Source organism: Ochotona curzoniae, unplaced genomic scaffold (genome assembly GCF_017591425.1).
Source record: "Ochotona curzoniae isolate NIBS_2020 unplaced genomic scaffold, NIBS_Ocur_1.0 contig_3660, whole genome shotgun sequence".
NCBI lineage: Eukaryota > Metazoa > Chordata > Mammalia > Lagomorpha > Ochotonidae > Ochotona > Ochotona curzoniae.
Window position 1 is genome coordinate 3,226 of NW_024465939.1, and position 68,652 is coordinate 71,877.

At 42.2% G+C, this 68,652-nt stretch overlaps 1 protein-coding gene and 2 long non-coding RNA genes across 3 annotated transcripts; 1 reads left to right on the forward strand and 2 right to left on the reverse strand.

Annotated features, from left to right (window-relative positions):
* Nucleotides 1–4,921: 4,921 nt before the first annotated feature.
* On the reverse strand, nucleotides 4,922–9,304 carry LOC121158225. Its single transcript, XR_005884171.1, has 4 exons — nucleotides 9,068–9,304; nucleotides 8,570–8,720; nucleotides 6,485–6,627; nucleotides 4,922–5,031 (listed from the first exon to the last, which is right to left on the reverse strand). It is a non-coding gene; the product is annotated as an uncharacterized LOC121158225 (long non-coding RNA).
* A 15,807-nt stretch (nucleotides 9,305–25,111) lies between these two features.
* Nucleotides 25,112–60,275, forward strand: LOC121158224 (kinesin-like protein KIF20B). Its single transcript, XM_040982885.1, is given in 20 exon segments — nucleotides 25,112–25,402; nucleotides 28,845–28,931; nucleotides 32,529–32,645; nucleotides 34,028–34,050; nucleotides 42,383–42,541; nucleotides 43,722–43,793; nucleotides 43,883–44,029; nucleotides 45,370–45,532; nucleotides 46,500–46,784; nucleotides 47,955–47,979; nucleotides 47,982–48,090; nucleotides 48,299–48,437; nucleotides 49,668–49,896; nucleotides 51,060–51,100; nucleotides 51,995–52,030; nucleotides 54,315–54,512; nucleotides 56,023–56,124; nucleotides 56,472–56,622; nucleotides 58,586–58,728; nucleotides 60,159–60,275. Coding segments are annotated over 20 exon segments (2,451 nt in total). The 5' UTR covers nucleotides 25,112–25,255; the 3' UTR covers nucleotides 60,237–60,275.
* Nucleotides 35,291–40,848, reverse strand: LOC121158226. Its single transcript, XR_005884172.1, has 3 exons — nucleotides 40,767–40,848; nucleotides 36,816–36,852; nucleotides 35,291–35,331 (listed from the first exon to the last, which is right to left on the reverse strand). It is a non-coding gene; the product is annotated as an uncharacterized LOC121158226 (long non-coding RNA).
* Nucleotides 60,276–68,652: the final 8,377 nt, after the last annotated feature.

Genomic DNA, 68,652 nt, shown 5'->3' on the forward strand with positions numbered 1-68,652 from the left:
GAAGGCCCAAGACGGAGAGGGGCTCACTGCGGGCCACCTGCCGGGAGGGGATAGAGAGAGGCAGAAAGAAAAACGGAAACTGCCAATCGAGTTCTTCAGACTTCAGCGTAAAATAAGAGTAAATCTAAACCACACAATTCCATCTGCACGTTTCTTGTTTTAATCAGGCCTGTGAGCAATGTATCTTAATTTTCTTGTGCTGGTGATTTCTATCTGCACAAATACTTGGAGTGACCTTCTTTTAAAATATCCCACTCTGTAGTATATGAAAATCCTTACCCTCTTCTTATAGATGGTTTATCAAAAACGACTCAAGAAAAAGTTGAGAATATTTCAGGTAATTGGGTGAATGGCATATTTTCAGCCACATGATATTTTTAAAATTCATTCCTGGATTTTCCCGAGAAGTGACAAGAATTTCTTTGGTTGGCAAGCAACAGCACAAAAGATAACTTTACTCGTTTTCCCACAATTCTGCCCTGCTTGCTACATTACATAAATTGGACATAGTGCAGACACAAACGTCATTTTTCCAGAGACTCTTGCACTGAGAAGGGCTTTGTCTCCACCTGGTGGACGCTCATGGGATTGCACTGTCAGCGGTAATTCTCTGAATTGTAAATAGTCCCAAACTGGAAACCTACGGAATATATAATGGGATATAGCAATAAAAGTGAAAAATACAACCACATACAGATAATATCACAAATGCAATTTTGCATAAGGTCAATGAATATATAACATTTTTCATTCTATGCTATTGAAAATCAAGATAATAGTTACCATGTTCCTTTTTTTTTTTTTTTTTTTAATGAATTCTTTTCATTGGAAAGGCAGACTTACCAAAAGAAGGAGACACGGAATAAAATTCCATCCACTGGTTCACTTCTCAAATGGCCGCAACAGCCACAGCTGAACCAATCTGAAGCCAGGAACCAGGAGCTTCTTCCAAGTCTCCAGCATGATGCAGGGTCCCAAACACTTGGACCTCCTGCGCAGCTTTCCCAGGAAACATTCAGGGAGTTGGATGGGAAGCACGGCAGCTGGGACATGAACTGGCGCCCAAGTGGGATGCCGGAGCTTGGAAGTGGAAGATTAGCAGGTTGAGCCATTGCTCCAGCCCCTATCATTTTCCTTTAGATATTTCTTTCAATTATGAAAGTTTTCTCCAAGGGCCCGGTGCAATAGCCTAGTGGCTAAATCCTTGCCTTGCATACTCAAGGATCCCATATGGGCACTGCTCGGTATCCCGGCAGCCCCGCTTCCCATCCAGCTCCCTGCTTGCGGCCTGGGAAAGCAGTCAAGGACAGCCAAAGCCTTGGGACCTGCACCCGCGTGGGAGACGCAGTTCCACGTGATCCAGCAGCTGCAGGATCTCTGTCTCTCCTCTTTATAAATCTGCCTTTCCAATAAAAATAAATACATTTTTAAAAGTTTCTTAAAGTTTCTTCTAAACATTCTTGAAAATATTTGTTACTAAAAACATTTTTTAAAGTTTTTTTTTAAATTTTTGTTTGAAAGGAGAAACATAAGGAGACCCTCAGTCTGCTGGTTCACTCCCCAAATGGCAGCAGCCAGAACTTAGGTGATCTGGAACCAGGAGCCAGGAGCCTCCAATGGGTCTCCCACGCAGGTGCAGGGTCCCAAGGCTTTGGGCCGTCCTCGACTGCTTTCCCAGGCCACAAGCAGGGAGCTGGATGGGAAGTGGAGTTGCCGGGATTCAAATGAACAGGTGCCCATGTAGGAAGCTGGCGCCACAGGCAGAATCTTAGCCTACTAAGCCATGATGTTGGATCACATGATCTCCTGTTATACTCAAGAACGGAGGGAGGGGTCACTATGGTGACAGAGTGTTACACTGGGGCCTGTGACGCAGACATTCCACAGAGGGTCTGTGTCCTGCTGCCTCCACTTTCTTTGTTTTCCTTCTTTTTTAAGATTTATTTTTATTGTAAAGTCAGATATACAGAGAGGAAGATCTTCTGCCCGTTGATTCACTCCCCAAACAGCTGCAACAGCTGGAGCTGAGCCAATCCGAAGCCAGGAGCCTCTTCTGGGTCTCCCATGCGGGTGCAGGGTCCCAAAGCTTTGGGCCGTCCTCCACTGCTTTCCCAGACCACAGGCAGGGAGCTGGATGGGAAGCAGGGCTGCTGGGATTAGAACCGGCACCCATATGGGATCCCGGTTCATGTGAGACAGAGACTTTAGCTGCTAGGCTACGGCGCTGGACCCTGCTGCCCTGCTTCCCATCCAGCTCCCTGCCTGTGGTCTGGGAAAGCAGTGTACGATGGCTCAGGTGTCTGGAACGCTGCTCCCTATGCGGGAGACCCAGAGGAGGCTCCTGACACCTGGCTGCGGCCATCCGAGGTGTAAGCCAGGGAAGGGCTCTAGAACTCTTTCAAATAAGTACAGAAATTTAATAAGAGAAGCAGCAGAGGGAGCAGGAAAACATGGAACAAACTTAGTTTATAGCAACTTTTTTTTTTTAAAAAAAAGGTATGCCACTGTTCGAGATTTTCACTTACTTTTGCTAGTTTTTCTAGCTTTAGCTATCCTGGTCTCTATGAAATAGTAATTCATTATGTATGCTAACAATGCAAAGTACATGATAAAATGCACCCAAATGGACAATTTGCTTAATAGCCGCGTGGAGAACGTACAAAAATGCAAGTATAGAACAATCCTTCTCCTCTGGTCTCTTCGTGGCTTTCAGTCCCATTTCCCAAGCCCGCCCCGAGGCAGCGCCTTCGTCCCGGCATCATCAGCTTTGGCCTCACGTCACTCATCTCACTGCTTTTCCTCCGTCGGTCGCTTTCTGGAAACATCTGTTCACGTCCTCCCTGGTAGCCACGGAGCTGTGCTCTCGGCAGCTCTAAGTTTCTTATCTGTGCTCACACACGTCAAGCGTGCGTAACAGCAATTTGGTGAAAAGCTGATAGATTCAGTGACGATCCCACGAGGTGAGTTGGAAACCCCTGTTGCCTGGTGGCACCGGCCGTGCCGTGCTGCGCTGCGTTGCCCGTGTGCCTGCGGCAGATGCTAACACGGCTACCGGCGACCGAGTTACAGCCAGTGACTGCCCCTGGCTCTTGCCTGTATTAAACCAAAACAGAAAAGGCAGCGCGCGGTGCTGTCCCTGCAGCCGCTTCAGACGTCCTGTGCAGCTCTGCCCGATGGCGCCGAGAGGCCCAGAGACAGACCCGTACCATCCAGCTTAAGTAAACCTACATTTTCCCCAAAAGGGAATTCTAATGACTTATGACATTGTAAGAATGCGTGCCTCTGTTGACGCGTCTGTATCAAGTCCTTCATCCAATAAACATTTTACAAGTATGTCCGTCTAGCTGGTAGTTGTAAATAGCGTGTCTGCTCGCAAATTTCCTCTTTGTTTTTTGACCAGTTTCACAGCCGTGTTTGCAGCTGTAATTCTGTGCGGATCTATCCTGACAATGGCCAAGCTTCTAGATCCACCGTTTCCTCAGAAGTTGAAAATTTTGGATCACTGTTTCTTCAAGTATTGTTTTTTTCTTCCTGTTCTACTTTTCCTTTTATCACTTGGGATCTCCAATTACACAAAGGACACGGTGGCTCTGTTTTCATTTCGTTCTTCCATCTTTTCTGGTCTGAATTTCATGTTTAACGTCTGAATGATAGACTTATTTGAAAGGCGAGTCACCAAGAGGGAGAGGGAGAGAGCCTCCACGTGCGGGCTCACTCCCAATCGGTTGCATTAGCCAGGGCTGAGCCTTGCCAAAGCCAGGATCTGGGGTTCATGCTGCTTTCCCACGGGGTGGCAGCGGCCCAAGCACTCAGGCCCTCTCCCACTGCCTTCCGTGTGAATTTGCAGGCCGCTGGGTCCAAAGTGGGGCAGCAGGGGTTCAAGTCAGCTCGCATGAGCTTCTAGCACTACAAGGAGGAAATAATTTGCATACATGGTTTTGGCAAACAGAAGATCTGCACACACCTATTCCCTTAATCCTAATTATAAATCAGCTAGGTAAAGATCGGGTTACAGAGGACAGGAGTGTGGCGTAACAGATTAAGCAGCTACCTCCGAGGGAGGCATCCCACGTGGGTACCAGCTCTAACACACTTGTTGCTGAGCCCAAGTACAAAGCGGGTTAGTCATGCGGGAGGTGCAGCTGCAGTCCCAGGCTCCTGCGGCTGCCGGGGGACTGACGGAGATGAAGGGTCTCCACTGCCCTCTCCTCTCTCCCCGACTCTGCCCTTCAAATAAAATTAGTACATCTTCTTTTTGTTTTTTTAAAGTCAGTTGCACAGTCTAGCAGACACTATTAAATATGAGAAACTGAATAATCAGCCTATGACATCATGTGCAGAAAAACAGATGAGAATGACAGCGTCTTTGCTAGGATCTTCACTGCTCCAAAGTGGAAATATAGGCTACTTGGAAAGAAACTGGTTTTTGTCATTTTTGTTTTTTAAGATTTTTAAAATATTTATTGGAAAGGCAGAACAGAGAACTTCGGTCCACTGGTTTCACTCCCTAAGTGACCACAATGGCCAGAGCTGCACCAATCCAAAGCCAGGAGCCAGGAGCTTCTTCCGGGTCTCCCACACGGGTGCAGGGTCCCAAGACTTTGGGCCGTCCTAGACTGCTTTCCCAGGCCACAAGCAGGGAGCTGGATGGGAAGTGGAGCTGCCGGGATTAGAACCAGCTCCCATATGGGATCCCAGCACATGCAAAGCGAGGATTTAGCTACTGAGCCACAGCATCAGGCCCAAGAATCTGTTTTTGAAAAGGTTTAAAAAGCAGACAAACTGTTAACTTACTTTCTTTATTGCATTAAAATAACACTATGTATAGAGATTACTGTTTTATATAGAGGTATTTAATGAACCATAATATACAGAGTTATCTTTATGTGTATAATCATTGTAACGTTCAGCCCTACTCTATAAAGTTACATTGTAATGTCCTCCATGAACCATTCATTTCTCCATTTTTGCTCGAAGTCTTCGCTTTAGAATCTGGTGGTCACTCTCCTTCAATCCTTGGTCCATTAAAATCTGAAATCAGTAATTTCACAGTCTCAGCAAACGTAAGTGAAAAACAAAAAAAAGCTAGTTTGAAACAGATGATAAGCTCATCCACTTAATTAATAACATAAACAAGCATTTTTTTGTCCTCAGACACCAGAGGCAAACCATTTCCTATAAAAATGCATGCCTAAAAAAGTAATCGATTTAGTAAAATATCTAGCTGCACAATTCTAAAATTAAAAAGTAACCTACAATCTGTATTAAATTCCAGACATGGATAGTTTGAAACAATTACCAGAAAGTTGGAGGCAATTGCCTCCAATCATTTTTTTTTAAGATTTATTTTTATTATTTTTTACTGGAAAGGCAGATATACAGAGAGGAGAGACAGAGAGGAAGATCTTCCGTCCGATGATTCACTCCCCAAGTGAGCGCAACGGGCCCATACTATGCCGACCCGAAGCCAGGAGCCTCTTCCGGGTCTCCCACGCGGGTGCAGGGTCCCAAAGCCTTGGGCCGTCCTCGACTGCTTTCCTAGGCCACAGGCAGGGAGCTGGAAGGGAAGCGGGGCTGCCGGGATAGAACCGGCGCCCATATGGGATCCTGGGCGTGCAAGGCGAGGACCTTAACCACTGCGCCACCGCACCGGGCCCGTCTCAAATCATTTTTAAGAAATGGATCTTCCACCGTGGCAATGAGTATGTAACTTACAAAGTACAGTATTCTGCCACTAAGAAATAACTCTCAGCCAAGAACTGAAATTACATACTAATCGCACAGACGGTAACTAGCAGGACAGCCCCAATGTCCTAAGTGACTCTAACTCTGTGTCTTCAAGCATCAATCTAACATCTGGCAGTTCCTGCGGCAAAAAACAAACAAAAAGTCTCTCTTGGCTCTTCTTGACCACTTCCTTTTGAATATTTTTTATTCTTTAATTACTTTTCTGCCTTTACTTTCATCCACTAAGCAAACAAGAGAATTACAGAAAAGTTTGAGCATTCCTTCTAATGACGGAAGGTCCTGCGTGAAGAGGAGGAGCCATACAGGAGGGCGACAACCATCTCCCTTGCAGAACCTGGAGGGCTCTCGGCCAGGGCGCGAGGACACAGCCACATGTCAGCTGCATCTTCTTACCAGGCGCATCTGGGCCCACATTTATACAAGGTTCATGATAAAGATAAAAAAAAATTAATGGTAGATGCAAAAAAATTACAAAATAGCAACAACTTTACTAATGAAAATATATTCCTATGATAAACTGTCAAATACAAAAAGCCTGACACTTGTTTACACTGATGAGGTGTCTATGTGTCATTATGATAAAGGTGCATCGCCAGCACTGGCTGTCTTAAGAAATATGGTCTACACAGTAGAGATTCAAATCATCAGTACCACTAACATTAGGAATTCTTGAGAAAACAAAACAAAACAAAAAAACAGGAAGTTTATACTGATGAAGAGTGAAACGCCAGCTCACCACTTGGCCAGATATATCCAGAGGCGAGGAGATTTCATTTGTGTATAATTTCCGTTTGGCTCGTTTGGGTCGCGACACATTTTCCTTACTTGCCTCTACATTTGAGAGGTTTGAAGAGCTCATTGTTTCAATGATCTTCTTTGCTATAAAATAAAAATATTAATTTCTGAATTAAATTATTTTGTTATTGCAAAGCTTGAAGTCCTTAATAAAGAAACAACAGATACAAATTCAAAGAAAAATACTATAATATGAACTGGTATTAGGACATAAACAGAGAATTCACAAACAGGAAAAATTAAATGCCTAAAAAATGCATGGAACAATAGCAAAGGAAACAAAAAGATAAACGATATACATATATAAATTTAAAGATTTGTCTATTTATTTGAAAGGGTTACAAACACAGGGAGAGACAGATCTTCCATCTGGTGGTTCACTCCTCAAATGGTTGCAGTGACGAGGGCTGGGCCAGGCCAAAGCCAGGAGTCAGGGGCTTTGTCCAGTCTGCATGTGCACGGCAGCAGTCTACACACTGGCCATTACTGGGAGCTGGATTCAAACTGGAGTAGTTAGACATGAACCAGAACATACATGGAAGCACGTCAGGGGGCAGATTAACCTCATGTACAAACCTGGCCCAACAAAATACAACTTATCTAATGTTTCATCATCTTAAAACGACATGATAATTTGTAACACAATCATCTTTAATTCGTTTGTCACTTGAAAGAGGTTTCTGCAACAGTAAACTCATAACCAGTCAACTATGCACAATTTAAAATAGTAAGGTACTAGATGTACCTATTCATGTGTGAAGATGTCCAGTGAACATCGGGGATGGTGTGATGGCTTAGTTGCCCAATCCTCTGCCTGCAAGTGCCAGCACCCTACATGGGCACCAGTTCATGTCCTGGTTGCTCTCTGCTGAAGGCCTGGGAGAGCAGTGGAGAGGGCTCCGGTCGTTAGGCCCTTGCACCCACCCGGGAGACCTGGAACAGCTCAGCTGCTGCCATTGTGGCCTCTAGGGAATGAATCAGCCCGGCAGATCCGTCTCTCCCTCTTGCTGTAACTCTGCCTTTCAAATAAAGTCAACAAATCCTTAAGAAAAAAGAGAAGGGTTTGCTACGAATACAGTATGTTTTGTCAAACTGTATTGAATCTGTCAGGCATACTCTGATAGTTTTGACGCTCCGTATCTAAAAGTTCATGCCTGTGGTCCTGCTGAACTATGATCATTTTGCTGTTGGTTCAGCCATTTAGTGGGGCTGAGTCTCTGGCTATAATTGAACATGAGAATGTGTTATCTCACAAAAAATTTTTAATTAAGAAAGGACAGCCAAGAGGCCTCACAAATCTGAATCCCCCAAACTGTGGATGAACACGAAGCTGACTTGTAGGAACACATCAGGGTGTTTTCAATCTTCACCGGAAAGAGTGACACTGACTAGCTCAAAACAGGTTCCAGATGACACCATATTCCTTCTAATGATGACATATTTTTGGAACTTTAGACTTTCACAAGCAAATCTTTCCATGGTCCTTTCACCTTAGGTTCTAATGGTCAGAGTGATTTTTGTAAATAACCGTACAAAGAAAATGATTATTCAAAGTTAAAGGGCACCTAAGCAAGACGTTTGAGAAGCTCTGGGTCGTTTTTCATAGCAAATATTAATCACACAATCCGTTTCACTGAGTTAATGTCTCCCACTGCCAGGCCCTTTCCCTACCCTGCCCATTCTCCCCACCCCTGGTGTCCAGTTCATACTAGTGCTCCACTCGTCTAATCCCCAAAACACCTCATCGTCCACGCTCCCCCGCGAAGGGCTTTCCACCTGCCACGAGCAGGACACCTACTGCTGCCTCAAACTGCATCCACACTCCTGTCCTTTACTGGGTCTCCGCAGGTGGTAAAAGCAAACACCTGGCTATTTCATCATTTCAACTACTTCTTCTCATTGTACACAATGCAGGACCAGGCCTGTTTAAAGTGCGATATCCGCTAAGCAGCTGTTGAGGCTATGTGCTCATGAGAGATGAGAATGTACTCTACATCTCATGGAAAGATCACCATGCATTACAAACCTTTTGACTGAAGAATTGTTGGAGAACGCTGTAAGGAGTCTCCAAATTTCTGAAATGTTCCTTCTTTTTTCTTAGTGGTCAAGTTTACATCTATCGTGGGTGCCTGACTCCGTAAAGAGTATGTTTTCTTAGGTGATGGACGTATGGAAACCTAATAAACGAAGAGTTTTTGTTACTGTTGAGGAGGAATGCCAGAGGAAACAAGTGATGGCTGCAGGTGAATTAAAGAGGCCACAGATAGGTTATGAATTCTCGTGTAGAAACGCAAGAGGAGCCTCACCGGGCACGTATGACATCAGCAGTGCCCGTATTGATCAAATGCTTTAGGTTCCTTCCCAAGCAGAGACAGCCCCCAGGAGAGGGAAGATAACTGAGTTATACCGGGCACACCTGGCATTCTAGATAAGTACTGATCAGAATTTGCTATCTTTATTTATCTCCTGGTTTAAATATACATAAGTTAAAGTTACAGAAATGTTCTTGACAATGAAGACAAACCTTCTGTTCTTTTTTGATGGAAGAATTTCTATGCTCTGAAACAGGGAAGTCCAAATTACTTCTGGGAGTAGCATTCTTCTTATTCTCACATTTCACAAAGTCCTACAAATAATGAATGAGACCAAGGGTTAACTTCCTGACAAAGTGCTGCTTCTCTAGACTCAGAAAAGGAAATCCATAAAATACTACACATGTATTGCCATTTAAAATAGTGGTTTGTAATTGAGGGTGATTTTGACCTCAGGTGACACGAGGAATGTCTAGAAATACTTTGATTTGCCTGGAACAGCAAGCTGTTCTTGGCCACCACTGGGCAGAGGCTAAGGTTACCCATGCAATGAGCACCCCCGCCCCCTAGGTATCCATGCCAAAGTGTCAATTGTGTTGAAGCTTAGCAGTCCCGTGAGAAGATGGGAATTTTTCACATACATCATAAATAGTACCTGAGAAGTATAAAAGGCATAACGTGTTTTATTTCAGATTCATCTTTCAAATACTACATAGCAATACACCTAAAATTCCCAAATTTTCTAGCATCTATGTCCAGGATCTCTTATTTACATTTGACTATCAAAAGCAAAACTCAAAACTCCAGTGGATATACAGGCACATGTGCAAATCAGGAAATACTATAATCTTTCTTCTGTACCACCTAGGCATGACATCTTACTCAGTTATTTTCTCACATATCCTCAACAAAGCAAGCTCTTTTATATGCAGAGTGAAAGGTAACCTATTTGAATATTTCCATTATTTTGAAAAGGAGCAAACTGAGCAGCATGAAGCTGATATGACTTGTCAGTGCAAGAGTCTCTGGAAAAATGACGTTTGTGTCTGCACTATGTCCAATTTATGTAATGTAGCAAGCAGGGCAGAATTGTGGGAAAACGAGTAAAGTTATCTTTTGTGCTGTTGCTTGCCAACCAAAGAAATTCTTGTCACTTCTCAGGAAAATTCCAGGAATGAATTTAAAAAAAATAACATGTGGCACGAGGTCGGGGTGGGCCCCTCGGACCTCCCTCCTCCGCCAAGTGCGTGGTCCCAGCACCCCGGCCGTGCGGAGGTGCACCCAGCCTCCCCCGAAGTGTGCTGCCCCCGGCCGCCCTCGAGCCCCGGCCAGGCCCCCCCCCCCCACCGCCCTGGGCACCGACTGCCCTGGAGCACCGGCCAGGACCCACCTGCTCTGGAGCACCGGCCAGGCCCCCAGACCCTGGAGCACAGGGGTAATCTCACTTCCTCCTTTGCGATGTGGATCCTTTGGTTTGTTTCTCTTGCCTAATGCTTCTGGCTGAAACTTCCAGAACTGTATTGATTAACACTGGTGACTGCGACCATCCTTGTCTGGTTGCAAATCTTAGTGGAAATGATTTCCAGTGTTTCCCATTCAGTGTGATGCTGGTGGTGGGTTTGTCATATCCTGCCTTCAGTATGCTAATGAGTGTCCCCCTGCACCCACTTGGCTTAAGGCTTTTGTCATGAAGATACTGCATTTCATCAAGTACTTTCTGCGTCCTTTGAGATAATCATGTAGTTTTTATTCTTCTTTTTTGCTTAGTGCTTTTAACTTTCAGCCATTCAGTTATCACCTTTATAATTCTTACCCAAACTGCTTTTTAAAATTAATTGATTTGGAAAAGAAACTACTGTAAATGAAAAATAAGAGTCACTTGCCATAAATGGAAAGTAGCAATGGAAATAAGTAGAATGATGTAATGTTATTAAAAAAATAGAGAAAATATGAGAAAAAGACATAATAATACATTTAACTGATGTATACGAATACATGCCTGAGATGCTAGATGAATGAAGCCACTGTTAATCAAAGCATGATAGAAGCAATTTTCTTGCTTATTTTGGATAATTGTGAAGATTCGTCAATGGCAAAATTCATTTTTTGGGTGGAGAATAATAATGGGTCTTGAGTTCTCTGTATTGACAGTCAAACTGGCTCAGAGTTAAACACTTTGTGAGAAGGGATTGGATGGTAACAACAGTTTTCTCTTGTTTTTGTCAGTCTATTCCTTACCATAATAATTTTCCATGTTCATGGAAAATTTCCAGACACAGACCAGAAATGTAGAAAGAATAATGTGAAAAATGTACACACACATATATCTCACCACCTAGCCAACATGGCTCTCCGGAAAGCAGAACCAATGGGAGAGACACAGGAAGATGCATTACAGGAACTTGTTTATGTGAGTATGGAGGCTAAGAGGCTCTGTGACATGCTGTGTGCAGGTGCAGAAGCAGGATTCCTGATAGTGCAGTTAGGCTAAGTCTAATGATGTGAGAATGAGCATCTGATGTTGTAATTCTTACTCTGGAGCCAGATGCCTCAAAACCAGACGTGGACAGGGTGCAGAGTACTTGTCTAAGGGCTGAAGTGGGATGGCCTGAGAATCAGGTGCCCCAGGGCAGGAGAAAATGAATGTTCCATCTCAAAAAGGCAGAGCAGCACCTGATTCTTCTTTTTTTTAATTATTTTTTTAAATTTTATTTTGACAATCTTTACATAGTTAATTTGGATAAAAAGGTTCAAGGGCTACAGGAAAGTGGGTCACATTATTAATTCCATATTGTTTCCTTCATGTATCTGAGGTAAAGGGGGATATTAAGGGAGAAGCCCCACCCAGTTTCCCACCCACACCAAGTCCCGTATGTAGGGCATGCTCTGAGATACTCGTTCACGTGGTTTCAATAGTTTACCAGTTATGAATTGCTGCCAGTCTCGCCACTCCAAACATGATGAGGTTGCTGAAGAATCCACTGATTGACATAGTCCATCATAGAGTCTCCATTTGCCCCGTATTTTGCTGCCAACATATAGCTGAGGTGGTTGATTGACTTGTTCCATCTTCTGTCCTTTCATGGTTAGGGGTTCTGAGTCCGGCAGTTCCACTGGGGAGATCCCCAAAGAAACCTTGTCTGAGGTGTTCCCAGACCAGATTCTTTAAAAAAAAAAAAAGATTTATTTTTATTGAAAAGGCGGATATACAGAAGGAGAGACAGAGAGGAAGATTTTCCGTCCGATGATTCACTCCCCAGGCGACCACAACGGCTGGAGCTGAGCCAGTCCGAAGCCAGGAGCCTCTTCCAGGTCTCCCACGCAGGTGCAGGGTCCCAAAGCTTTGGGCCGTCCTCCACTGCTTTCCCGGGCCACAGGCAGGGAGCTGGATGGGAAGTGGAGCAGTCAGGACACAAATCAGTGCCTATATGGGATCCCAGCACATGTAAGCTGGGGGTTTAGCTTCTGAGCCACCACACCAGCCCCATCATAGTCTTTCATAGGCTCATGTTTTTTTCCTTATAACAATTTATTTCAGAATAATTTTAAATGTATATAATAAAATTTGTGAGGTAGTGATAGAGTTTTTATATACCTTTCATCCCACTCCCCTAAGAACATCTTATGTTAGTAAATTTGTCACAATATACGGACCATTCCCCAGCTCTCCCTGTTGTGTTTAATCTGAACTTCTTGTATATCTTACTCCTTCCAATCTCTAGTAATCAGTATTCTATGTTAAGATTGAGCTTTTTTTTTGTTTTGTTTTAATTTTTACTCCGATGTATAAGGAAGAATATGCAGAATTGTCTTTCTCTGGCTCACTTCATTCCATATTATGTCCTTCAGTGTCATCCATTTTGCTGCAAACAACAGGACTTCATTTTCCATTCTGGCTGCATGGTATATTTTCTTTATTCATTCATCTGATGTTGGACACCTTGGTTGATTTCCTATTGTGGCTGCTGTGACCCATATTGTTGTCAACATGGCAAAGCTGTCATCTCTTTGATATCCTATTAGTGTGTTAGCTAGACCATAACGTATCTCCATGTCCTGTTTTTAACAAAATCTCTCTTAATGTCTCCTTTTTAATTTTAAATATTTCTCTTTGTTAGTCTGACTAAAGGTTGGTTCATTTTGTTTATATCCTTTTAAATGAGTTTTTCAGTTTGTTGATCTTTTGTACTTTTTCATTTTCATTTATTTGTTCTGTAGTTATTATTTTTGCCTCGTTCTTATTTTAGGTTTGGTTTCTTCTTCTTCCTCTTCTTTTTTTTTTTTTTTTTCTAGTTCTTGAGGTAGACCAATAGCTTTTTTTGTTGAAGTTACTTGTACTTTTCACTGTAGGCACTTACTGGTATAAACTTCCCTCTTAGTACTACTTCTGCTGTACCCCTTGGGTTTTTATGTGTTGTATTTTCATGTTCATTTGTTTTAAGAAAGATTTCCTTTTTAATTTCTTCAGTAAAATCGCTGGCAACCAGGAGCAGCTTGTAGAGTTTCCACGTATTTAAATTTTCTTTTGTTGTTCTTGTTGACTTCTAGTTTTATTCTTTGTGATGTGAAGATCTATGGAAGGTTTAAATCTTCTTCAGTTTATGAAACTTGATTTGCGGTCTAATTTTGTGATAGGGTGCAGCTGGCTGGCTAATGGCACCCCAAGGCAGTACTAGGTTTCCAGCGATGGATAAACACAGCTATCTGCTTCTGTACCTGATTGGCCTGGTATGCAAGTTGATTGATTAGTAATAGGTACCACCTGAGTTGACTCAAAATGCCCAGCTGCTTTGGCTTAATGAGAGCTTAAAAACCCCTAGCTCTGGCTGGGTGGTGCAGTTGTTCCTGCGATGTGGCTTGGAGCTGCGGTTGCCAAGCTTAGTCCATGAAGACTCCTCCTCACATCCTGCACTTGTGTCCGTTGGTGCTCTCGCCAAGATTTTGGAGGCCCCAGCCAGAGTTAAGTCTCTGGTGAGAGCTTAGCAGTGGCCGTCCTTTGTTCTGGAATCTGGCTTGGCAATCTGGGGAGGTCACCATGAAGTGACTTGATAAGGTCCCTCAGCGTATCCAGCTTCCTGACTCACGGGCTTCGTGCTGAGTTTTCGGAGGAGGAGTCATTCCTGGTTATAGGTGAGTTTATATCCCACCACTTGTTTCTATTCGGAGTACTCATCTGGGACTCTGAGGAGGCTGGGCACAGCATAACTTGTTGAGTTGGGTTCTATACACAATGTAATTATGAGCCGTCGGGCTTGGGTCCCCAGGTTTCTGGGTTTCCATCAGGTTTGATTCTCAGGTGTTTGAGTTCCTCTCAGTTTTGTGTTGTAGCAGCCGCTAGTGAGAGTGGCAGGCACCGGTGTTTGGAAATTTGTTGTTCTAAGGATGTTCTGTTCTGTCTCATTTGAGCTTCATTTTTGTCTGAACATGGGGCAAAGCACAGTCTATCAAGTTTTTGGTTTCCTGTTAGGTTTCTGGATCGAGTGTGGCAACCACTCGTCTGTTGTGATGTCTGTCTATATTGTTAAAACTGTGTTTAAATAGGTCCAGTGCTGCGACAATTGGTAATCAGAGCTCTATTCTAACAGTTCCCTGGGGTGTAGTTTGCAAGTTTGAGTTTAAAGAATTTTCTGTTCCAGAAAACTAAAGGTAGATGTGCTTAAGAGGTGGTGTTCTACAGTAGCATTGTTTGGTCATCGTGTCCCTTGAAACTGAATGAGGAATGGTCTTGTAATAGATCTTGGTTTTATGCCACTCCTTTCTAGCTAGTGTTGCTTTAGGAAAATTTCAGAGTGTGTCATTGTTTGCTGGGTCAGGAGATGTTAAATGTACAAACTGGCAGATAAACAAGGAAAATATTTCTAATCGTGAAAGCAAATACTCCCAGCCTCTTAAATATTTAACAAACTGTTAAATATACTGAATGTGTTTCTAATGTGTTGCTAAACTGTGCAAATACTGTGCTAAGATTATTTTAAATTATAAACTGACTTCCTAGCTAGGTGCAGGATCAAGGAATTTGGCAGATGGAATGTCTTTGGGTTGCATGTAAAATATTTGCAGAAAATTTGAGTGACTATCTGAATTACTTGAAGTCTAAGTTGAAATTGTAAAACGATGCTGTCAAGTTCTTATTGTTTTTGAAAGAGCCAAGTTTTAAAAGATGCTTTGAGTAAGGTCTCCTGGCATATTTGGGAGGTTTGGTTACTCTGACATTAAGATGGGCCCCTGGGCATCTCAAAAGGAGAAGAAAATACGAAAGTCAGATATTTCTTTTCCCCTCTGGTTAAAAAAAAACGAATTTGGTTATTTGGATTGTATGCAAAATATTGCCAAGATGTAAAATTAAGCTATATAATTCTTGTGATACAAACGTGCTTAATATGTTGGGAAATTTCATGGTTCTGTGTTACTATCAATCATGGTTGCTAAAAGGGACAAAAGTTTGAAAGCACCTGAGGGATTTTTCAAAACTGCCATGTGACTCCTTTCCAATTCAATGAGTTTAACTATTTCTGTTGTCAGGATTTTGAGATTGTTTTAACAGGATGGGGTTGAAAATATTAGAGTGCTTGTCTTCAATAGTCCCTCAGGTTACAGTAAAATAGCAATTCTCAGGAAGCCCTACAATTTCAAAGGATTAAGTGTCACTTTTTAATACTTCATCTGCAACTGTTCTGAGTGAAGAAAGTGGGCCCCAAACCCGTGCTGAAATAGAGGCACAGGGAATTATCAGTCAAGTAGTTACACGGGTACCAAACAATGGAAGCCTGTTTCTTATGAGGCCTGAGGGTTTAAGACTGTAGTGAGTACACCTGGAGCGTACTGCAGACAGCAATCTGGCTTTGCACAATGACGTTCTCCAGCATTGCAACTTAATGTCTGCCTTGGATTGGCATTTTGTCTCTGGGAGTTTGTTAAGTCTGTGATTGTCGTGTGACTGTTTGTATAAAGTACACGTAAACTATAGTACACTGTTTATAAAGTTGTATGTTGTCTTCAACTTCACGTAGCATATTCATTTCCTCACACCTGCAACCAACATAGCACTGGGTTTTCAATCATGTGCAAGTTAACAGACCAATGCATATGGCTACAATAGATGCAAGCATTGAAAATCTTTGTAGCTTTGGACTAGCTACCGTTCTATTCAGGGGAACTCATCCTTCCTGAAGTTGTAGTTCTGGTCTTATGAACTGGTGCTTCCTTGGCAACTAAACTTGTTCAGCAGAATGATCTAGATGTTGGCATGAGCTAGCCACAGTTGATCAACCTTTGAGACACTTGGGAAGCAGGCCTAAGCCTGTCCTATGGTTAAAGATACAAACTTGATTTGTTTATGTTGACTTTGAGCTTTGTGTCCATTGCCTGCCAGAATTATACAGAATGTGATTCCTAGTAAGGTAATGTTGGCCTAGTACTCTCAGGTGTTAACCCATGTCTATAGAACAGATGACAAAAAGTATCAGGTGAGGTTAGCGTAAGGCCTATTCCTTCTAAAACCACTTTGATGCTATGTGTCTTAAAAGGGTATCTGACACTGACTCCTTGTCAGATGTTTCCCTCCAAAAAATCAGACTGGATCAATAACCTGGTCAAATTAAACCTGGCAACAAGGGAGAAATTGAACATGAACATGATTTATTAGCTCTGATTTTTGGGAAATGAATCTTCATTGCAAGGAGGGCATGAAAATCAAGATGGAGTCACTGGTGTCAATCCTAAGCCAAATTGATGAAAGCTGACAGGTTCTGAAGGGAGGGTCTTTATGTGTGATTGTTGAAATGTACCCTCTAGAGGGTCCCCACTTAAAAACAGATGACTTAATGCTAGAATCTGTATATGGCAGCCTCAATGAGGTACTGAGGAAGATCTTTAATCTCTTTATCTGAGAAATAAGGATTAAGGCTAGGCAAATTGACTGAATCTTATTACAAGATCGTAACATTGTTACCTGAAGCTTGCTGATTTATCTGAGAACAGCTATTTGTGAGTTACTTGGGAGATGGAATAGGTCACGTTTAGATAGTCCACCACAGTGCACACAGATCACTGTGCATTGTCACTCTAAAGGGCAGATCACTGGCTCAATTCTTCCTCCTTGGAAGATACTAATTAAGTCACACCTTGCTTCCAGATCCCTTTGGGGAGTCTGTATGTGACTGTCAGTCCAGACTAACGGCAACCACCATACTAACTCAGTAGCCAAGGAGGTGAAGCTAACACCAGTGGGGCCTTCCGAAGTAATGGTTACAGCCTCCTCTGGCAGTCCTGTCCGACAAGGCCAGGTGGTTAAAATTACAGTAGGCTACTCAGGTCCCAATAGGCCTGTCCAGGTGGTGCAGCAGATGTATCAGCTGTGGCTCTCCCAGCCTGTGGTGGACACTGACATAACTGCCACTCTTACACACAGAGATGTCATAGGTTAAGAAAACTGTGGACCCAAGCATCTGCTTGGAAAGGACCTTACCCAGTGACCTTGAGCACTCTACAGCTGTGAAGGTGGCAGGAATCACCCCCTAGGTTCACCATTCCCAGTTAAAGAAGGTCACATCTAAAGCAGAAGAAAAATGGACTGTTCAACACACTGGAGATCCCTTAAAGACTGTTCTGTCAACATCTTTACCCTGTATGAGTGGGAGCTCTGGGATGCAGATATTAGAAATTTAACTACCAGTACCCCAGCCAGTGTTCATAAAACATCCTGATCTGATCGCTCATTGGTCTAAGTCAGTGTGGGATGTGGGAATACATGAGGAAATAAGTTCAGGTATGCATGGGGAGAACCTGCTATGAGGCTTCTGAATCAACAAAAGTCAGTTAAGTTCTCTGTAGTCCCCCACCCCATTGGGCCTATTGTAAGACTTCCAAACTCCTTGCGGAATATTGCTGGTGCACTTGAATCCTAAACTTCCTTATTTGGAAATCAAGGTACCAATCATATAGTGATCCCCTGGATATGAGAAAGAATCACCAATTTGACTCAAGTTGTAGAACACTGTGGAGAATGTGGTAGGGTACAGCTGATAATAGCACCCTAAGTCTGTACTAGATTTTGAGTATGGATACACAGTTACCTGCTTCTGTACCTGATTAGCCTAAGTTGTAAGCCAATTGATACGTAATACATACCACCTGAGTTGATTCAAAATCCCTGGCTGCTGTGTGTTAAGAGCTTGAAAACACCTGGCTTTGATCATGCAGTACAGTGGTTCCTGGAGTGTAGCAGAGACTGCCATCGCCAAGCTTGGTCAATAGACTTCTTCTCACATCCTACACTTGAGTGTGGTGTGGTTTCTCTTGCTCTGTGCATTAATAAATGGTATACTCTAGAAATTGTTCCATATGCTGCTGATAATGTGTATTCTGTGGCTTTTCGGTGAAATAATGTAAATGTCAGGTTCATTTGATCAATAGTTACAGCTCAACTTTGTCATCTTGACGGAAAATAGATTCATGTCTATTGGTGACAGGCAGTTGGAATCCCCCAACTATTGTGTAATTTGTCTTTATCTTTAGTTTAACATTTGATATATGTATATTTGTGTCCAAAATCTTCATGCTGAATTGATCCTCTTATCAACATAATGATGTCCTTCTGTCTCAAAGTTTGCCTGATAAATGTGTATATGCTCCTGCTTGATTTTGGTTTTCATTTATATATTTTCGTCCAACCCTTCACTTTCAGTGTATGCATATGTTACCTTTGAAGCCCATATGTAGCCATGGCAAGGTTGTGGCTTTTTCTGCTTAGTCCTTCTGGGAAAGATGGACCTGGGAACAAGTGGTGGATGACCCACATGGGAAAATCTTCAAATGGAAATTTGATGGTTTGTTTCAGGGGAGTCTAAAGCAAAAAAAAACAAAAAAAAAAAAACAAAAAAAAAAACTTGTTAAATCACCTATGACCATTTGCTGTTGATTAAGTGGCAGGTGAGAACATTGAGTATGACAACCTCATAAGTGGAAGAACGAAATAAAGAAAGGGTCATTGTGACTGGGAAAGTCCACAAAGGAGATGTGAGCTGCAGAACAGAAATAGCACTCCTATTAATAGAGTGATAGGAAACAGAAACCCGAGGGAAGGGATCCTGGCTGTGCTGTGCAGGTTCTTATCAGGGAAGGGCTGTTTGGAGGACAAACACTTGCATTTTAACCTGGAAGGGAAATTGCACAATCATGCAAGACTCTAGCCATTGTCTGCCTTGCCTGTTGGCTGTGGCTATGCCTCATTTCCAACTTGGGAAGTGTTAGGAAAGTGGAACAGAAAAATGGAACACCAATTATTGAAAGAGGTGCAGTCAGAGATGGGGAGCGAACCAATAGCCAAATTGAAACGATGAGAGAAATTCCAAATGGGTGGGCACTTGACTGGGCATAGACAGAGTGACTATTTGGCAGAGGCCCAGATTTAAGCAGACAGGGTTTTAACAGTTTGGGATCTTGAGGTATTCCTAAAAGTAGAAGAATTCCACAAAAATGCAGGACCAGTTAGGGACAGCACCAGCTTTTTCTGAGCATTTCATTCTTGGTGGGTATTACTCCCTGAGGGCAAGGAAATATAAAAACTGGGATAGGGCAATTAGACTGGCGTTTTGAACAGCAGTGTAAGGACCCAGGCCAGCAGGAGATTCTGTCATCTCAAGGGCATAAGGCACACATTTGTGTGCTTGCTCTATTTAGGAGGAATTAAACCCAAGAAAGGGCTCAGAACCACGGTAGAGGAGGAGTTCAGATAGGATTTTCTAGAGAAGACCATTGGGAAAACAAAATTTTATCTAGAACCAGAGAAACATATTTGTTTGAATTATTCCACAGAAACTTAATGATTGTTTAGGAAGCATATTTCTAATGTGATACAAAGCAGATGCAGATTGGGAGGAAGACTTTCTTCCCTAAAAACTAAAGCTTAGGGCTGCAATTCCTAGTCAAATCTCACTTCTCCTTATGTCCTTGAACATCTTCTCTAAGGACCATGTTTCATCAAATTGAAATGGAGAGATGATGGTACTTAACTCTCAGAGCCTTTGTGCACATTAAAGGAGATCCCATATGTGAAGCACTTACAGCATGGAAGCACTTGGCAAGCGCGGACTCTGAACAGGGAACCTTGGCTTTTAACTGTAGCTGTAGACAATGCCTGGCCCCACCACCAGATGTCAGTACGTTTAAATCTCAAACTCTTCCTCTGAAGTTAATTCAACAAATACTTAATGAGCAACTAGTGAAGATACTTCTGGTTAATGCTACAATACTGAGTTGGTTAATCTTGATTTTTTTTTTCCCCTGAGAGTTCATGGCCAGTGTCCTGTGGTATTGCTTAATTGTCTTGCCTTGTTTTTCATTTTGAACTCATTTCAGTATTTTCAGATACTCAGATATCATATGTACTCTGCAGTTGACCACTTCCTTTTCTTGCACCTTTGCTGGTCCAACTCTGTTACCAACCTTGCTCTGGCAGGCAGTTGAGATGGAGACTCCTGGTCTCCCGATGAGGCTAAGTGAAGATAAGTGCAAATTACGAGAAATCTGTTCTCAAGAGCTGAGTCTGCGTAAACATACTTGTGGGAGAATGCCTGGATGAACACTGTTTAATTGTTTCTGCTGAGGCCTACACACAGTTACCTCTATCAGCAGCCACATAAAATTGTTTCCGAATCATCCACTCAAATTTCCAAAGAGACAGAGAACCCAAAGTGCTGTTTGATGGCCAAAAGCATTCAGATAAAATAGTTTAATAGTGAAGTGTCTAGATTCACAAAATGGGACATATTAAAAACTAGAAGTTGCACTGAGTCAAATGATGTCCCAAGCTTGATTCTATTCCTCTGATTTAGGCAGTTTTTAGAGGGGTAACAGATTTGGGTGGGACCTGTACGGTAACTTAGCTAAGCCTCTTGCCTGTGGTGCCAGTGTCCTATATAGGCACCGACTGGAGTTCTGGCTGCTCCACCTCAAATTCAGCTCCCTACTAATGTTCTGGGAAAGCAGAGGATGGTACAGGTCCTCGGAGAGGAGAGCTAGCCGGCCAGTCGGCAGTCAGTCCTTGCGGAGCCCGGTGCGAGGGCCGCAGCCTCGCCGGCCTGTCTCCAAGGAGCTCACAGGCAGGCTGTCTCCTCCCGCAGCCGGCAGCCCTGAGGGAAAGGACGAGCTCCGCACCCGGGGCCCGCCCACGAGCCCGCCCGCCTGCGCGCATTGGTCGCCTCGAGGCCCACGTCCCGCCCTCCTGCGCGCATTGGTCCCCTCGAGGCCCACGTCCCGCCCTCCTGCGCGCATTGGTCGCCTCGAGGCCCACGTCCCGCCCCTAGATTTGAAAGCTTCGGGAGCGAGCCGCCTGGGGGAAGCCCTGCCCACTCCGGCGTGCAGTGCGCTGCTCGGGCCCGCCCATTCTCTGACTGTAGCATCGCGCTGGTGTTTACGGTTCTGTCTGCTCTGGTGATGATAGAAGGTGAAGTGATACGCGGTCGAGGCTGGGGAACGAGGGGGCAGCGACTGGGTCAGGTACCGGGCCTGGGGTGAGGGAACGGCCGTGTGTCAGGAACTCGGTTGAGAACGGCTCGGCGAGAATCAAGCCATTTCACTTGGGTGATCTCCACCCTGAGTGGCACATAAGGGTTCGCCTCATCTTCTTAGGCCTCAGTGTCCTCCTGGTGCCCACTTGGGACCCTTGTCTGGATTGAATGGTCTCGTGCCACCCTGTTGGCACGCAGGGGGACTGTGGCCAGTTACGAATGACAGTGCTGTCGTTGTTGTTGTTGGCGAGGCGCTGGTGCCCGGCCTACTTCCCTCAGCTGAGCAGTGTGCCTGAGCTGGCCGCTTTCTCGTCCTGATTGATGGCCATGGGATCCTGGCAGGGCTTGGTGCCAGGCGCAGGGGCTGGGTTCCCATGTGGCAGGGCTTGGTGCCAGGCGCAGGGGGTGGGTCCGTGTGCCCGTGATCACGGGAGCCCTTCAGGGTAGGCTACACCCCGCCTCTTCCTAGTCCTGTTTCTTGGCTGCCTCCTTGGTAACCGACTCGTTGGACACACGTTGTTGCCCTATGAGTTGTCTTTTGAAGTCTCTGCTTAAGCTTCATTGAGCTTTGTTGAGAAGGGAGCATGCTTAGGCAGTTTATCCAGGAGTAGCGTGGCAGCATGCATATGATGTGTTCCATTTCCTAGACCCCACGTTCCAAGGTACCAAGCGATAAAATGTTAATATATGATATAATTAATATTATAATATGTAGTATTATTGCAGTATAGAATTAACATACATTTTTTGAGGTTACATATTGCGCACCACATTCAGAAGCCCCATTCAAGGGCAGACTCTGGTTTTTCATTCAAGTCTTCAGTCACAGGAGCTTGCGGGAGAGAAGCTGGAGTTTTACAGTCATGAGACTGTTCTTTCCAATGAGAAATGAGATCTTGAATCCTGCTGGCACTTGAGTAGGATCTTTTTTTTTTTTTCCTTCCTGCAAAGGAATTTTGTGGGGTTTTTTTGTTTGTTTGTTTGTTTGTTTTTTAACCATTTTTTCTCTGCTGGACAGAGAATCTTTGTCTTGTAAGCCTGTGACTTTGTTGTAAAGTCCTGTCTTAAGGTGTCATCCAGTCAGAAAGGCCACTCACCTAAGCCTTCTGAGATGTAAGAAATGACACATATCTGAGCAGTTTTAGATATATTAGGGAGTTGTTTATTCAATGAAAATGAGCATGTGAACAAATACAAACTGCCTTATTACAGCATTTTTGGGGGAGACAGAACTATTTTTAACGAACATTTTGTCAGTACCTTAAAATCAGCACCATTCGTGGAAGCCAGAGTCGAGGTTACCTTCCGTGTTGCAGGTGTTTGCAGGAAGTACACAATGTGAACTAGTGAGTTAGTACTCTCATGCTTTTGGCAAACTTTTCTCCTGTGTTTCACAGCAGTGATTAGTCTTCACTATACTGAAATTTTTTTTTTGAATGGCACAGTGACAGAAAGAGAAAGATCTTTCATTTCTTTTGGTTTGCTTTCCAACTGCCCATGATAGCCAGGCTGGAACTAAGAGCTAGGAACTCTGTCTGGTTCTGCTAGAAGAGAGGCAGGAATCCAAGAACTAGAATGTGGCATATGGGCTTACCAAGAAGCTGCTTAACTCCACGATGCCACAGTATCTGCTACTGTGCCACTTTTATTAATTTTCACCCATACATAGACTGTTCTTGGAACAGTCTATCAATAGTTTAAGCATGAAAGATATAAAACCTGTTGAATTATATAGTTGGTTTTGTTGTTTACGTGGGCCTTGTCAAAAGCAAATGTGTGGCTTCTTTAGCCTGATTTATTATTCAGGAGGAAAACCAGCGGTGCTGTGACAGTTTGATAATTTCAGGGGTCAAGCAGAAATGTGGGGTTGTGTGGCGGTGGTGAACAACAAGCTTTATTTGGACAGTGGTTTGACAGAATTACCTGCTGCGGCAGCCCCTCGTTGTCGGCCTTGCCTTAGGAGTGGTTAGGGGCTTCCATCTAAGGGGATCAGAGGCAGAGAAAATTAAGAGAGAAGGAGAAAAACTAATGAAGAACTTATTTGTCTAAGTGGCATTGCTCCTCTTCCTAATGCTTGGTGGCTTCCGGGTCATATACCTTGGAAAGCCTGCAGTAGCCTGAGGTCCTGCTTGTCCCAGGTGTTCTTTGTGCTTAGCAGGTGTTGAATGTAGTTTCATGGGATGTGCATGTCAGGTTGACTCTAAATGGCTAATGCGTCTCTGGGCTGTATTTAAAGCAAATGGATGGATGTATATTTAAATTTGGTGCTGCAATGCAGTTTCTGCCCCCTCTGCCCAATAACTTTGCAACAGATTTTTAGTTTTGCTATAGGTTATACATCTGTAACTGGTGTTTTCTTTTCTTTTTTTTTTTCCTTTTTAAAGATTTATGTATTTTTATTGAAAAGGCAGAGAGACAGAAAGATCGTCCATCCACTGGTTCACACTCCAATTGGCCTCAACAGCTAGAGCTGAGCTGATCTGAAGCCAGAAGCCTCTTCTGGGTCTCCCACATGAGTGCAGGGTCTCAAAACTTTGGGCTATCCTCCACTGCGCTCTCAGGTCACAAAGAGGGAGCTGGGTAGGAGTTGGAGCAGCTGGGACATGAACCAGTACCAATATGGAATCTTGGAACTTGATGGTAGATTAGCCGATTGATCCATGTAACAGTGTTTGAAGCCTAAAGAAAGAACTTTTCTCTTAAAATTTGACTGTGTGTATACTGTTATTTGTCTGGGTTCAGCACACTCAATGCCACAGTTTCTTGGACTGTCTGTGCTGACATCACCAAGCTTTGTCTACCTAACAGACTTTTGAACTAGTTCCTGAAGCCAGGAATCCCAGTTTGAGAGCTGCTGTTCTGGATGTCTTATCGTCTTGTTAAAGGGCAGCGCACTGAGTGCTCGCCTTCTCCTTGGTGTTTGGCACCTGGTAGAGTCTCTGTGAATTTTTTGAGTATTAATATATCTTAGTAAGATCACCCTTCAGCTTCCCTTTACATTTAATCTGATGTTTCATTCACTTATAGTAGTTCACTGAGGCATTATTTCATATTTTACTTTTTAAATTGAAAGTAATATTCTAGGTAACTGAGTTCCAATGCAAAGACAAAGTCTAGACCTTATCAGTGTTTGCAAGATGCTAAGTAATTAAAACGACACAGAGGGCCCTGTGTGGTAGCCTAGCAGTTCAAGTCCTCGCCTTGAACATGCTGGGATCCCATATGGGCACCGGATTCTAATCCTGGCAGCGCCACTTCCCATCCAGCTCCCTGCTTGTGGCCTGGGAAAGCAGTCAAGGACGACCCAAAGCCTTGGGACCCTGCACCCGTGTGGGAGATCTGGAGGAAGTTCCTGGCTGTTGGCATTAGATCCGTGCAGCACCAGCTGTTGCGCTCACTTGGGGAGTGAATCAATGGGAAGAAGAGCTTCCTCTCTGTCTCTCTTCCTCTCTATATCTGACTTTCCAATAAAAATAAATGAATCTTAAAAGACACAGAGTTTAACTTTATTCTTTCATCTTCCTACTACTTACTCTCTGAGAAGATGTCAGGGAAGATGGGATTATTTTATGCTGCCTTACTTCACAGATGACCTTTACTGACCAAATCTTGTTGGATGAATCTGTTCAACGTTTGAGTCTGATAAAAAGTATTAGGCCGTGTCTAGTATTATTAGACTCAGAATCCATAAATGTAGTGTGATTTTTTTTTTTTCTCTTTTCCATAGGTCATTGTAATGTCAATAAAGTAGACTAAGATTCTCCCTGCCTGAAATCTGGTTGTTTGAAATGGAGTGAAGTAGTAGGCTGAACACTTAGGCTTTTTAAAGTTAGAGTGGCTTACATTGTTATTTATTAAAGTTGTCTTAAAAAATATGGTTATTCTTACAGAATGGAGTCTAATTTGAATCAAGATGGAGTGCCTAGGCCATCTTATGTTTTTAGTGCTGACTCAATTGCAAGACCTTCAGAAATAAATTTTGATGGTATCAAGCTTGATCTCTCTCATGAGTTTTCCTTAGTTGCTTCAAAGACTGAGGTAAGTGTAAGAAAAGTATTGTGAAGATTATTTGATTGAATGGAAATGTGTATGTGTAGGTACATTTTTTACTGTACCTAGAAGAGATACCCAAACTCTCTGGGGCAGTGATGTATCAGTAACTTTCTTATGGAAGCTGTGAGCTGCAAAAATTATTAGGCATCCCTTTTCAAGTCTTAACAACTTAGTAAGTATCTTTGCCTTAACCTAGTAGCCAGTTTAGGCAAATAATATGAAAAGAAAATTTTTGAATATTTTACCCTTTCATGACCCTCTAGCAATGTTATTGATGAGATAGGTGCTTATTGGGCATTCTACAACTTCTTAAACCTTGGAATCCAACTAGACTTCAACCACCCTCATTTGCTGATTTTCACTGTTTTGAAATAGTGCTAAGCTTGTTTATCATGGGCAGTCACTGAAAGATGCCGTTATCACATATATGACCAAACCAAGAGGGAAATATGATATAAAGTGGAACTGTACCTGCTTAGCCATTCGTGATTACCGGCATGGCAAGCACTGCTGTGATTCCCTTCAAAATGTGAACTATGGGGGATGTCAAAGTTCGTAGGAAAATGGAATTAAAGATGAGGTTCATTTTAGTTCAATAGCATTTTGAAATTTATGCATAGTTTTTTCAAAAAATCTGTCTTCTACACAGGTGCTTCTGTATTCTGCCCTGCCCCCAGGAGTTATGTCCCTTAATTTTCACAACAATAGAGATTTTAACAAATTATGTAACTCAGTAGTATTTAAACTAAGAGGTCGAGTCCTTCTGCTGTCTTACCTAGCTTATGGACATTCTTGAATATCTACTTTAAATGACTTTATATTGTATTTATTACATTTTAAGTTATTAATTTTGATTTCTTAAATATGAACTTACTCTTTTTTAACATTTATTATTTATTTCTCCTTGAAATTCAAGAGTTACAAAGAGAGAGGGAGAGAGAGATTTTTAATCTGCTGGTTCATTCTCCAGATGGCTTCAGTTGCCAAAGCTGAGCTGATCTGAAGCTGGGAGCCAGGAGCTCCTTCCGGTTCTCGTATGTGGATGCAGAAACTCAACGCTTAAGGTCCACCTCTGCTGCTTCCCCAGGCCATTAGCAGGGAGCTGGATTGGAAGTGGAGCAGTCAGAACTCGAACCTGTGCCCATATGGGATGTTGAATTAGCCTGCTATACTACTTTGCTAGCCCCTTGAACTGACCCATTTTATAGAGTAGCACAATGGAAGTTAAGACACACAGATAAAAGAATAATACTGGGCCCAGCACAGTAGCCTAGCGGTTAAAGTCCTTGCCTTGCACATACCAGGATCTCATGTGGACACCAGATCGTGTCCCAGCTGACCCACTTCCCATCCAGCTCCCTCCTTGTGGCCTGGGAAAGCAGTTGAGTACAGCCTACAGCCTTGGGACCCTGCACCTGTGTTGGAGACCTGGAAGAGGCTCCTGACTCCTGGCTTCGGATTTGCTCAGCTCTGGCCTTTGCTGTCGCTCTGTTTATCTGACTTTCCAATAAATATAAAATAAATCTTTAAAAAAAGAAAAATACTTATTTAGTATTTGTGATGTTTCAGGTTTAAGTATTTTGACACTTTAACTTATTTGCCATAAATGAATATAAAGCAGAGGAAAGGAACTCTGTAACATGTGCTTTTAGTATATAATTGAAACTATTTATTACATACTTGCTTGTGTCTGCCTTCATTCATTTAACAGAATGATTTGCAAATAATTACCTCTCTTTTTAGTGCTTATTTTTTGAATTCGTTCACAAGCTAGGAATGGTTTTTACATTTTTAAATAGTTGTGGATAAAAGAATGTTTAATGATTTGAAAATTATATGACACTTACCTGCCTATAATTAAAGTTCTGTTGTGTCATGCTATGTCGTCGTCTCGCAGCGATGGACTTGGTGCACGGAGCCGATAATAACACGCATGGACCCTGACAGATGCTCAAACCCGAAGTTTATTAGTGGCATCAGACTTTATACACTGAGAGTCATATGGGCTAAGGGAGGAAGTATTGAGCTCATCAACAAAATCCAGTAACAGTTTTATGTTTTTGTTTGGAACTCCTTTTGTCTTGTATATTGCACCAAGTGTTCTCACACACATACTGCCCATTCAACTGTTCTTATACAAATGATATCCAATCAGGTATACAAAAGGTAGCCAATCAGTTGTTCTCATGCAAATATTATCCAATCAGCTGTAATCCTGTGCTTGCTGACCCTCTAGGGTCACAATGTCCTCCTACAAAGCTAAACTCACTGGTGTACATATTTTCTGTATTTTGCACTGTATTGTTCAATAGTTGTGGCAGAGGCTATCGGGTCTATAGAGCCTAAAATATTAATGATCTGTTTTTGGGTCATCATACATGGTAGGTTAGTAGTTTGTTGCTTTTGTCTTTCTTTGTAATAGTTCTTGTGCGTAAGTGCCACGTTTGCATTTAGGATTCATTGACACTTAGGTGGTTTTGGTTTTGGACCATTACAAATAACGTTGCTTTAAGCATTCTTTGGCAGGCCTCTCTGTGGACCTAGGCATTCACTTTGTCTTAAATACTTTGAGCAAAAATTAGGCAGAGATTTTGTTTTTTTTCCCCCCATGGTTCTATCTGGGAGTCATCATAGAATGTTTATGTGAGTTGATAGATGAGCCCAGGGATCTAGGTTGCTATTCTTTTTTTTCGGTTTTTTTTTTTCAGGTTTTGAACACTCATCTGTTTTGGTATCACTTACATATACTGTAAAAGCTTTCATTTCCTCATTAAGTTGTTTGTAAAGATTATTTATTTGAAAGGTAGAGTTACAGAGGAAGAAAGAGAGACAGAGAGAGAAAGGTCTTCAATTTTCTAACCTATTCCCCAGTATTGGGTCAGGCAGGAGCCAGGAGTCTGAAGTTTCATCTGGGTTCCCGTGTGTGTGTAGGAGCCCAGTTACCTCTGCCATCCTCTGCTGCTTTAGCAGGGAGCTGGATTGGAAATAGAGCAGATGGGACTTGAATCGCTGTCCGTGTGGGATGTTGGCATTGCAGACCATAGCTTCACCCACTATGCCAAAATGCCAGCCCTTCATTAAGTTGTTTGGATGACTTTGTTAACAGTGTCGACTACATTTTTGGTTTAAAATACGTTTGTGATGCCTGTATTCTGCATTGGAGTACACAGGATTGAGTCCTTGCTCCATGGCTGATTCCAGCTCCCTGCTAATGTGCGGCAGAAGTGGCTTACATACTTGGTTCTTTGCCACCCATATCTGAGATCCAGATAGAGTTTCTGTTTCCTGACTTTGGCCTAATTCTGCCCTGACTGTTGTGAGGTTGTTTTGGCTGTGAACCAGCAAATGCAAAATTCTCTCATTCTCTTTCTGTCACTCTGCTTTTTAAATAAATAAAACACAAAATATTGTTCTTTTTTTTTTCAAGGTAAACAACTTGGAATCAAAAGATTATCTCCAGGTTTGTCTTCGAATAAGACCATTCACACAGTCAGAGAAAGAACATGAATCAGAGGTTTGTATTACATTTTTTTTTTTTTTTTTTTCCGCTAGGGAAAAGGGGAGACACTGCTCTTTTTTTGGTCAAACTACATTTTTAAAATTTTATTGGAAAGTCAGATTTACAGAGAGAAGGAGAAACAGATAGAAAGATCTTCCTTTTACTGGCTCACTTCCTAAATGGCCACCATGGCTGGAGCTGAGCTGATCTGAAGCCAGGAGTTTCTTCTGGGTCTTCCACATGGTGCAGGGTCCTAAGAACTTGGGCCATCCTTTTTTGCTTTCCCAGGCCACAAGCAGGGAGTTGGGAGGGAAGTAGAACAGCTGGGGCGAGAACTGGCACTCATATGGAATCCCAATGAATGTGAGGTGAGGATTTAGCCACTGAGACATCATGCTGGGCCCACTTGAGTGCCTTTGATAATTCTGGAACATTTCGGCTTTGCTGCATGAGGATTGAGTGCCAGAGGCCAGCTCTTGCTGAGTCTGGACCTCAAGACGGTGTGTGGATACAGCGAGGAAAAGAGACAGGACAGTCACTTGATGTCCTCTACTGACAGCTCAAGAAGCTCGTTTTGATTCTATCAGACACATCACAAACTTCTGCCCAAACGTTTGATTGTTCTATTTTTAACCTCATGAGTAAGCTGGCATACACAGATGTTCAACTAATTAATTTTTTCTTCATGGTAGACCAGGTGCTCTTAAAGATAATTCTATAAGGTACTATAATCATTTTTCTTCAAAGGAAACCATTATTAATTCTTTAGTAGTAGCCACTGGGCAGCAGGCAGGACTGCAAGGCCAGGGCACATGCAATTAGATCTTAATCAGTAATACACTCCTACTACATTGCTATTGCTACAACTTGTCTATCATTTAATGGGAGAAATACATCAAAAGGGAAAAAACCATAACAGTGCCAAGACAAAAGTTTCAAACATTAAATCTCTCTACAACTATAGACTCTATAACCCTATAAACAGTCAAACAATGATTAAAATCATATCTGTAATATTAATGGAAATACCCTAGAATTCCTCTAGCCAAAAAATTATAAAAGTGACTGAAACAGATACATTTTCTGTGATCCAAAGATTTGCAAGGACAGGCTAGCCTTTGAGGTCACAGTAACTATGTTTATTGTCATAGTAGTTTCAACTCATGCTCCCATCGCTTTCTTTAATTTTTGAGATTCTTACCAAGCCGTTTCTCAGAAAGCGTGATACATGTCTGGGCCAGATTTTGGGACAAAATAAGGTGTCCAGAAATAGCATGGACTTAATTGTACTCCTGTGTGCAAATTGTTAAAGGCCCACTCGCCAAGACATTATCAGCAACATTAACTCCCAAAGCTCACATTGGCTGCAAAAGCCATCTCACAAGGGCGAACAACACTGCCTTAGTAGATTACAGAATTCTTAGCAGGGTGGTTGAATGTCCATGCAAAGGGGATAAAACTGTGTCGAGGTGGTTAGAGAAACATCCGCCAGGCCTTGCCATACAGCTGGAAGCCTTGCCAACAGGGGAGCTATTCTCCTTACACCTTCATGTCATCTACACACACTGCATGGACCCCAGCATTTGAGGAAAATTCAGGGTCTATTGGTTGGCTCAAAGCTTTACTGTGAAGGCTGTCCAACCTGTTCTGCTTTCCATCCATTCTCTGATGAAACACTGTCTTCTGCTGGCTAGATGAGCTGGCTGTCATGTCCCCATATGTGCATCTGGTCATGCTGTCCATTGCATAGACATCAGTAGCTGAGGAGGCCCAGTAGTAATATGTGCACTCCAAGATCAGACTGTATTACTTGTGATTCTCCCTGTGGTTGGTTTTGAGTCCAGCAATCTAGTTGGGGTGTGCCTCAAGAAATGTTGCTTGGGATGACCTCAGACTTGACTCTTGTGTGTGTCACCCAGTGCAGGATAAGGTGTGGTATATCACCTGCAGCAGCCAGTGCACATATGGGTGGATGCCACAAGTCTGATCTTCATGTACTCTAGCAGGTGCCATGACCTAGTCAGGTAATCTCCAATAACCCTCACCAGGCCAACAGGTCTTGAAGTTTAACAAGGTAGTCTCTGCAGTTCCCCCACTAAGCTGCTCTCAATCCGAGATGTTATGTGTGCTAGTGAGTGCTTTGACTCAGCTTGATGTGGCTTATTCTGAGCTTTCACTGGCCAGTGTTGCAGCCCACATCCCATCCTATCTCTTGTGCATGTCAGCTGATTCTCTGATCTGACCCAGCCTAGTCTGCCCCAGATCTCGCCCAGTCCTGTTGGTGAGCATGAGAGCCAGAGCTGGGGGTACGCCATGCTGGACAAGGCTGTAGTACCCTTTGGCATATGCGTAAGACAGGTCTGGGGAACCCATCAGGCTGAGATAATCCACAGTGCCCACTGGTTTGCCTAAGAGCTGGATGAGATATGGAGCATGCCAAGCTAGGCTGCAGCACAATCCAACAGAGGCAAAAACCAGGGCTGGGGGCAGGCCTGGTGAGAGTTATTGGAGGTTACCTGACTAGGTCATGGCACCTGCTAGAGTACATGAAGTACTGCCTTACCTTGCTAGCCTATCCCCAGTGCTCCCTAGTGGGAGCTATGTGCTAACAAGGGAGTACCCCAAGTCCTCTACGAGACCTATTCCTATCCCCACATCTCATGTGTGTTGGTGAGTGCCTTGGTTCTGTTTGGCATGGTTTCCATCAGACCTGGCTTTTGTATGTACTGGCAGGTATTATGCCCTGGCCAAGCTTAGCCTCCTGCCAGCTCCAGCTCCCACAGGTGTCCCCTTGAGTTCTACCCTTAAGCCTCGCCTGCCCTGTCACCACCCCCAGCTGTCACACAAACCAGCAGATGCTGCAGTTGCAGAGGTGAGCCCACAAACCTACAGAATTTGCTCCCAGATCTGCTTCTCTCACATTCTGATGGATGCTGCAGCTCAGTCTGACATGGCCCACCCCCTGCCCTGACACTCATAGGTGGGTGGCCTATTCCTGCCAGGCATGCTGCCTAGCCCCAGCTTTCATTTGCTGCTGTGGGTGGCGAGTGATGCTATTTAGTCTGGCCCAGGTATCCCATTTGGGCGGTTGTCTTGTCTGGCCCCAACATACCTCCAGTTTTTCCACTCTGAATCACTCTGTGTCGGTTCCCTCACCTACCTGCAAGTGCAGTGGCCTAGTCGGTGGAAGTCCCTAGAAGTCATTGCTTCCCTGTTGAACATACCCTCAGCTGTTCCCAATCAAATAAATCACCAGATATTTTTTCCTAGAAAATCTATCACCCCTGCTGCATGGCGCTGTGACTAGGGGCCCTGTATCCCCCATGTTTCTTAAAAACAAAACAAAACAATAAAACAAACAAAAAAGAAACAGAATAGGCAACTATGCTAGCACAGTGGTGTCATTGACAGAATCTTGGCATTGACCAGTCCCAGAATGCCAACCAGCTATTGACTGTTCTTCTCCCAGATTTGTAACACTTGCCTAGGTATAAGACAACCTAGGAATTTGTTTACAGCTGGAATGTTTGTGTTACATTTAATTGAACTTTAATTTACTTTTTAAACATGTAAAATGCCATTGTTCTTATTTATGGTTGTGATGTGTTCTAGGGCTGTGTGCAAATTCTGGATTCACACAGTGTTCTCTTGAAAGAGCCTCAAAGCATCCTAGGTCACTTAAGTGAAAAAAGCTCTGGGCTGATGGCACAGAAATTCAGTTTTTCCAAGGTAAGTGCCTCTGTGAAACTCAACTTTTGCTTTATTATTTTAAAAGGAAAGAGATTTGTGTCTACCTTGTACGAGAAGGGCTGTTATGAAGTTCTGGGAAGAGTTTTAGGAATTCTACACTCAGGAAAACCCAATGAGGCTCCTAGACAGAGATGAGGGAGAAGACCCATAACCAAATTCGAACTCCAAGTTGGATGTAGACTGTAGACCAGGCTCTTTCTTATGATGATTGCCTGGTCTGTCAGGAGTAGTCTTCATTGTTTCTTGTAATTCAACTTTGGTTCAATATTCAAAACAAAAAGGGTGGTGAGAGACTTTGCTTATGTCGAATTCCTATATAAATATATATAATGAATCCTGTTTATGCAGCTTAGATCTTAGTTACTGGTATTTTTTCGTAAAAAGTAGGTCTGAAATTTCTGGTCTGAGGTAATAGAATCGAAAGGGAACAAATCATTTTACTGCTCTTAAAACTCCATTTTTAAAAAGAGATTTATTCACATGAAAATCAGTTTTAGAAACACGAAAAAGAGAGAGATGACCTTTGTTCTGTTGGCACATTTTCAAAATGATTTTAATAGCCTGAACCAACCTGGAACTAGGAGCCAGAAAAATCAATCTGGTTTTCTCACATGGTTGGCAGAGGCCCCAGCACTTGGGTCATCTTCCGACGCTTTTTTCAGGTACAATAATAACGAGTGGGACAGGAAGCAGAGCAGCTGGGACTTGAAGTGCCTGATGGGGATTGCTGGTATTACAGATGGTATATTAATTTGCTGTGCCAGAATGGTACCACTTTAACTACCCCTCAGCTAAATGTCCTTTTCAAGATTAAGATGAAAACTTGCTTTGCTGTTTGGGTCATATTTTTATCTTGAACATATTCTGATGTTTGAGAGTAGATATGTGGCACCTGTTTTAAGAATGAATCTGATAAAAACAAATTTTTGAAAGATGAGCAACAGAGTAGGTCTTACTAGATCTTACAATGAACTTGATTTAAAAATCAACTTGATTTAAAAAATGCATTTACTTATTTTTATTGTAAAGGCAAATTTTACAGAGTGAAGCAGAGACAGAGAAAAGTCTTCTGGTTCACTACCCAAATGGCTGCCACAGCCAGAGCTTGAACCGGTCTAAAGCCAGTAATCAGAAGCTTCCAGATTTTACATACAGGTGCAGTGTTCCAAACACTTGAGCTATCCTCCACTATTCCAGGACAGAATCAAGGAGCTGGATGGGAAGTGGGGCAGCCGGGATAAGAACTGGTGCCCATATGGGATGCCACGCTTAGAGGTGGAAGACCTCTAGTTTAGGCGTTGTGCCAGCCCTACACCAATTTGGATTTTGTAAAATGACCTGTCTTACAAATTCTTTCTTAGGTTTTTGGCCCAGAAACTACACAGTTGAGAACAGAATAAACAAATGGGACCTCATCAAACTAAGAAGCTTCTGTACAGCAAGGGAAACAATCAACAAAGTAAAAAAGCAACCCACAGAGTGGGAGAAGATCTTTGCACACGATATAGGCGATAGGGGGCTAATTTCCAGGATATACAAAGAACTTCAAAACAACCAAAAAACCAAAAAAACAAGCCACTCAAGAAATGGGCACGGGAAATGGGCAAACAATCCCCAGCGCCTATAAAACTGTACTACATAATACAATGTAAGCAACAATAAAAAAAAAAAAATAGTCTGCCAGGAATGAAAACTGGAAAAATTCCTTAAAATTAAACACTCAGAGGAAAAAAAAAAAGACAAAATATACAGTACAATTAAGCTCATAAAATTAGCCACAGAGTCATCATTGAGATGTAGCAAGTTAAGCTTTGTCGGTGTTGCAAGTGGTGGTTTATCAGACTCAGTTCTAACCCCAGGTGCTCTGCTTCCAACACAGCCTGCTGCTAACACACACGGCAAGAAAGCAGAGGATGGCCTACATGCTTGAACCCCTGCTGGCCACACAGAAACTTGGTGTTCTAAGTTCCTGGCTTCAGCTGGACCAGCCCCAGCCACTGTGGTCATCTGAAGAGTTCACTAGCAAGTTAAAAGCATGTTTTTTCTTATTTGACATTCTGTCAATATGTACATAAACAAATATTAGAAACAAAGAAAAAAAGAAAACAGAATGGTTTCCAAAGTATTGAAAAATCCCATTATGGGAGAACAGTAACACTTCATAGCTCAAAAACTTGGACAATAACCAAGTAGCATAATAAAGTGACTTAGTGACTTTAATGATACAAAGCATTTCCTTGACTAAGAATCCAAACAATGATATTCAAGTAAACACAATAGCAAACTAGGTCCTTTTATATTTGCTTGCTAAACACATCAAACCACTTTCCACAACATACTTCTCTTATTCTTTTGATATTAAAAAGGAATATGCAAATTTTCATATCCCTGCTGGCTTTCCTACAGATGTCCCAAACTCTATAAGGCAATTCATTAGTTTACCTTTTATGAAAGAATAGCCCTTTACATCTTGGGAGAGGCACAGCATCTTTCTCTTTTGGAACTTCGATGATACAGGAGCAAACAAATCATAAATACATTCATTGTAAATCTCAAAGAAAAACCCATACAGAAAATTTTATATTATCCGTATTCAAGCTAGATGGTTCACAATCTTTCAGGGATTCTTCGAGCTCTGGAATATTCATAGAGTTGGTGAAGCTTCCTACCAAAAATAGAAAAAAAAAAGGATAATAAAAAATTCAGTTAACTAAAAATGAGAGAAACGTTCAACTGAAGACAAATAGACAAATCAAATATATTTAATCCTATTATATCTATATCAAGCAATTTTAGAAATAAAACAAAATGTAAATCACACATGGATTAAGCAAAGTTTGCCTTTTTGTCCTTTTATTTAGAAACATGCTAATAAACCAAAAGAATGAACAGGTATCCCTCTTGAATTCAATTATTAAAATTACAAGCAGTAGGGACGGGCTCAGTGGTATAGCAAGCTAAGACTCCATCTGTGGCACTGGCATCCCTTACAGGTGCAAATTCATGTCAAACCTGCTCCACATCCAACCTAGCTTCTACCTTACTGCCTGGGAGAGCAACCAATATGGCCCAAGTCCTTGGGCCCCTGTGTCCAAATGCAGACTGGGAAGCAGCTCCTGGTTCTCAACTTTGAACCAGCCCAGCCAGGGCCATGGCAGCCATCTGGGGAGTGATTCAAAGGATGACACATCTGCCTCTCTCGGTCTCTCCTTCTCTCTATAGCTCTGACTGTAACTCTCTTCTGTCTGTAACAAATATTTTTAAAATAAATAAGTTATGAGCATTAAATGGATATTTGTGCAATTTAATACAAACAAGACTGATATTTCTAGATATTATTATGAAGTCAAAGAAATTTGTGCAGATAATGCTATAATGCACTACTTCTCTTTAAAAAAAAAAAAACCAACAGAATAGGATTCTGAATGTTTTTCCAATAAAGAAATTTTAGATACTTGAGAAGATATTGGACCATAACTGTGTAACTTACACAATGCACACATATATTAAAATATCACCTAACACCCAACACACACATATAATTTTTGTTAAAAAAAACTAATATTAAAAAAAGAAATCACTCCTAGTAGCCTTTAAAATTAAAATTTAAAACTAAATTTTAAAATTAAAAACTAAGTTTTAAAATTAAAAGTTGCTATATAAATAGTAAAAAATTACAATTTTTTAATTAAAAATTTTAAAATAAAAAGCTGGAGAAGGCGCTCAGCTTAGCAATTCTGCTGGTTGAAACATTGGTGTCCCATATTAAAGTGAACTGGATTCAACTCCTAATTCCACATTTTTGCTGATACAGAGCCTGGAAAGCAGTATTGGACCAAGTGGTAAGTCTCGGCCACCCATCTTTGAAATCTGGATTGAGTTCCTAACCCATGGCTTGGCACAGTCCCAAGCTACTGCAAGCATCTAGACACTAAAAAAGATGTCTTCCTCTCTGTATCTCCTTTTCTACACATTTGCCTTTACAATAAAAATAAATAAATCAAAAAATAAACCAAACCAAAAAAAAAAAAAAAAGATGGAAGAAAACCCACTCTGTCAACCTCTTAGAAAATAAATTCACACTAAAAACTTTTGAAATGTATTTCATTTGATCAACAAATGAAAACCAGGAAAGACCAGAAACCTTACCATGAAGGGTATCATCATTGTCACTAAGTGTAACAACCTAAAAAAGAAAGTTTTTAGAGGTTAAAAATCACGTTTAGATATGAATTACCTACTCACATTCATCATCAACCAAATTTCAATTCAAGATCCCCTAAACACCTGACCTTCATTCATTAAACTGTTTTTAGTTTAATACAATCTTGTGGAAGGAAATCCAGAAAAAAACTAACCCGAGTTAATTTAATAGGCAATCGTAGCCCGTCAGAAGCAATTATCACAGTATCTCACCGTCTCCCCCATCTGTTCTTTCCCTACACTTATGATAAGGCTTTTCTCACTAAAATTAAAAATTATAAATATTTGAGGTCTATGGAACATTATTCCATTATTAAACATTTGCATTATTTGCAAATCTTGCCAGAAATAAACACTAGAATAAGCGTTTTATATATTTCCTACTTCATTCTAATTATTCCCTTGGTTTACACAACTAAAATTGAACTGGCAGATGAAAAGATCAAAAATCTAAAGCTCTCACAATTTACCAAAGTATTGCCAAAATGTTTTCTAGAAATACTTTATAATCAATATATAAAAGTGATTGTCATTTTGTAATATTATTGTATTTCCATAGATGACACATAACTGGACAATGTGTCAGAAAATTTTTCTTCATCATTAATCATGCTCATTTCCTCTGAATTACCTATGCAATTATCCATTAACTTTTACAATTTTAAAAACACTAGTTTTAACTTTCACAGATTGTAGTCATGGACTCTGAAATGTGAATTTCACTGAAAAGCACATTTTTCCTATTTTGTTAGTTTTTAAAACTAAAGATTTGTTTTTATTTACTTGAAAGGCTGAGTTCCAATAAGAGAAGCAAAATGAGAGAGAGATCTCCCATTCATTGGTTCATTCCCTAAATAGCCACAACAGCCGGGCCAGTCATAAGCCAGGAGTCTCTTCCAGATCTCTCAAATGGATGAAGACATGCAAGCACTTGGGCCTCTTTCACTGCCTTCCCAGGCGCTTCCCAGGGAGCTAGAAGGGAAGTGCAGCAGCCAAGACTTGAACAGGTGCCAAAGTAGGATGCTGGTGTTGTGCCAGCTTTATAACACTATATTATATTATTAAAACTCTGATTTCCAAACATCATTTTTTCAAAGATTTATTTATTTTTATTGGAATGTCAGATGTACAGAAACGAGGAGAGACAGAGAGGAAGATCTTCCATCAGCTGACATGGCTACAATAGCTGGGGCTGAGCTGGTCCAAGTCAGAAGCTTATTCCAGGTCTCCCATGTGGATGCAGAGGCCCAAGACTTTGGACTGTCCTCCACCGTTTACCCAGGCCACAGGCCAGCAGCTGGATGGCAAGCGGGGCTGCTGGAATAAAAACTGGTGCCCGTATGGAATCTCAGCAAATAGAAGGCAAGGACTTTAGCCACTATACTATCATACCGGGCCCTCCAAACATCTTTATACACATTCCCACTAATATTTTTAAAATCCACCCATAGCAGATTAGTGCGTTAATGGGCTCCCACCAGTGGGTTTGTTATAAATGTCCATGACCTTGGAACTCTAGAGAACACCGACCAGGAAGAAGTGCCCTCACATAATTCAGGCTAGCAACCATGGACTTCCTACAATCCAGAGTACAAGCTAAAAATAATCCTTATATAATCCCCATACACCTTATAAATTAGTGAATCTGAAGTATTCACGGAACAACAACAACAAAAGAAAAAACACTAGAAATGGACTGAGGGTCAGTGCAATCGTCCAGGTTTTCATCTGGACAATGGTTCATTCCCTAGCTGCTCCAGCTCCCATCCAGCTCCCTGCCTGCGGCCTGAGAAAAGTAGGCAAGGACAGCTCAAAGCCTTGGGACCCAGCACCCATGTAGAAGACGCAGAAGAAGCTCCTGGTTCCAGGCTTTGGACTTGCTCAGCTCTGGCCCTTGTGGCCACTTGGTGAATGAACAAGCAGAGGGAAGACCTTTTTCTCTGTCTTTCCTTCTCTCCTGAAAATCCGTCTTTCCAATAAAAGTAAATAAATCTTTAAAAAAAAAAAAAAAAAAAAAAAACTAAGGCAGTCTCCAAAAAGGCACTATCGTTTAGCCTTAACAAAAAACACTTCCTGAAGAATCAAGATGGCAGAATAGGGTAAGGACACGTTTAAACAGATGGGGAGAAACATTTAATCTGGATGAAGCAGAGAGGACATATTTCAGGAAATAGGAAAAGGCAGAACAACAGTAGAGGGGTACCTGGAAGCTGACAGACACAGGAAAGGAGCAGGCACAGCAGTGTGGTGTTGCAGTGACCGATATCCAGCACGGCATTCAGCTAACGGCGATCTGAACTCCACCAGCAGCCGGAACTTCACCAGCAACCAGGTGGGAAGGGACTTTCACTGGAAGCTTGGGAGGTGAATCCAGACAAAGAACTGTCCGTCCTGCTGGTCCGTTTGATTTGACCAGGAGCAGAGACAGAGCAGCAAATTTCAAACGGGCAGTGCGAGAACAGAGTGAATTTCATAGCCCAGTCAGCCCCTAGAGCTGAATTGGGTGCCATTTTGTGTAAGGAGGAAAAGAGCAAGGGAAAGGCAAGGGAAAGGACAGAGCATGTGCTAGCTGGGGGTGAGCTCCTTTCTGACTTGGTGAACTGCAATGACGCAGCATTCTACGGATTCCATCTGGGGCAGGTCTGGGTAGCCCTAAGACCTGACGGCAAGCTGATCAAGAACTGTAGTGGTGGTACGTTCAGGCGCCATTTTGCACACTGTGGCAATAGCTTTGGGACTGCAAGGAACAGGAAACTGCGCATGTGCTGAACGCACGAGAACTCACTGAGGTCACACAGGAAAATAATAGACTGTGGCATGGTATGTATCAAAATAGGTCTGTGTGGCACCCAGACCTAACGTCCAACATGTTCCGACAAGATCAGCGCCACCAACAATCTAACTAGGATAGGACACCTGGTGTCTCTCTAATCCTGGGACCTGCTCGAACCGGAAGTGGGAGAAAGGTTGCAGAGACAATGGTGTAGCCTCAGCACGGTATCACAGGAGGTAGAGAGTGGTGAGCCAAGAGCTGGGGCTGTGGAAAGCATGGTGGAAATCTGACATAAGAACCCAGACCTGGGGGCCCGGCGCAGTGGCGCAAGTGGTTAAGGTCCTCGCCTTGCATGCCCGGGATCCCAGATGGGCACCGGTTCTAATCCCAGCAGCCCCGCTTCCCTTCCAGCTCCCTGCCTGTGGCCCGGGAAAGCAGTCGAGGGCGGCCCAAAGCTTTGGGACCCTGCACCCGCGTGGGAGACCCGGAAGAGGCTCCTGGCTTTGGATCGGCATAGCATCGGCTGTTGCGCTCACTTGGGGAGTGAATCATCGGATGGAAGATCTTCCTCTCTTGTCTCTCCTCCTCTCTGTATATTGACTTTGTAATAAAAATACATAAATCTTAAAAAAAATACACTACATGTATTACAAAGATATGAAACTATATGGAATATATATATATACACACACACATACACACACACAAAAAACTGTATACACAAACATATCAAAAAATGTTATTTGGGTTTTACATAGAGAAAAATTTCAGAAATGATACTTTACAATCTGCTAACGTCATCTTCTCAGCAAGCATTTAAAATTGCCATGTTTAAATTTTGTATACCCAAAATTTTTTTAAATAAAAATCAGAATTTTTATAAATTAGTATTTTAAACATACAAACAAATAAGATTTCAGAACCCCTTGTCTTCATAAGGTTTAAAGACTGCTGTTACTTGTATAATGTAAGCACTAGTTTTCTAAGAAACTTCAAACGTTTTCTCAAATGGAAAAAACACAAAAATCTTCTAATATAGCTGAAACGACCTAAATTTATAAAAGATCAATATGTACATTACATTTATATTACTAATTCCATTACATACTGAAATACCTCCATACCTCTTTAATTTGCCGAAGCAATGTACTTTTGTTTATAACTTCTTCTTTCTCTTGGGCGGGTGATAACCGTAAATATTCTCTTTTTTTTTATGTCAAAATTTACATTATGATCACATTTATTAACTAGTTCTTATAAGGACAAAAGAGCATGTAACATGTGAAAACCTTACATGTTGAGGGTTGAGGGAATCCATTTGTTTTTCAAGAGGCTTGGCTGTGAGCACAGTAGTTTCTCATCAGAGTCATCAATTCATTACTTCCAAAGACAGCACTCTCTGGCTTCTCTAGTCAAGTTTTTTTTTTTTTTTATTGTTGCTTACATTATATTATGTAGTACAGTTTTATAGGCGCTGGGCATCCCCCCCACCCCTCCCATACCCCTCCCCCCATGGTGGATTCCTCCACCTTGTTGCATAACCATAGTTCAAGTTCAGTTGAGATTCATTGCTTGCAAACACCTGCCTAGCATAAAGTTCAGCGTCTTATTGTCCAGTTAAGTTCAGTGGCCTCTTGGGGAGACCTTCTATGGTCTGAAGATAGGTCTAACAGAGTAAAGATCCAGTCAGTTAAAAGCCCCAACAAGGCCTCAGTATCATTATACAACATTATGGAATTAATTGACATAGTATTGGGTAAACAATATGTTAAAAATAATGCAAGTTCCATTCTTCGAAACATCTGGGTTGAGACAGTATCAATGACATGTTCAAAAAATGACAAACAACCAAACAATAAATTACAGGTTAAATCAAGGCAAACATGTGGTATCTAACCTTTTGGGATTCGCTCATTTCCCTTAGCATTATAGTTTCCAGTTGTGCCCATTTAGCCACAAAGAACTGCATTTTTGTTTTTTTTAATAGCTGAGTAGTATTCCATGGAGTAGATGAACCAAAGCTTTCTTATCCAATCTTCTGCTGATGGGCATTTCGGTTGCTTCCATGTTTTTGCAATTACTGATTGTGCTGCAATGAACATAGGGATGCATGTTGGTTTGTCGTAAAACAGGTGTTTTGGATATATTCCTAGGAGTGCTATTGCTGGGTCATATGGTATGCAGATTTTGAGTTGTTTGAGTGTTCTCCAGACTGATTTCCATAAAGGCTGTACCAATTTGCAGCTCCACCAGCAGAGGAGTAGGGTTCCCTTTTCCCCGCATCCTCGCCAGCAAGCGTCATTGGTGTTCTTGTTTATGTGGGCCAATCTTACTGGTGTTAGGTGGTACCTCATCGATGTTTTAATTTGGATTTCCCTTATTGCTAGGGAGCTGGGACATTTTTTCATATGTTTGTTTGCCATTTGGACTTGTTCCTTTGTGAAATGTTTGCCCATTTCCCGTGCCCATTTCTTGAGTGGCTTGTTTGTTTTGGTTTTTTGGTTGTTTTGAAGTTCTTTGTATATCCTGGAAATTAGCCCCCTATCGCCTGGCAGACTATTGAAGGTCATTTACTTTGTGTGTGGAACCTGAATACTCCAACATCATATAATTCTTGTTATACCTATTTTCTTGTGGAGTATAATAAGATTGTGGAGTATAAGCTTAATTCAAACTCAGATGTGTTAGTAGAAGAAAGTCTGATCTGTGTCACTGAGAAAAGGCTGTCATTGTAGAACAGATTCTGTTGTTTTAGTATATTGATTGATATCCTCTTTATGTTTAAAGATCTACAATGGATTCAAGTATCTGATTCCAAAGAAGCATACAAACTTTTAAAACTAGGAATAAAGCACCAGAGTGTTGCCTTCACAAAACTGAATAATGCTTCCAGTAGAAGGTAAGGTACAGGCTCTGTGGGATAAGCCTGAAGCACCCATGGCATCCTGTGTATTTTAAATATAGTCAGTTTTAAATTAAAGGAAGTAGTTGGTTTTGTAGTAAGTTAAATTAATTCCAGCACATAAAAACATTTTGTAAACTAAAGAGCAATAACATATAATATTATCAATGCTATTTCTGGCCCTAATATTAACTTCGCTAATTTGTAGAAAGTCTCAGATATATTTAGTCTTTATTTATGTCGATATTTCAGCTGATTATTTTCAGTTATCTATAATTGTGGCTTTTCCCTGCATTTTCCCCATTTACCTTTTAAATGCCATATGCATACTGAATATTGCTATCCCAAGCAGTTTAAGAGGATTTTTTAAAACTATTAATTTGAATAGCAGAGTGATAGAGAGATAGAAAAGAAAGAGAGGGGGAAAGAGGTGAAAAGAAAAACATGCAAGCTATTTCCCACGCACTGGTTGAGATAGCATGCATCCATGGGTTCACTCTCCAGCAGTTGCAACAGTCAGTTCTGGCCTAGCCTACAGCCCGTAGGCCAGAGCTCTGTTTGTGTCTCCTATATGCGTGTCAGGGTCTCAAGGAGCCAGGCCATATGCTGCCTTCCTGGTTGTTTTAGAGTGAAGCTGGATCAGAAATGAGCCAGCTGGAGCTTAAAGCAGACAGTAGACAGCTGCAAAGTCTGCTGTGCCAGCATACTGGCTCCTAAGAAGTGAAACACTGGGAGATGAGTGACAGAGGGACTAAGTTTAAGCAGTAAGTTTTTTGTTTTGTTTTTTATATAACAGGTTTTCTCCTAAGGGAGAAAAAAGTACAATACACAGTGATGGCTCCGTTTTCAGTTGGGCTACAGATAATTTATGACTCAGAAAGTCTATTTAAATATAAAGGTCAAATGTAGATTTTGTGATGGAGTGAGATTTTGTTATAAGTGATTCCATTGCTCGTGGTTGGAATGTCAGGAAGAGAAGTGTTAGGAGAATTAGCAGTACACAAATTGTAGGACTCTTGGTAGTATATAGGTTGAAATATCTGGCAGCTTTTTGAAAAAATGTTGTGATGAACTAAAGCTAATACTAGGGTATTGAGATTGGCTTAGATGCTTATCTCTAATTTAGGATGTTAAAATTAAAAATCTGTAATATTTAATCTTTGTATATTTCTTTTAGTCACAGCATATTCACTATTAGAATCTTACACATTGAAGTTTCTGAAATGCCTCGTGTAATTGGAGTCAGTGAGTAAGTTCAAAATTTATCAAGTTCTTAATTATTTTGAATTGTTTAGAAGAACTTTTCAAATAACCTATTTGGTGTTTTGTTTAATTCAGATTGTCTTTATGCGATCTTGCTGGTTCAGAACGCAGCATGAAGACTCAGAATGAAGGTGAAAGATTAAGGGAGACTGGGCACATCAATACTTCTTTATTGACTCTGGGAAAGTGCATTAATGTTTTGAAGAACAGTGAAAAATCAAAGTAGGTGTTGTTAGTGTATGTATTAGTATTTAAACTTTCAACTTTACTGATTTTAGAAAGTTTGCTTTTTTTTTTTATTTGTTCACTTGCTTCTTACATGATGATGGTATTTATTATTTAAATACTTAGAGATCTTGGATTAAAAAAATGATAGAAATAAAGAAAAAGATTCATTGGTATTGGTAACTCATCAGTTAAGCTATGTTTTCCAAAGCAAAAATGTATTAGCAGTTTAGAAATGAACCTCTCATGATGCTTGTATGCTACTTTTTTTTTCTAAAGATTTATTTATTTTCATTCAAAAGTCAGATTTTATGGAAAGGACAGACAAAGAGAAAGATCTTCCATCCACTAGTTCACTTCCTGAGTGGCCACAGTAGCTGCAGCTAAGCTGATCCAAAGTCAGGAGCCAGGAGCTTCTTAAGGATCTTCCATGTGGTTGCAGGGGCCCAAGGTTTTGGGCTGTCCTCTACTGCTTTCCCAGGTCACAAGCAGGGAGCTAGAAGGGAAGTGGGTATGAACCTGCGCCCATGTGGGATCCTGGTGCATGCAAGGAGAGGACTGTAGCCACTAGGTTACCCCAGGTCCTCTTTTTTTTTAAAGAAAATATTTCTATTGGAAAGGTAGATTGTACAGTTTTATAGAAAGCAGTGACTGAAAGGTCTTCATCCACTGGTTCACTCTCCAAGGTGGCTGCAATGGCCAGAGCTGAGCCAATCCAAAGCTGGGAGCCAGGAGGACTCTCAGGTCTCCCCTGAGGAACTAGTGTCCTAAGGCTTTGGACCGTCATCTGCTGCTTTTCCAGAGCTTAAGCAGGGGGCTGTACGGTACGGGAAGTGTAGCTGGGACATAAACTGCTGCCCACTTAGGTTGCTGGCATTTGTAGACAGGATGAGTTAGTTTGGCCATCGCAGTGAAACCTGCTACTTCATTTTTGCTAATAATTTGTGTGCATTCTTCTAGAAATGGAGATTTTTGCATTAAATAGCTTTGTAAGCTGAGTAATGATAAGTCATCTTTCATCATTTTTATTATCAAACAGTTGTATCCATTGCATAATATTCTATGTCATTATCCAGTGCTACCTGTTATCCAACAGTTGTATACCATGAAACACAGCTCCATTAAATGTGTTTTTCTTTATTTTTCCTAGTAGGTCATTGTTCAATCGTTTAAAGAAAATGAGCAGAGAAGCCTGTTACAGTTGAAGCTAATTTTTAACTTTCAATTTTAAGTCTGTATTAAGTGGATCAAATTATTCCTGGTAAACTTTATCAGCATATTAACCTCATGAGCTTTGATTTGACTTAATATTATTTAAAAAATTTTTTATTTCACAGGTTTCAACAGCATGTGCCTTTCCGGGAAAGTAAACTGACCCATTATTTTCAAAGTTTTTTTAATGGTAAAGGGAAAATATGTATGATTGTCAACATCAGTCAGTGTTGTTTTGCCTATGATGAAATGCTCAATGTGCTGAAGTTCTCAGCCATTGCACAAAAAGTAAGTATATTCACACTCCTACAGAATTTATTAAGACTCAGATTTTTAAGAAATAATATGTTTTGTATTTGCTACTTAAAGCCAAGGAAATAATTGAAAATTAAGTATGGAAATGCTTGATGAAGTAGAATAACATGGAAAAAGATTGAAGATTGCCCTAATAGAATTGACTTGAAGGTTAGAAATAAATATTAACAGTAAACATTACAAATCAAGAAATTTTCTTGGAAAAAATAGTCTGCTCTGCTATTTGCCTGACTGCCAATACTAAGAACTTAGCCTAGGATTATAGTTTTGCTTGTAGTCTGCACGTAAAAGTAGTTTGTTTCTTAAAAGAATGTTTTTTTAAGGATGTGAATTTGGGGCACAGCACAGCAGCCTAGTGGCTAAAGTTCTTGCCTTGCACGTGCCAGGATCCCATATGGGCTAAGGTTCTAATCCCAGTGGCCCCCACTTCCCATCTAGCTCCCTACTTGTGACCTGGGAAAGCAGGTGAGGACAGCCCAAAGCCTTGATATCCTGCACCCATGTGGGAGACCTGGAAGAGGCTCTGGGCTCCTGGCTTAGGATGGGTGCAGCTCTGGCCATTGTGGCCACTTGGGGAGTGAATCATTGGACGGAAGATCTTCTCTGTCTCTTTCCTCTCTGTATATCTGACTTTCCAACAAATAAATAAATCTTTAAAAAATACAAAAAATGGGTGTGAATTTAACTTTTGTATGTTTGTTTGTTTAATCTTTTAACACTCAATTAGATATTTGATCTAATTTACAAGATTAATTTTTTGTGGCAGGCCCTGCCTTTTCTTTCTTTTTTTTTTTCAAGTAAATTAATAAGGTATTGAGTGACCAATATGTTAGAAAATGCAAGTTCTTAACCACATCCTGTAACTACTTTCTTGACATCTCAATTTTAGTATATGCACAACTGGCTGCTATTCTAAAAGTTACATTGGGTATCTTAACAGGTTTATGTTCCTGATGCTTTAAATTCCTCTCGAGAGAGAGCTGGTGGAACTTCCAAGTCTTCTGAAGACATATCAGTAGATAATAATTCAGATAATAAAATGTTAAATGTAAAAAGAGCCACTGTTTCATGGGAAAATAATCTTGAAGATTTGGTAGAAGATGAAGATTTGGCTGAGGATCTAGAAGAAGGTGAAGAAACTCAAAATAAAGAAATGGAACTTAGTGATGAAGATTTGGATAGAACTGTGGAAGATAAGACTTTACTTAACTGCAAGGAGAACAAGGTAGGTATTAAAAACTTATTGATTGGGGCCTGGCAGCGTGGCCTAGTGGCTAAAGTCCTCACCTTGAATGCACCAGGATCCCATATGGGTGCCGGTTCTAATCCCGGCAGCTCCACTTCCCATCCAGCTCCCTGCTTGTGACCTGGGAAAACAGTTGAGCATGGCCCAAAGCTTTGGGATCCTGCACCCGCGTGGGATACCCGGAAGAAATTCCTGGCTTCTGGCTTCGGATCCGCATAGCATTGGCCATTGTGAATCATCAGATGGAAGATCTTCCTCTCTGTCTCTCCTCCTCTCTGTATATCTGACTTTCCAATTTGAAGTTCATTAGCAATTTTTATAAATAACTTTAAAAATGTTTTAATGGTATATATTTATTGGCATACAGAGTTAATAGTTCTTAAGGTTTCCTCTCCCATTTTTTCAATCATACGTTGACATTTTTTGTATCTCAAGTTTATGTTTTGAAAAATTTTAAGCCTATAAAAATGCTAGTATAATGAGTAGTTGGGTCACCAATTGTTGTCATATTATAAATATGTAAGTAAAGATTCTTTTGCTTGTAGGTAAAAACCTATACAAAATTATACCTTAAAACTAACTATGATGGTATTTATTTTCTAAGAATGAGAAATTTTCCTCATAATTTCCATGACTGTTCTTTCACCTAAGAAGCCTAATATTGATGTAACAAAGCTATCTGTTAGGCCACCCATCCTGAGATTTCTCTGGTGGTATTAATATAGCTTGAATAACCATTTAATTTCTGTTTACAAAAAAACATTGATTTTAGCATCACGTTTGTGTAGTCATTTTTAATCTAGCGTTGATATCTTTTAGAAGTAGAGGCTATCCCTACTAATGAAATTCACAGTGTTGGGTTTAAGTGGAATAGTAGTTCCTGGTGGATAATACATGAGGCAAATTTACTTTTTTCTTAGTTCAGCTGAGCATTGAGATGTTTGAGTTTATTTTTCATGTAGGTCTTCCTATGAGGTGGAGAGATTACAAAGTAATGAATCTGCAAATGCCAAAAATTTAGTGAGAATGCAATTTTTAAAAAGGATACGTAATTGTGGTTGATTAGATAAAAATTATTTTTGAAATAGTTGGACAGTATTTGGGTTATGTTTATCCTTTTATAAGAATTCTAATATTTAAATATTTTAGAAACTATTGAATTTAATAGAAGAACTGAAAAAAAACTGATAAATGAAAAAAAAGAGAAGTTAACATTGGAACTTAAAATTCGAGAAGTTACACAGGAATTTACTCAATATTTGGCTGAACGTGAGGCTGACTTTAAGTAAGTTGTTTCTTTGATGATTTAGTAAAAACTGAGAATTTCATTGCCTTGTTTCCTTTTCTTGCTTTCTGAGTTCTCATTTCTTTTCAGTAGTTTGAAAATAGCTTTTACTAATCGTCTTACATGAAATTTATTTTAATCTGTACTAGCCCTTGGCAGTGTAGAATTCTGTTCTGTTTTTTAAATGGAACTAATTTGTGTAATGCAGAGAAGCAATCCTTCAGGAACGAGAGATGTCAGAAGAAAATGCTGAATGCCGTTTGGCGATCTTCAAGGAATTGGTTGGTGTATGTGACATTCAGGAAGAACCAAGCAATAGAGTTTGTGCTGTGAAAGTTGAAACTGAGGTATTGTATCTCAAATGCTAGATTTCCAGGGAGAGTTTGATAGCAGGATATAATATGTGGTGGCATTATTGATGAGAAACATTAGTTTAGAATTAACGCAAAATAACTCTTTTTTTTTTATTATACTTATATCTGTTTTGTTAGGAATGTTAATGCAAATTGTTTTGATATTGCTTGAGTCATTATATGGACTGACAAAGAGGTTCAGTGTTTTTAATTATAAGAAACCTTCCCCAGCTTAGTCTTAAACTTCCAGTTTTTAAATTAGACTATCTAAAGATATAAGGAACTCTAAAAGGAGTAATTTACTTACTGTTTTGATTACCACAAAAATATTTGTTCTTACTGAATAATTACAGCTTCCTAGTTTTAAGGAAAATTTATCCTTTTCTGCTGTTTCCTCAGAAAACTGACTAGGTTTTCTTGGGTTTTCTAGGTTTTTTTGTTGTTGTTGTCACTTTTTAAATAGTTACGTTAATTTCAAAGTCAGAATTAGAGAGAAAGAAGGAACTATCTCCCATCTGCTGGTTCACTTCCCAAATGCCTCCAACAGCCAGAGGGTGTGCCAGGCTAAACCAGTCCCCTGGAACAGCATCTGGGTCTCCCAGATGGGTGGCAGGAGGTGGCCCAAGTGCTTTGGCCATCTTGCTTTGACTGCTTTGTGGAGTGCATTGGAGGGAGCTGCACTGGAAGCAGAGCAGCCAGGACTCAAGCAGGCCCCGATAGTGTGGAAATCCAGTGTTGGAAGCAGTGGCTTAACGTGGTGCACAGGGCCGCCTGCACCACTTGCTTGCTTTGTCGTCACTCAGTTCAGGGACCTGTGACAGTGATGTCTAGACTCTTGCTGTCATTTCACCATTCTGTGTCACTGCTATGATTTGGAATTGAACTGAGTTGTTTAAATGAAGATTAGTTTTCTTGGCTATTCTAACATAGTCTTTTAAGTATCGTTATTTATTTGAGATGATACCTAACTAACTTACCATAATTGTATAATTTTCACTGTTTCGGACATTTTCCCTGTGACATTTTAATGAGGAAAAATGATTCTGTTCCTTAAAAAATCAGTAGTAGAATGAAATTTTTTTTTTCCATTGGGGGCTTCTATATGATTTGCCTAAAAGGCTATCATAAGTTTTTGGCTGTTTCTAAAGCTCTGTGTATTATGTGGTAACACGTCAGGGTGAAACCCAGGGTTAACATTAGGCATGTGGTTTTTGCTGTTTTTAGGAAGCACATAATTATGTAGGATTTGAAGATATTATTGACTCTCTTCAAGATGATGTCACTGATATTAAGAAACAGGCTGAAATTGCTCACTTATGCATTGCATCTCTTGCTGATCCCCAGGAAGCCATTGCTTGTTTACAACTAAAGTTAAGTCAAGTTAAAACTGAATTAGATAAAACTAAAGAAGAATTAATCAAAACCAAAGAAGAGTTAAAAAAGAGAGAGAATGGTAAGTAGATGTATTTTACTCCTTTGTAGATATTATAAACATATAAAATCTGATAAATATAAGAGAATTACACAACTTATTTATTACAGTGACCAGGAAATTCCTTAACCTAGGGTAGTAAGTTTTAGTATGTAATCATTTATATGAATTTATACAAATTTGCTACAAGAAATATATTTGACCATCACGTATTTCACTAGTTTTTGGGAAATAGTTAGTTTTAAAGGCAGAAAGCACTCCCATCTATTAGTTTACTCCCTAAATGCACACAACAGCCATAGGAAGGCTTGGTCTGTGGCTGCGTATTGGCATTCAATCCAAATTTCCATTAGGTGACAGGAACCTAATGGGCCTGTCTACAGCTCCCTCCCAGAATCTGCATGACTAGGAACCTTGAATCAGTCCCAGGTTCTCCCATGTGATAGAAAGGTTTCTGCCATCTTAACCTATAGGTCAAGGACTTTTCAAGAGAAAGTATTAGCTTTTTCCGTAAATGAAGAAATTATTCTTCCATATTCTTTATGCATTCTAGTGTAGGAGATTATGCTCTTGGCTTACAAGTTTGAAATAGACTAACTCCTATGGGGTGGCTGAAGCTAGATTGGAGGTTTGTTCTGTCTTTGAGGATATCTTACATTTGTAGGAGGGTACTTCAAAATTTTAACGGAAAAAGGAAAAGAGAAAGTCTGTATTGAAGTAAAAGTTTTTGAAATACAGATAGTTTTTTTCATAATACTCATTTTCCATTAGTGGTTTTGAAGTATCTTTCTGTATGATTAGTTGCAACATTTGGAGTTGGAGAAAATTGGATAAAATCATCTTCCCTTTTCTGTGTAATACTAGATGGGTAGAGAAACAGCCGGTAAGTGATGCTTCTGCCTTTGGAGTGGACCAGGAAAGCCCTGACTCTGTCTCTTCTCTGGTGTCATGCCAGTTCTCTACTACTTAACGTGTCACTCATTTTTATCCTGGGTTTTGAAAGTATCATTTTTCTGAAACATTATTCTCTTGTAAGACGAATGCTGTGCCTTTGTAATGCTGTCAAAATTCTTTTTCCTGAATGTAATGCTGATAAAAGTGTCCACTATAGAAACTTGTGTTTCATGAGTTTAGTCATCGTTTCTTAGATATGAACTTATTTTCAAAATTCTTTGTTTTTTCAGAATCAGATTTATTAGTCCAAGGGCTGAAGAAATCTAGTAAGGTAATACTTTAAGCTTTTTTATTTCTTTGTTTTGATGAGGAGTAGAAGAGTACAGTTTATTACTACAAATGTTTATTTTAAAACCAATTACAGAAAAAGTAATGAAGACGGTGATAACAAAATTGAGAAGTCTAAGTGCCTTCACCTTTATACTGCTTTTCAGTGATGGTCATTGGGAAGATTCTATAAGCCTTATGGGAAATTTGTGGACATATATAGAAGGATACATATGTCTTAAAAAGTTTGCATAAGTAGAGTGATTTTCTGCTTTGCTTTCTTCCTCTCTAAATTATGTCTTGCAAATTATTCTAAAGCAATACCTACAGATATGTATCCTTCCTTTACTGAATTCATTAAAACCAACAATAAAAAGGGAGTCCAGTGTTGTATTACCACCGGCTAAGTCTCCCTGCATTGCTGGTATCTTATGTAGGAGCCAGTTTACGTCACAGCTGCTCTGCTTCCAGTTCAGCTTCCTTCTGATATTCTGGGAAGGCAACAAAAGATGGCCCAAGTGCTTGGGCGCCTGTGAGCCATATGGGACACCTCGATGGAATGCCTGCCATCTGGCTTCAGTTTGACCCAACCCATTTTATTGGCCATTTGGAGCATTAACCAATGGATGGGAGATCTCTCTCTGTCCAAGCAGCATCTTAGCCACTGTCCACATGTGTATTCCCTTAACTCCTTATTACTTGTGTTATATATATATGTATGTGTATATATGTATGCATGTATACAGACATACACATATATAAAACCCACTACCTTATGACCTAATGTTATTTTATCTGCATGTTCTGAAATTTGCATATTTTATGATGTAAAATGGCAATAATGTCAAACTTCTCACAGCCTATGCGGTCTGGGGTTTGAACAAGCTCCATCCCTCAGTCAGCAGGTTTTAAAGTTTCTGGGACTGCAGCAGAGGTGAGTGTCAGGTGGCACTGTCTGCTTTTGAGTTATTTACTCAGCACTAATGAATGCTTGCACGCGTATTGGAGTTTATTGTTTGAGGCTGCTTACTGCACAGTTGGTTGTGCGAAGAGATTTCCGAGGAAAGGTGAAGTTCTTCTGGGAAACTAGATCACCAAGCAAAGTTAATCTTCTCTGAGAAACAGATCTGTTAGTGTGAATGAATTTGATGATCAGTCATTGAAAATCCCACCAAAGATAAAAGTGATTACTCACTGTAAAGAGTTTCTTTAATAAAACATTGTCTTCTACTTTTATTTGTATTATTTTTAGATTTATATTTATTTGAAAGGCAGAGTTATAGAAGGAGAGAACAAAGGAGAGAGAGATCTTCCATCCTCTGGTTTATTGCCCAAATGGCTGCAGTGGCCATTGCTGGGCCAGTCCACAGCCCAGAGCCAGGAGCTCTGGGTCACCCACAGATGCCCAACTGCAGACATCCAAGCCCTGGACCATCCACTGCTTTCCCAGCTGCATACCAGGGAGCTGGGTTGGAAGAGGAGGAGCTGCGACTTGAACTGGTGCCTCTAGGGGAACTGGTGCATCAACCGTGCCTACTGGCCGCAGCAGCATCCCCTAAAACACTGTTTGCTACTGTGTCTTGAAATTGTATGTTATAACTCTATCATCAACCTTCTGTAACTCACTGAGAATTCGCTTGATTTATGTTGAATTTAGAGTTCTGTGAATAACCTTGAAGTGTACAGAGGTTCTCATTAGACACGAATTAGCTCTATGTTACTAAAAGCTTTTGAGGTAAAATTACTTTAATAATTATTCACCATGATTATTGGGAGCACTCCCTGTTTGGAAGTGAGGATGTGCAGTCATCAAGGAATGAGAATCTAATAAGACAGATGTGTCGATGGCAAACTGGATCATAAAAACGAAGAGAGGCTGTGAGGGAGGGAGAAGGGAAGAGAAGGATACTTGCATATGCAAAGATAACATGAGCCATTCCTTTTTTCTGGCCTTTCCTTGATTGTTCTAGGTAGTTTCAAGTAATTAGCATTGACTAATATAAACTGTAAAGCTTGTGGAAAATCTCAGCATGAATCTGTAAAGTTTTTTAATCTGTAAACAAGGTTTGATTCTCATTTGCATGAAGTCATACATCGTAAAATTTCTTTTAACCCTAAGTATGTATTTTCCTAAATTTTTTAAATTTCAATTTCCCATTAGTAATTCTAGAAGTTGCTATATGTTTCAGAGTTTTGGAGAATCTTATTATAATGCTGTCTTCCATTTTCACCTTCATAAACTCAGCATGCCGAACTTGGCTGAAAACACAAAATGACTCATTCATATTCCACTGTACTGAGCTTGTGACTTTTGTGGGCATGGTGTCTCCTCGTACAGTGGCAGGATTCTAAGATGGGGCATCGGGCAGTGTCCTGAACCTTAGCATTCCCAGAGAAAGGGAAGACAGCCTGAGGACCATCAAATTATTTCTACTACATTCTATGAAAATTTGCTAATACAGCCAAGACTCCATCTCTAGGTGGCAACACCAACAATGAATATGCAACTGGCTTTAAATGTGCATAACTGTAGTGCATGTTCAAAGTCCTGGACTGTTTTTAGAGATTTCCGATCTGATAGATTTGTGGTAGAGTGCAATAATCTTTTTTTTTTTTTTTAAAGATTTATTTTATTTATTGGAAAGTCAGATATACAGAGAGGAGGAGAGACAGAGAGGAAGATCTTCCGTCCGATGATTCACTCCCCAAGTGAGCGCAACAGCCGATGCTATGCCGATCCAAAGCCAGGATCCAGGAACTTCTTCCGGGTCTCCCACACGGGTGCAGGGTCCCAAGGCTTTGGGCTGTCCTCGACTGCTTTCCCAGGCCATAAGCAGGGAGCTGGATGGGAAGCAGAGCTGCCGGGATTAGAACCGGTGCCCATATGGGATCCCAGGAGTTCAAGGCAAGGACTTTAGCTGCTAGGCCATGCCGCCGGGCCTGAGTCCAATAATCTTTTAAAGAAATTCTCTAGATAATTCTTAGAATGGTTTACCTTTGAGAAATGAGATCTAAGTTTCTCCCAGTTTTGACCTATCATGGGCGAGCCTGGAGAGGGTGAGTGATAACTCCCATCTTTTAGCCTTGCAATAGGCTTGCACACTTTTTAATCTTGACTGGCTTATTGCTAGGAATAGTTCTTTGAAAGGATTTGTGTTTTTGTGGTTAGTAAATTCATATTCTACAGCTAATTTTTTTCCTTTTCAATTATGTTTTAGGATGGATCGGTAGTTCTTGACTCTTGTGAAGTATCATCAGAAAATGATCAAAGCACTCGATTCCCAAAGCCTGAGTTAGAGATTCAGTTCACACCTCTGCATCCCAACAGAATGGCGGTGAAGCACGCTGGTTGTGCTACACCAGTGACAGTTAAGATTTCCAAGGCTCGGAAGAGGAAGAGCAATGAAATGGAGGAGGCAATAAATTGCTTATCTGACGGGCAAACTTAACAAATAATTCTTACTGAGCTCAGTCAGACAACATAGTTGAGCTTTGCTGCCCTATCTTCGTGTTGATAAGCCCTGCTCTCATAGACCAGCATATTCATTTATGGTCTTTTTTTTTTTTTCTTATTCAAGATTTATTTATTTGAAACGGTTACAGAGAGAGAGAGATTTTATCCACTGGCTTATTTCTTGAACGGCCACATTGTCAGGGCTGGACCAGGCTGGGTGGGGGACATAAGCACTTGAACCATGCTGCCTTTCCAGATGCATTAGTGAGAGCTGGACCCAAATACAGCAGTCAGTAGTCAAACCAGCACCCATGTGGGATGCTGGCATGGCAGGTGCTGGCTATGCCCCCTTGCTGGCCCCAGTTATGGCAATACCTTTAAAGCATATCTCTCTAGTTTAATCATACTGAGACAAAAAGCTATGAATATTAAAATTTATAGCATATTATTTGTTTCATTTAGACTGAAGGCCCAGTGATGATATATTTTGTTGCAGAGCTGTTTTTGTAAATTGGTCCTGTTCAAAAGGATTGATATAGAAATTTTAAAAAAAGAAAACAGAATTGCTATGTTTGCTTGAGTAATAGTTTTTGTCAATAAACTAAGATTTTAGGTCTCTGTGATTGTAGCAAGTTTTGGGAAATGCTTGTTCAATCAGCCTCTGTTACGATTTGTGCTTTTCTATAGTTGCAGGCCAGGAACTACTTCGTCCTCCTTAGCGTGGCTCTTTGGTTATAGGGCTGCCCCCGTGCGCTACACTAGCCATGCAGATTTGACAAGTCATATCAGCTTCATGCTGCTCAGTTTGCTCCTTTTCAAAATAATGGAAATATTCAAATAGGTTACCTTTCACTCTGCATATAAAAGAGCTTGCTTTGTTGAGGATATGTGAGAAAATAACTGAGTAAGATGTCATGCCTAGGTGGTACAGAAGAAAGATTATAGTATTTCCTGATTTGCACATGTGCCTGTATATCCACTGGAGTTTTGAGTTTTGCTTTTGATAGTCAAATGTAAATAAGAGATCCTGGACATAGATGCTAGAAAATTTGGGAATTTTAGGTGTATTGCTATGTAGTATTTGAAAGATGAATCTGAAATAAAACACGTTATGCCTTTTATACTTCTCAGGTACTATTTATGATGTATGTGAAAAATTCCCATCTTCTCACGGGACTGCTAAGCTTCAACACAATTGACACTTTGGCATGGATACCTAGGGGGCGGGGGTGCTCATTGCATGGGTAACCTTAGCCTCTGCCCAGTGGTGGCCAAGAACAGCTTGCTGTTCCAGGCAAATCAAAGTATTTCTAGACATTCCTCGTGTCACCTGAGGTCAAAATCACCCTCAATTACAAACCACTATTTTAAATGGCAATACATGTGTAGTATTTTATGGATTTCCTTTTCTGAGTCTAGAGAAGCAGCACTTTGTCAGGAAGTTAACCCTTGGTCTCATTCATTATTTGTAGGACTTTGTGAAATGTGAGAATAAGAAGAATGCTACTCCCAGAAGTAATTTGGACTTCCCTGTTTCAGAGCATAGAAATTCTTCCATCAAAAAAGAACAGAAGGTTTGTCTTCATTGTCAAGAACATTTCTGTAACTTTAACTTATGTATATTTAAACCAGGAGATAAATAAAGATAGCAAATTCTGATCAGTACTTATCTAGAATGCCAGGTGTGCCCGGTATAACTCAGTTATCTTCCCTCTCCTGGGGGCTGTCTCTGCTTGGGAAGGAACCTAAAGCATTTGATCAATACGGGCACTGCTGATGTCATACGTGCCCGGTGAGGCTCCTCTTGCGTTTCTACACGAGAATTCATAACCTATCTGTGGCCTCTTTAATTCACCTGCAGCCATCACTTGTTTCCTCTGGCATTCCTCCTCAACAGTAACAAAAACTCTTCGTTTATTAGGTTTCCATACGTCCATCACCTAAGAAAACATACTCTTTACGGAGTCAGGCACCCACGATAGATGTAAACTTGACCACTAAGAAAAAAGAAGGAACATTTCAGAAATTTGGAGACTCCTTACAGCGTTCTCCAACAATTCTTCAGTCAAAAGGTTTGTAATGCATGGTGATCTTTCCATGAGATGTAGAGTACATTCTCATCTCTCATGAGCACATAGCCTCAACAGCTGCTTAGCGGATATCGCACTTTAAACAGGCCTGGTCCTGCATTGTGTACAATGAGAAGAAGTAGTTGAAATGATGAAATAGCCAGGTGTTTGCTGACAGTGCAGGAGAAAGGCTTTTACCACCTGCGGAGACCCAGTAAAGGACAGGAGTGTGGATGCAGTTTGAGGCAGCAGTAGGTGTCCTGCTCGTGGCAGGTGGAAAGCCCTTCGCGGGGGAGCGTGGACGATGAGGTGTTTTGGGGATTAGACGAGTGGAGCACTAGTATGAACTGGACACCAGGGGTGGGGAGAATGGGCAGGGTAGGGAAAGGGCCTGGCAGTGGGAGACATTAACTCAGTGAAACGGATTGTGTGATTAATATTTGCTATGAAAAACGACCCAGAGCTTCTCAAACGTCTTGCTTAGGTGCCCTTTAACTTTGAATAATCATTTTCTTTGTACGGTTATTTACAAAAATCACTCTGACCATTAGAACCTAAGGTGAAAGGACCATGGAAAGATTTGCTTGTGAAAGTCTAAAGTTCCAAAAATATGTCATCATTAGAAGGAATATGGTGTCATCTGGAACCTGTTTTGAGCTAGTCAGTGTCACTCTTTCCGGTGAAGATTGAAAACACCCTGATGTGTTCCTACAAGTCAGCTTCGTGTTCATCCACAGTTTGGGGGATTCAGATTTGTGAGGCCTCTTGGCTGTCCTTTCTTAATTAAAAATTTTTTGTGAGATAACACATTCTCATGTTCAATTATAGCCAGAGACTCAGCCCCACTAAATGGCTGAACCAACAGCAAAATGATCATAGTTCAGCAGGACCACAGGCATGAACTTTTAGATACGGAGCGTCAAAACTATCAGAGTATGCCTGACAGATTCAATACAGTTTGACAAAACATACTGTATTCGTAGCAAACCCTTCTCTTTTTTCTTAAGGATTTGTTTGCTTTTATTTGAAAGGCAGAGTTACAGCAAGAGGGAGAGACGGATCTGCCGGGCTGATTCATTCCCTAGAGGCCACAATGGCAGCAGCTGAGCTGTTCCAGGTCTCCCGGGTGGGTGCAAGGGCCTAACGACCGGAGCCCTCTCCACTGCTCTCCCAGGCCTTCAGCAGAGAGCAACCAGGACATGAACTGGTGCCCATGTAGGGTGCTGGCACTTGCAGGCAGAGGATTGGGCAACTAAGCCATCACACCATCCCCGATGTTCACTGGACATCTTCACACATGAATAGGTACATCTAGTACCTTACTATTTTAAATTGTGCATAGTTGACTGGTTATGAGTTTACTGTTGCAGAAACCTCTTTCAAGTGACAAACGAATTAAAGATGATTGTGTTACAAATTATCATGTCGTTTTAAGATGATGAAACATTAGATAAGTTGTATTTTGTTGGGCCAGGTTTATACATGAGGTTAATCTGCCCCCTGCCGTGCTTCCATGTATGTTCTGGTTCATGTCTAACTACTCCAGTTTGAATCCAGCTCCCAGTAATGGCCAGTGTGTAGACTGCTGCCGTGCACATGCAGACTGGACAAAGCCCCTGACTCCTGGCTTTGGCCTGGCCCAGCCCTCGTCACTGCAACCATTTGAGGAGTGAACCACCAGATGGAAGATCTGTCTCTCCCTGTGTTTGTAACCCTTTCAAATAAATAGACAAATCTTTAAATTTATATATGTATATCGTTTATCTTTTTGTTTCCTTTGCTATTGTTCCATGCATTTTTTAGGCATTTAATTTTTCCTGTTTGTGAATTCTCTGTTTATGTCCTAATACCAGTTCATATTATAGTATTTTTCTTTGAATTTGTATCTGTTGTTTCTTTATTAAGGACTTCAAGCTTTGCAATAACAAAATAATTTAATTCAGAAATTAATATTTTTATTTTATAGCAAAGAAGATCATTGAAACAATGAGCTCTTCAAACCTCTCAAATGTAGAGGCAAGTAAGGAAAATGTGTCGCGACCCAAACGAGCCAAACGGAAATTATACACAAATGAAATCTCCTCGCCTCTGGATATATCTGGCCAAGTGGTGAGCTGGCGTTTCACTCTTCATCAGTATAAACTTCCTGTTTTTTTGTTTTGTTTTGTTTTCTCAAGAATTCCTAATGTTAGTGGTACTGATGATTTGAATCTCTACTGTGTAGACCATATTTCTTAAGATAGCCAGTGCTGGCGATGCACCTTTATCATAATGACACATAGACACCTCATCAGTGTAAACAAGTGTCAGGCTTTTTGTATTTGACAGTTTATCATAGGAATATATTTTCATTAGTAAAGTTGTTGCTATTTTGTAATTTTTTTGCATCTACCATTAATTTTTTTTTATCTTTATCATGAACCTTGTATAAATGTGGGCCCAGATGCGCCTGGTAAGAAGATGCAGCTGACACGTGGCTGTGTCCTCGCACCCTGGCCGAGAGCCCTCCAGGTTCTGCTCGGGAGATGGTTGTCGCCCTCCTGTATGGCTCCTTCTCTTCACGCAGGACCTTCCGTCATTAGAAGGAATGCTCAAACTTTTCTGTAAAAGTAAAGGCAGAAAAGTAATTAAAGGATAAAAAAATATTCAAAAGGAAGTGGTCAAGAAGAGCCAAGAGAGACTTTTTGTTTGTTTTTTGCCGCAGGAACTGCCAGATGTTAGATTGATGCTTGAAGACACAGAGTTAGAGTCACTTAGGACATTGGGGCTGTCCTGCTAGTTACCGTCTGTGCGATTAGTATGTAATTTCAGTTCTTGGCTGAGAGTTATTTCTTAGTGGCAGAATACTGTACTTTGTAAGTTACATACTCATTGCCACGGTGGAAGATCCATTTCTTAAAAATGATTTGAGACGGGCCCGGTGCGGTGGCGCAGTGGTTAAGGTCCTCGCCTTGCACGCCCGGGATCCCATATGGGCGCCGGTTCTATCCCGGCAGCCCCGCTTCCCTTCCAGCTCCCTGCCTGTGGCCTAGGAAAGCAGTCGAGGACGGCCCAAGGCTTTGGGACCCTGCACCCGCGTGGGAGACCTGGAAGAGGCTCCTGGCTTCGGGTCGGCATAGTATGGGCCCGTTGCGCTCACTTGGGGAGTGAATCATCGGACGGAAGATCTTCCTCTCTGTCTCTCCTCTCTGTATATCTGCCTTTCCAGTAAAAAATAATAAAAATAAATCTTAAAAAAAAATGATTGGAGGCAATTGCCTCCAACTTTCTGGTAATTGTTTCAAACTATCCATGTCTGGAATTTAATACAGATTGTAGGTTACTTTTTAATTTTAGAATTGTGCAGCTAGATATTTTACTAAATCGATTACTTTTTTAGGCATGCATTTTTATAGGAAATGGTTTGCCTCTGGTGTCTGAGGACAAAAAAATGCTTGTTTATGTTATTAATTAAGTGGATGAGCTTATGATCTATTTCAAACTAGCTTTTTTTTGTTTTTCACTTACGTTTGCTGAGACTGTGAAATTACTGATTTCAGATTTTAATGGACCAAGGATTGAAGGAGAGTGACCACCAGATTCTAAAGCGAAGACTTCGAGCAAAAATGGAGAAATGAATGGCTCATGGAGGACATTACAATGTAACTTTATGTGTATAATCATTGTAACGTTCATGCTCTACTCTATAAAGATAACTCTGTATATTATGGTTCATTAAATACCTCTATATAAAACAGTAATCTCTATACATAGTGTTATTTTAATGCAATAAAGAAAGTAAGTTAACAGTTTGTCTGCTTTTTAAACCTTTTCAAAAACAGATTCTTGGGCCTGATGCTGTGGCTCAGTAGCTAAATCCTTGCTTTGCATGTGCTGGGATCCCATATGGGAGCTGGTTCTAATCCCGGCAGCTCCACTTCCCATCCAGCTCCCTGCTTGTGGCCTGGGAAAGCAGTCTAGGACGGCCCAAAGTCTTGGGACCCTGCACCCGTGTGGGAGACCCGGAAGAAGCTCCTGGCTCCTGGCTTTGGATTGGTGCAGCTCTGGCCATTGTGGTCACTTAGGGAGTGAAACCAGTGGACCGAAGTTCTCTGTTCTGCCTTTCCAATAAATATTTTAAAAATCTTAAAAAACAAAAATGACAAAAACCAGTTTCTTTCCAAGTAGCCTATGTTTCCACTTTGGAGCAGTGAAGATCCTAGCAAAGACGCTGTCATTCTCATGTGTTTTTCTACACATGATGTCATAGGCTGATTATTCAGTTTCTCATATTTAATAGTGTCTGCTAGACTGTGCAACTGACTTTAAAAAAACAAAAAGAAGATGTACTAATTTTATTTGAAGGGCAGAGTCGGGGAGAGAGGAAAGGGCAGTGGAGACCCTTCATCTCCGTCAGTCCCCCGGCGGCCGCAGGAGCCTGGGACTGCAGCTGCACCTCCCGCCTGACTAACGTCACCTGCTTCGTACTTGGGCTCAGCAACAAGTGTGTTAGAGCTGGTACCCACGTGGGATGCCTCCCTCGGAGGTAGCTGCTTCATCTGTTACGCCACACTCCTGTCCTCTGTAACCCGATCTTTACCTAACTGGTTTATAATTAGGATTAAGGGAATAAGTGTGTGTAGATCTTCTGTTTGCCAAAACCATGTATGCAAATTATTTCCTCCTTGTAGTGCTAGAAGCTCATGCGAGCTGACTTGAACCCCTGCTGCCCCACTTTGGACCCAGCGGCCTGCAAATTCACACGGAAGGCAGTGGGAGAGGGCCTGAGTGCTTGGGCCGCTGCCACCCCGTGGGAAAGCAGCATGAACCCCAGATCCTGGCTTTGGCAAGGCTCAGCCCTGGCTAATGCAACCGATTGGGAGTGAGCCCGCACGTGGAGGCTCTCTCCCTCTCCCTCTTGGTAACTGCCTTTCAAGTAAGTCTGTCATTCAGACATTAAACATGAAATTCAGACCAGAAAAGATGGAAGAACGAAATGAAAACAGCCGCCGTGTCCTTTGTGTAATTGGAGATCCCAAGTGATAAAAGGAAAAATAGAGCAGGAAGAAAAAAACAATACTTGAAGAAATAGTGATCCAAAATTTTCAACTTCTGAGGAAACGGTGGATCTAGAAGCTTGGCCATTGTCAGGATAGATCCGCACAGAATTACAGCTGCAAACACGGCTGTGAAACTGGTCAAAAAACAGGAAATTTGCGAGCAGACACGCTATTTACAACTACCAGCTAGACGGACATACTTGTAAAATGTTTATTGGATGAAGGACTTGATACAGACGCGTCAACAGAGGCACGCATTCTTACAATGTCATAAGTCATTAGAATTCCCTTTTGGGGAAAATGTAGGTTTACTTAAGCTGGATGGGCCTCTCGGCGCCATCGGGCAGAGCTGCACAGGACGTCTGAAGCGGCTGCAGGGACAGCACCGCGCGCTGCCTTTTCTGTTTTGGTTTAATACAGGCAAGAGCCAGGGGCAGTCACTGGCTGTAACTCGGTCGCCGGTAGCCGTGTTAGCATCTGCCGCAGGCACACGGGCAACGCAGCGCAGCACGGCACGGCCGGTGCCACCAGGCAACAGGGGTTTCCAACTCACCTCGTGGGATCGTCACTGAATCTATCAGCTTTTCACCAAATTGCTGTTACGCACGCTTGACGTGTGTGAGCACAGATAAGAAACTTAGAGCTGCCGAGAGCACAGCTCCGTGGCTACCAGGAAGGACGTGAACAGATGTTTCCAGAAAGCGACAGACGGAGGAAAAGCAGTGAGATGAGTGACGTGAGGCCAAAGCTGATGATGCCGGGACGAAGGCGCTGCCTCGGGGCGGGCTTGGGAAATGGGACTGAAAGACACGAAGAGGCCAGAGGAGAAGGATTGTTCTATACTTGCATTTTTGTACGTTCTCCACGCGGCTATTAAGCAAATTGTCCATTTGGGTGCATTTTATCATGTACTTTGCATTGTTAGCATACATAATGAATTACTATTTCATAGAGACCAGGATAGCTAAAGCTAGAAAAACTAGCAAAAGTAAGTGAAAATCTCAAACAGTGGCATACCTTTTTTTTTAAAAAAAAAGTTGCTATAAACTAAGTTTGTTCCATGTTTTCCTGCTCCCTCTGCTGCTTCTCTTATTAAATTTCTGTACTTATTTGAAAGAGTTCTAGAGCCCTTCCCTGGCTTACACCTCGGATGGCCGCAGCCAGGTGTCAGGAGCCTCCTCTGGGTCTCCCGCATAGGGAGCAGCGTTCCAGACACCTGAGCCATCGTACACTGCTTTCCCAGACCACAGGCAGGGAGCTGGATGGGAAGCAGGGCAGCAGGGTCCAGCGCCGTAGCCTAGCAGCTAAAGTCTGTCTCACATGAACCGGGATCCCATATGGGTGCCGGTTCTAATCCCAGCAGCCCTGCTTCCCATCCAGCTCCCTGCCTGTGGTCTGGGAAAGCAGTGGAGGACAGCCCAAAGCTTTGGGACCCTGCACCCGCATGGGAGACCCAGAAGAGGCTCCTGGCTTCGGATTGGCTCAGCTCCAGCTGTTGCAGCTGTTTGGGGAGTGAATCAACGGGCGGAAGATCTTCCTCTCTGTATATCTGACTTTACAATAAAAATAAATCTTAAAAAAGAAAGAAAACAACGAAAGTGGAGGCAGCAGGACACAGACCCTCTGTGGAATGTCTGCGTCACAGGCCCCAGTGTAACACTCTGTCACCATAGTGACCCCTCCCTCTGTTCTTGAGTATAACAGGAGATCATGTGATCCAACATCATGGCTTAGTAGGCTAAGATTCTGCCTGTGGCGCCAGCTTCCTACATGGGCACCTGTTCATTTGAATCCCGGCAATTCCACTTCCCATCCAGCTCCCTGCTTGTGGCCTGGGAAAGCAGTCGAGGACGGCCCAAAGCCTTGGGACCCTGCACCTGCGTGGGAGACCCATTGGAGGCTCCTGGCTCCTGGCTCCAGATCAACTAAGTTCTGACTGCTGCCATTTGGGGAGTGAACCAGCAGACTGAGGGTCTCCTTGTGTTTCTCCTTTCAAACAAAATTTTTTAAAAAAAATTCTTAAAAAATGTTTTTAAAAACAAATATTTTCAAGAATGTTTAGAAGAAACTTTAAAAAATGTATTTATTTTTATTGGAAAGGCAGATTTATAAAGAGGAGAGACAAAGATCCTCCAGCTGCTGGATCACGTGGAACTGCGTCTCCCACGCGGGTGCAGGTCCCAAGGCTTTGGCTGTCCTTGACTGCTTTCCCAGGCCGCAAGCAGGGAGCTGGATGGGAAGCGGGGCTGCCGGGATACCGAGCAGTGCCCATATGGGATCCTTGAGTATGCAAGGCAAGGATTTAGCCACTAGGCTATTGCACCGGGCCCTTGGAGAAAACTTTCATAATTGAAAGAAATATCTAAAGGAAAATGATAGGGGCTGGAGCAATGGCTCAACCTGCTAATCTTACACTTCCAAGCTCCGGCATCCCACTTGGGCGCCAGTTCATGTCCCAGCTGCCGTGCTTCCCATCCAACTCCCTGAATGTTTCCTGGGAAAGCTGCGCAGGAAGTCCAAGTGTTTGGGACCCTGCATCATGCTGGAGACTTGGAAGAAGCTCCTGGTTCCTGGCTTCAGATTGGTTCAGCTGTGGCTGTTGCGGCCATTTGAGAAGTGAACCAGTGGATGGAATTTTATTCCGTGTCTCCTCCTTTTGGTAAGTCCGCCTTTCCAATGAAAAGAATTCATTAAAAAAAAAAAAAAAGGAACATGGTAACTATTATCTTGATTTTCAATAGTATAGAATGAAAAATGTTATATATTCATTGACCTTATGCAAAATTGCATTTGTGATATTATCTGTATGTGGTTGTATTTTTCACTTTTATTGCTATATCCCATTATATATTCCGTAGGTTTCCAGTTTGGGACTATTTACAATTCAGAGAATTACCGCTGACAGTGCAATCCCATGAGCGTCCACCAGGTGGAGACAAAGCCCTTCTCAGTGCAAGAGTCTCTGGAAAAATGACGTTTGTGTCTGCACTATGTCCAATTTATGTAATGTAGCAAGCAGGGCAGAATTGTGGGAAAACGAATAAAGTTATCTTTTGTGCTGTTGCTTGCCAACCAAAGAAATTCTTGTCACTTCTCAGGAAAATTCCAGGAATGAATTTAAAAAAATATCATGTGGCTGAAAATATGCCATTCACCCAATTACCTGAAATATTCTCAACTTTTTCTTGAGTCGTTTTTGATAAACCATCTATAAGAAGAGGGTAAGGATTTTCATATACTACAGAGTGGGATATTTTAAAAGAAGGTCACTCCAAGTATTTGTGCAGATAGAAATCACCAGCACAAGAAAATTAAGATACATTGCTCACAGGCCTGATTAAAACAAGAAACGTGCAGATGGAATTGTGTGGTTTAGATTTACTCTTATTTTACGCTGAAGTCTGAAGAACTCGATTGGCAGTTTCCGTTTTTCTTTCTGCCTCTCTCTATCCCCTCCCGGCAGGTGGCCCGCAGTGAGCCCCTCTCCGTCTTGGGCCTTCCGGGGGCTCTGAGGGCAGTGTTTGCACAACACCACAGCCCTCCCAGGTTCCGGGTGGCGGCAGCTGTCGCAGGTGGGCAGAAAGGACCAGTTGGTGACCCTGAGCCAACCGCCTAAGACCACAACAGTTTTAGGCCAAATATTTCCCAGCTGTTTGTCTTTTACTTAAATAGCATTTTAAGCGCAGACACCAACACTGCTGAAAAAGTTTATGCAGAGAGTGAGGGATACAAACCAGCAGGACTAAGCAGCAGAAAGAAAAAGGGTAAGGGAGAGACAGAGGTTGATACTTTTTATTCTTTTCAGGATTTATTTGCTTTTATTGCAAAGTCAGATATACAGAGAGGAGGCGAGACAGAAAGACCTTCCTTCCGCTGATTTCCCCTAAGTGACCGCAATGGCCTGAGCTGCGCCAATCCGAAGCCAGGAGCCAGAAGCTCTTCCGGGTCTCGCTCGTGAGCGAAGGAGCCTTCCTGGACTGCTTTCCCAGGCCACAACAGGGAGCTGGATGGGAAGTGGAGCTGCCGGGACCAGAACTGGCGCCCATATGGGATCCCGGGCGTGCTCAAGGTGAGGACCCTAGCTGCTAGGCCATGCCGCCGGGTCCGATACTTTTTGTGCTTAAGGGAGAGAGGTTGCTACAGTTGGTTTAGAGTCGCCCCGCAGGAAGCAGGGGAGAGCCGTGCAGAGGGGGAAGTGCAGGAAGTCCGGCTGGGGCCTGCAGGATGAGCCCCTCCTGGCTTGGAGGGCGTGGCCGGGAGCGACCCTCCTCGCCCTCCTGCAGCCCAGGTCATGGCGGGTACGTGCCGGACGACGCGCAGGGCGGAAAGCGCTGCACAGGTGGGGCAAGTGCGGCCTCCAGACTGCCCACCCCAAGCCGGCTGCCCGCGCCAGCCCCGCCGAGTGTCCGGCAGGTGGGTCGGGCCTGGCCGGTGCTCCAGGGCGGCAGGGTCGGTGGGGCCTGGCCGGGGCTCCAGGGCAGCCGGTGCTCCAGGGCGGCAGGGTCGGTGGGGCCTGGCCGGGGCTCCAGGGCAGCCGGTGCTCCAGGGCGGCAGGGTCGGTGGGGCCTGGCCGGGGCTCCAGGGCGGCAGGGTCGGGCCTGGCCGGGGCTCCAGGGCAGCCGGTGCTCCAGGGCAGGTGGGCCGGGCCTGGCCGGGGCTCCAGGGCAGCCGGTGCTCCAGGGCGGCAGGGTGGGGGGGGCCTGGCCGGGGCTCCAGGGCGGCAGGGTCGGGGGGGCCTGGCCGGGGCTCCAGGGCGGCCGGGGGCAGCACACTCCGGGGGGAGGCTGGGTGCACCTCCGCACGGCCGGGGTGCCGGGACCACGCACCTGGCGGAGGAGGGAGGTCCGAGGGGCCCACCCCGACCTCGTGCCGACCTGGCGCTCCCCGCGCCCCTGTGCGCGTCGGCGAGGCCACGGCGGAGCGCACGCAAGCGTCTTTTCTTCCTGTGTATTTACTTTTTTTTTCTTTTGACAACTATGAAAGGGCTTTTAAAAAGTTTGTGGGAGAAATGCACTGAGGAGGTACTGTCTCTTTTCCACGGGTATTTTAAAGCGCCGGGCCTGCTCGCTCACGCTCTCCGCTTGAGCTGAGGACACGGGGATGGGCAGAGCCGGACATGGGTCCCTGTGGTCTCTGTCTAGAGCGGACTGGCACGGAGCAGACACAGAACATTCTCGAACGTCGCTCTAGGATGGCGAAGGGGCGGCCGTGGCGCGCTTTCTCGGTGTGCAGGGGAAACCGGGAAACCGGCTGGTCACCCGCGCTACAAAGCTAGCTCTCATTTGTTCTTCCTCTTTGTCTTACTAGTTGTTTAAGTGAGCACAGCCACGGCTTGCCTGTTTGAGCTCCCACTATTTCCAAAACTCACCTCTTCTTTCCTCATTGCTTAAAAACTGTCACTTATTTTAAACTCTTAGGGATGACTCTTAGTTTGACGCTTTTCTCAGTCCCTAGCCCTGTCTGTAGCAGCTGCAGACAGCTTTGCCCCAAGACCCACACCTGTGTCGCTTCCTTGCCTAAAGCTTTTCCAGTTCCGTCCTGTCTTGTGTTAAACTAACTCCCAGTTTCAGCTTTGCTGTTTTCCTTGTCCCTGTCAGCTTTACAAGAACTTGGGGGGAGTCCCTGGAGCACCCTCAGGTGGTTAATGACTGAGCCCCGTGGACTCCCCTCCCGCCTGCGTCCTTGCCAGAATCCCTTCTTCTGTCCCACGGCCTCCCCTGTCCTCAGCGTGACGCTGTGTCCCCACGATGGCATCCGGCCTCCCCTGTCCTCAGCGTGACGCTGTGTCCCCACGATGGCATTCTGCATCGTATGTGGGTACCCCTCATTGCCCGCCTTTCTGAAGGTGCATGTCAAAAAGCGGGTGTTGCTGCGTGTCCAGGTTTCCACATGAATTTTAGAGTTTTTTTTTCTGTATCTGAGAATATCATTGGTACTTTGGAATTGCATTGAATTTGTAAATTTCTGTAAGTAGTGTGGGCATTTCGATGATACAAATTATTCCTATCTACGAACATGGAAGATTCTTCCACTTTTTTTGTGTGTGTATCTCCTTGTATTTTTTTCTTTTTAAAAAATATTTATTTATTTTTATTAGAAAGGTAGATTTACAGAAAGGAGGAGAAACAGAAAGGAAGATCTTCTGTCTGCTGGCCACAAAGGCCAGAGCTGATCTGATCTGAAGCCAGGAGCCAGGAGCCTCTTACAGGTCTCCCACGCGGGTGCAGGGTCCCAAAGCTTTGGGCTGTGCTCGACTGCTTTCCCAGGCCACAAACAGGGAGCTGGATGGGAAGCGGGGCTGTCTGGATTAGAATCAGCACGCATATGGGATCCTGGCACGTTCAAGGCGAGGACTTTAGCTGCAAGGCTACTGCGCTGGGCCCTCTGCTTCTATTTCTTTCTTTAATGTTTTATATTTTTGATTATATAGATCTTCCACCTTCATGGTTGAATTTATTCCCAGGTATTTAATCTTTTCTTTTCTTTTTTTTTTAGCTGTTGTGAATGGAGGTGATCTTGTAAGATCTTTCTCAATAATGGCATGATGTGTGTATACAAAGGCTATTGATTTTTGTGTCTTGATTTCTTATCCCACGTCTTTATCAAATGCTTATTAGTTTCCACAGTGTCTTGGTGGAGTGGTTGGATCCCCTAAATACAGAATCATGTCCTCTAAAAACAGGGGTAATCTCACTTCCTCCTTTGCGATGTGGATCCTTTGGTTTGTTTCTCTTGCCTAATGCTTCTGGCTGAAACTTCCAGAACTGTATTGATTAACACTGGTGACTGCGACCATCCTTGTCTGGTTGCAAATCTTAGTGGAAATGATTTCCAGTGTTTCCCATTCAGTGTGATGCTGGTGGTGGGTTTGTCATATCCTGCCTTCAGTATGCTAATGAGTGTCCCCCTGCACCCACTTGGCTTAAGGCTTTTGTCATGAAGATACTGCATTTCATCAAGTACTTTCTGCGTCCTTTGAGATAATCATGTAGTT